This window comes from Portunus trituberculatus, chromosome 43 (assembly GCF_017591435.1).
Source record: "Portunus trituberculatus isolate SZX2019 chromosome 43, ASM1759143v1, whole genome shotgun sequence".
NCBI lineage: Eukaryota > Metazoa > Arthropoda > Malacostraca > Decapoda > Portunidae > Portunus > Portunus trituberculatus.
Genome location: NC_059297.1, coordinates 4,750,992 through 4,814,170, shown reverse-complemented (window position 1 = coordinate 4,814,170; position 63,179 = coordinate 4,750,992). Strand labels below are relative to the sequence as shown.

General features: G+C 39.0%; 2 protein-coding genes and 1 long non-coding RNA gene across 4 annotated transcripts; 1 reads left to right on the top strand and 2 right to left on the bottom strand.

Annotated features, from left to right (window-relative positions):
• Positions 1 to 2,644: 2,644 nt before the first annotated feature.
• On the bottom strand, positions 2,645 to 14,405 carry LOC123518289 (probable ATP-dependent RNA helicase DDX28). Its single transcript, XM_045279024.1, has 13 exons — positions 14,305 to 14,405; positions 12,634 to 12,725; positions 12,319 to 12,459; positions 11,907 to 12,053; positions 8,843 to 8,959; positions 8,440 to 8,637; positions 7,815 to 7,965; positions 6,616 to 6,722; positions 5,807 to 5,920; positions 4,904 to 5,061; positions 4,029 to 4,212; positions 3,484 to 3,636; positions 2,645 to 3,055 (listed from the first exon to the last, which is right to left on the bottom strand). The coding sequence occupies exons 2-13, from the start codon at positions 12,712 to 12,714 to the stop codon at positions 2,951 to 2,953; spliced, it is 1,656 nt and encodes a 551-aa protein (XP_045134959.1). The 5' UTR covers positions 12,715 to 12,725; positions 14,305 to 14,405; the 3' UTR covers positions 2,645 to 2,950.
• Positions 14,406 to 14,764: 359 nt separating this feature from the next.
• On the top strand, positions 14,765 to 37,462 carry LOC123518171 (PAN2-PAN3 deadenylation complex catalytic subunit PAN2-like). 2 transcript variants are annotated; one of them, XR_006678698.1, is made up of 25 exons: positions 14,765 to 14,932; positions 16,946 to 17,010; positions 18,149 to 18,393; positions 18,639 to 18,808; positions 19,679 to 19,808; positions 20,356 to 20,552; positions 21,253 to 21,463; positions 22,070 to 22,207; positions 22,860 to 23,005; positions 23,632 to 23,728; positions 23,903 to 24,133; positions 24,684 to 24,929; positions 25,829 to 25,958; positions 26,732 to 26,905; positions 27,206 to 27,369; positions 27,483 to 27,639; positions 27,902 to 28,039; positions 28,636 to 28,763; positions 29,037 to 29,221; positions 29,722 to 29,945; positions 30,450 to 30,579; positions 31,061 to 31,282; positions 32,373 to 32,482; positions 33,226 to 33,988; positions 37,447 to 37,462. XR_006678698.1 is itself a non-coding variant. In XM_045278860.1 (24 exons), exons 2-24 carry the CDS (start codon positions 16,971 to 16,973, stop codon positions 33,402 to 33,404), a joined length of 3,792 nt encoding a protein of 1,263 aa, XP_045134795.1. In that variant the 5' UTR covers positions 14,765 to 14,932; positions 16,946 to 16,970; the 3' UTR covers positions 33,405 to 34,520. The 2 variants fall into 2 exon arrangements, 1 of the variants encoding a protein (XP_045134795.1); XM_045278860.1 differs by lacking the exon at positions 37,447 to 37,462 and having other exon boundaries at positions 33,226 to 34,520.
• On the bottom strand, positions 34,243 to 36,932 carry LOC123518172. The gene is made up of 2 exons (XR_006678699.1): positions 36,851 to 36,932; positions 34,243 to 35,156 (listed from the first exon to the last, which is right to left on the bottom strand). It is a non-coding gene; the product is annotated as an uncharacterized LOC123518172 (long non-coding RNA).
• Positions 37,463 to 63,179: the final 25,717 nt, after the last annotated feature.

The following is a 63,179-nucleotide window of genomic DNA, read 5'->3' as shown; positions in this document are numbered from 1 at the left end:
TGCTGGGGGCGGATGAATTGTAGGAGGACTGGGCCGTGGGAAGCATAAGCGCGCACCCTGTCATTGGCGCTCCTTGCAGGCCGAACCAATGTGGCTTGAATCATCGCAGCGTGTGTGAAAACTGAATCCTGATCCCCCTTCGCAGTCAACCAGTGGCACTTCTCTTGTGCATGCATACTTCCTCCCGATAGAGATTGACAGGAAGGATGGAATGGGAGATAAAGAAATAATGAGAGGAAGAAAGGAAGGAGGGATGAAATAAATAAATAAAGAAAGAATGAAAAGAGAAAGGAAAGGGTTATTGATTTTAAGCATATATGAATCTCTCTCTCTCTCTCTCTCTCTAAGAAGAAGAAGAAGAAGAAGAAGAAGAAGAAGAGAAGAAGAAGAAGATGATGATGATGACAATGAAGAAGAAAGAAAGAAAGAAAGAAAAGGAAAAAGATAACTATTTGAAAAATACGATTCCTTATACTCGTACTCTCTCTCTCTCTCTCCAAGGTAAAGAAAGGCAGTGATTGATCCCGGCAGTTGGGCAATCAAGCTCCGGCCTGGCGCCACTTAGCGGGTGAACCAAAGCTCCCCTGTAAACCCCACAACGTAATGGGATCTTCACTATTAACCACTGGACAAGCAAACACCAAAACACATCCACACACAATCTCTCTCTCTCTCTCTGTTATACCTTTCATCCTCAGTATTAAGCATTATGCAGCATACTTGTGTTTGTTTACTGCAAAACTCCTAAAGTGAAAGTATTAATTAATTTCCATGTTTTTTTTTTTGTGGGCCTTTTTTTCAGTAGACTTTTTCTTCAGTGTGTCTTTTGTTCTCTTGTTATTGCCCTTGGCCAGCATCCCTCTCACATAAAAATAAAATAAAATAAATAAATAAAAATCCTCATGGAAGTTAAGGATATGTACAGTACTAAATTACCTGCATGTGATTTGAATGAAAAGAAATTATTAATATCTGATGTTCAATAACTGAGATATTCACAGTTTTTTTTTTTTTTATAGATATGGTTTCCTGTATATCTTTACCCCTTCAGTACCATGACACATTTCCATATTCATTCAATTTACTGTTTGGTGATTTTATGTAGCTTCAGAAACTAAAGTGTGAGGTTTAAATAGTGAAGACTGTGGCCATTAATCTTCCGACCCCCATAGACCCTTCCTAATGTCAATAAAATGGTCTAATCGTACACAAAACTAAAAGTAAAAATGTGTCCCAGTATTGAAGGGGTTAATAGTGGCACAACACAACCATTCACTTCACATAAATTACTCCCTTGGTTCATTACAGAATAGTGCATACGTGTCCCATCAACTGCTTTACAAAATCACCAAACCTCTGTGAGAAAGATAAAGTACATAAATAAAACTCTTAGAATGTTAAAAAAAAAGGCCTACTTGGATGTTGGTTCTCTAGAAGAAAGAAAAGCATTAGCCAAGATTAGGGAGCAAATGTCTTGATACCTCCCTCTTAAAAGAATACAAGTCATAGGAAGTAGGAAATACAGATGCAGGCAGTGAGTTCCAGAGTTTACCAGATAGTGTTTGGTGCTCCACTAACAACAGAGCCAGGCACTGCATGCTGTTACCAGAGGGGGGAAAAATTAGGCACCATCATGTCCCTTTCACTGTTAACACAATACTTAACATTATGGAAAGTTTCTTTTGAAAGTGTAACATTCGTCTAAAACTGCTAGATAACCCTCTCCCACTTAGTGACTGTCCCACCAACACATGACACAACACCACTTTTAAATACTGAAATCAACAAAAGTATCTTATCGATATTCAGAGCCTGAAAAAAATAATAAATATGGACTATATGAATGAAAAAACAATACATATATATATATATATATATATATATATATATATATATATATATATATATATATATATATATATATCACCAAAATGTCCTAAATATCCAAACACATGAAGAAAGAAAAGAGTAATAATGAATAAAATTTCATAGATAAGTATTGGTTTCATTCATATATAAAAATCATCCCATTCAAAGAAATTATTACATACTCAAAACATCTCATAGAGCTATGTCAATATCAAATTAATAGAACACCCCATCTCTCTCTCTCTCTCTCTCTCTCTCTCACACACACACACACACACACACACACACACACACACACACACACACACACATATTAGTGTATCTTAGAAAAAAATATTCTTACCACCTATACTCTAAGACACACTGTGTACATATATGGAGCAAAGTAATTATCTTACTTGGTGAAATACTGGAACCTGTCCAGGCATCCTGCAGTCCAAGGCTGCTCCATGACAAGGCTAAACTCCTCACCAGAGGCAGGATGACACATCAAAGCCACACAGGTTCCCTCACCTTCCACTCAGCAAAGCAACAAAGGCTTCTTAGACTAGTCCACACCTCCTGGCTTACTTTAAAGATAGGAGAATCTGCAGGCGTGGAAGAGCAGAGCAAATAAACATTTCATATCATGCTATGACTTTCTCCCATCAGCAAGTTCTGGTGAAACTAACAATAACCACCCACAACAATATGTACAATTGTAATACATTGGTGGGCATAAATAAAACATTGATTGATGATTGTCTCTTTTTAACATGTGGAATAACAAAAATTGTTACTAAAAATCACTTTAATAATACTATATACAACATATTATCATACAATATATTACATTTAAGAGAATAATTGATCTCTTCTTTTTAAAACATTATGTAACAAAAAAAACATTGTCACTAGATATCAAGTTTTAGTTAATATATACACTACTTATACTTACTCTTCGCATTCAGTGAGATTACACATCACAACTGTAAAGTAGCATGTTATAATATTCACTTTTTTGTTTACCTTTGTATGCTCCCAAGACAGCTTAAATTATATACTTCCTCTCAGAAAGTAATGCTTTTCAACCTTTATGTGCTTAAGCTTGCACCTGCTTTAGTTCCTTTTTCTGCTGCCTGACTGTGAGTATCCTTTTAATATTGGCATTCACATTGTGGAACTCCTCTCTCTTCCTGACTGCATACTGAAATCAGAAAGTAATACTGTACATGCATCTTACTTACAGTCAGGACAGAACAATCTACATTTTCCTTTTTATGTACCACATCAAGTTGTGGCACATAAAAAGTATAATGCTTAGAGACATCAACAATAAATTTCATATCTAACAATAATAGCAAATTTAAACATTTACAATTATAATGAAACTTAATGTTTTCTGCAATAAAATAACAAACCATGCAAAATATCTCACATATGCAATTGTGTTTTACTAACCCTCTTGGCATATTATTTTGTAGTTTCAAGTACTATATATATAGGGCACTAGATGGAAGTCTAGCTGGGAGGTCCCAAGATTCCATTGTTTGCTTTCCCTCAACACTCTTTCACATGAATACATCATATTCTATACATTATGCCTCCACCTCAAGACTGCTGAGTCCCTCATACCTCAATCCTTTGAACCAGATCCACCTCCCACGGCTTATGGACCAGACTGGTGACAAGGGAGGCATTGGCACCACCAACACGTCCCGTGCGTCCACACCGATGAATGTAGTCAGCAATGTAATTTGGGAAGTCATAGTTGATCACATGGGACACCTGGAGTGAACCACCCAATAGAAAGATTTATAAATCATCATTTTTGTGTCATAAATTCAATAAGTCTTGGTGATGATAAACCTAAAAAGCAATGTAATTTGGGAAGTCATAGTTGATCACATGGGACACCTGGAGTGAACCACCCAATAGAAAGATTTATAAATCATCATTTTTGTGTCATAAATTCAATAAGTCTTGGTGATGATAAACCTAAAAAGAGTATATATTCATATAGTTCAATTTAGTCAAGAACTATATACTTTTGATTCTTTATAACTTTTCAGGTCTGAAGTCATTCCTCATAACTCAGCATGGCAAATCAGATCAAGATAATGAGAGTAATAGTAATATTTATAACAGTAATCATCAAATAGTTGCTTCTAATTACCTACCATACATGTGTCCAGGCCACGAGATGTGAGATCAGTGCAGGAGAGAGCTTTCACCTCCCCTGACATGAGAGCATCATAGTGCTTTTGTCTAAGAGCAGAAGGAACAGTCCCATTCAGGTTAGCACAGGGCACACCATTATCATTGAGGAGCAAGGACAGCCAGTCAGATGTCTTAATCTTGTTGCTTGTTTAAAAAAAACATGAAAAATACATGTTGAAGGAACATCACAAACAATTCCTACCTCATTAAATTTTTTTCACTGTTATCATAAGTGATAAAGATCATTAGATAGAAAAAGTAAACCACAGAGTATTTTTCATACAAGAGGTTATTTTTCACAGAACTAAATAATTTATAACAATGAAGAAAAAGGAAAATGATAATTTCAATTTAAAAAGAAAAGTAAACACCTCAGGGAAATTAATGAAACACCATTATTTTTTATATGAAAAGGATAGAAAAAATAAAACAAAAAAGTTCACTGGATCACTACTCCATAAAAGGTAATGTAGAAAAATAACATGATTCTTAATCAATTACATAACAATAAGTCAGACTTGAGACAGACTGCACAAAGTCATCTACTATGACAGAGGTGATATCTGAGTTTGTGATGTACATAAACAAATAGTGTGGAATTACAGGAGTATTCTCTGTGCCAAACTTTAATGTTTTTGCACAGGAGAAAAAAAAAAAAAAATAAATAAATAAATAAATAAATAAATAAAAAAAAAAAAACTAGATTCATAAGCTAAGATACTGTGAAATTTGATACACAATTATATACAATAAAATTGAGAGAGTACAAAAAACATAAATATATATATATACAAACACTATACAGCACAAGGCATGGTCAGACACCTCTGCTTACCTGAATATAATCACAGGACTTCCCCTATGCGAATCATTCTTCACTAATTCCATAAGTTTCTCCACTTTGGTATTCTTGTTGATCCTAAAGAAGCGCTGGGGCACGTGGCGCATGAGCTGGTTCAGGTGAGGTGTGGAGACACGCACCACCGAGTCAGGCTTCACACAAAAATAAATATAAAATTCAAAACAAGGAAAGGAACGAAAAAATCTTCTAGCTCCTCTTAAGTTCTCACCATCCTTAACAAACCATTCATTTACTTACATATTTGAATCTAAACTATTGCATCACTGTCATCAAGCTTCTATCCTTTGCTCGTACCAGTTCCTCTTTCCTCCTATCTCAATTCATGGTACTTGAGGTACTTACTACAGTTTTGTCACAACCCGTCATATAATTAATTTTGGTGCTGGAATGACTAAGTCTCCTTGAAATGGTGCAGTTGTTGAAAATCATCAATAGTATGCCTACAAGAATATCATGGAAAGATTCACATGCATATCACTATTCTTTGGGCAGCCCTGCATGCCACCTTGAATATCATTAAATGCTGACTGATTAAGTATATTTTCACAGACAAAACTACATATAGCATTTGGGACACTTCACATCACCTGAAAGCATCAACATGGAAAATATTTGCCACTATTCTCTAAAATAGCAATAATGAATAAAAGAAAAATGAATAAATAAAAAAAAAAAAAATGCAGCATATTTCAACAAAGTTATACACCTAAGGAAGTGAAATAATCTAGAAAACTGCATAATTAAGGAGACTGAATCAGCAAAGGACAAATTAGTAACAACATATGAAATCAATCTTCCTGTTTCATTTCCTTCAGTTATCTTATTATCTACATCCCCTTAATCTAAAACTCTAATGAATAATAATTCTTAACTCACATTCACAATGGGTTCAAGGATTTTAGTCAAGTCTCTTGGTGATGTGGCAGCTACTAAGGTAAGCTGGGCCCCAGACAAGACTTCTGAATGTTGGCTCTCTCCTCCATCTTGTATCTGGAGGCAAATGTACAACAATTTAAAAGGAATCCTTTTATACTCCACAGATTAATGGTAAGAGGAAAGTTTAATACAGTGACAAATTAAAAAAAGTGAATTAGGTGCAGTATTCATGGAGTGTAGGTGATGGGAAGTTATTGCCACCCAATCTACTGTGGGCTCTCAGCATATCTAGTAGGGGGGAATAAGGTGACCGCTTCCTTTTTCCATCACCTTTAGCCTTCCCAGTCACTGTTGACCTGGATGGATGACTTTACCTCCTTCAGTACTGGGATGTATTTTTACCTCAAGTTTTGGGTACAATTAGATAATTTTATTGACATCAGCATGGGTCTATTGATATTATAAGATTAATGGCCAGAATCTTCACTATTTTAATCCCCCACATGAGATGCTGAAGCTGTATAAAATCACCAAATAGTAAGCAGAATGAATATGGAAACACGTCATGGTACTGAAGGGGTTAAGAGGGGCCGGTTGTCCAAGAAAAAATTCTGGTTATGACCAGGATTCATACTTGGCACTTCTTGCACTGTAGTCAGACACATTACCACATTTTACAGTCAGATTCTCTCATTACTAAGTTATCAATTAAATGCAGAGAATCAAATGACACAATATTTTTACATCATCATAAACAAAAAGCTAAAGAGAGATATTTGTGCAAAGATATGCTGTGGCATGGCTCTTACTGGAAACTTGGTCATAAAGTGGGTCACTTGCTCATTGAAAGAGTCGTCAAGCATTGTGTCAGCCTCATCCAAGGTAACGTGATTCAAGTAGTTCATGTTGTACACCCCTGTAAAAGAGATCAAACTTCAATCTTTTATACGCTTATCTACAAGTCTTACAGTGTTTATAAAAGGGAAAACCAGGAATGTAGAGAGAGAGAGAGAGAGAGAGAGAGAGAGAGAGAGAGAGAGAGAGAGAGAGAGAGAGAGAGAGAGAGAGAGAGAGAGAGAGAATATATAAGTAATGAAATAGCTCAAATGTGTCTTGTATGAATGTTGGACAGAGGATGTACTATACCTGAATCTCAGATGAGAGTGACTTGTATCTGGGAAAGTCTTAAAAGCCTGAGAGTTTCAGGATCTATGAAGAGCATGAATATATAGAAGAAAGAGCAGCAGTAATGGAGATAAAGAACATGTTGCAGGGGAGTAGAACAGTGGTAGTGGTAATGATGTGTGAGTGAGAGAAGGAAGCTGAGAACATTTGAAGATTAAGTCAGTGATACCATTACTTGCATAAAAACAACAGCTGCTTTCCGATGCAAATGAGGACATAAAAATAAAAAAAATATAAACAGGATTACCGCCAGCAATCTTAAATACCTGTGTCTTAGAGAAGAAGATACGGTAGTTTCGTGGAGAGGGAAATTAAATAAAAGATTGTAAGTTGTATGTAAGTTGGCAGAAAGGAAGTTAAAAGTAGTATGTAGTATCAAGAGACTGAAATGTCCTTGTTGTGTATGTACTCTGACCTTATGATATTACTGGTTCTCTCCTAGGAAGGGAACTGCAAGGCTAATGTATTGGTTGAATTCATAACTTAACAGATTTTTATTATGTACCTGCAAAAGTGTAGAACATGTTTATAGTGTAATGCAAAAAGTTACATGTCTTGTCTAAAAAAAAAAAAATGCTGAAATTTATTTTTCTTGTATTAATGGAACAAAAAGATTGACAAAAGAGATTATACAGTAATAACAAGTTTGCACCACAAATTCTAAAATGTGTCATTATGAGAGTACCTTACAACTAAATATCTAACTACATACTGAACTGAAATAACCTAACCTAACCTAACTAAATATCTAACTACCTACTCAACTGAAATACATAAATTTTCTGTTCCTTACATAATCTTCAAAAATGAGAACAAGTCTTACCAACAGTAGTGAGCTTTGACAGAGCACCAAAGCTTGCCACCAGCAGGTCCACTCGAGACATAGGTGGGGACAGCATCCTCTTCTTGGTTCTTCCTCCAACAAGGAGCTTCACTTTAATCCCAAGACTCCTTCCTATTTGTGATGCAACTCCCTAAGGACAGCAACAATGAGGCTAGAGTCAATGAAACCTCAACAACAGTCAATTGTATGTGTAGATTATTCCTAGATCTCCAACATCTTTACTAACCATACTTCTAGACTTATATGGAGAGAGAGAGAGAGAGAGAGAGAGAGAGAGAGAGAGAGAGAGAGAGAGAGAGAGAGAGAGAGAGAGAGAGAGAGAGAGAGAGAGAGAGAGAGAGAGAGAGAGAGAGAGAGAGAGAGAGAGAGAGAGAGAGAGAGAGAGAGAGAGAGAGAGAAATATACAAGGAGCACATACATAAAGAAAACTTTATGCTCGGCTTACACAAAAAAAGATACCAACAAACAGTACACACTTGAATTACTGTGTACTTTGTTCTAAAATGCTAAATTCTTCAAAGCCACAGATTTTACATATTTTTTTCACCTTTCTATCCACTCAGCAGGAATCACAAGAAGGAATCGGGTAGAGTGATGGACTTACATGAATCTGTGTGGCCAATTCTTTCCCAGGTGCTATGACTAAGCCTAATGGGGAATTCATAGGTAGTTCTGAGAGTATGGCATTTCTCTCTCTTATTTGTTGCAGCATTGGTCCAATAAATGCCAGTGTTTTTCCATTCCCTGTTTCAGCAGAGATTAGTGTGTTTTTTCCCTCCAGTACATGGGGAATTGCCAGGGACTGTAAAAGTATAGAAGCAATTATATTTCCATTCCTAAGAAATCTTATTGCCAACTGCAAGATACTTGAAATTGTATGGCCTTACTCCATGAGCTTCAAATGTAACATAAGAGAGTTTCTGATAAGTCTACACATTTATCTACATAAACACAAATAATCACATTTCATGAGAGTTAGACAGTACAGCTCTAAACTAAGAAATTACTTGTATATTTGTTGGCTTCTCAATTCCCATATTGTGTAACTGAGTGACAATATCATCATCAAGTCCAAGCGAAGCAAAGTCTTCCTCAATGTCACCTTCATCCCCAAATGCTGGATTCTGAAAAAACAATTACAATAATAATTATTATCATCATTATTGTCACAATAATAAAAAAAAATCATAATAACAATACTAATAATCATAATATCAACAATAATATTAATAATAATAATAATAATAATAATAATAATAATAATAATAATAATAATAATAATAATAATAACAATAATCTAATTCCTCAAACTACCACCTATATAGTTTTAATCTCTTGCTAGTCTAAAGTCTTAAAATCTATCCTCAACAGGAATATTCTTAAACATGTCACATTACCATTATGCATCTTATCACCCATATGGCTTCCATCAGGGCTGCACTACTAGTGATCTGGCTTTCCTTACTGAGTCTTGGTCATCCTCTTTTAGAGATTTTGGTGAAACCTTTGCTGGTGCCTTCAACATATCAAAAGCTTTTGCTAGAGTTGGGGCATTTCCACTCAGTTTTATTAGATAGGATGGAATCAAAAGCTTTTTGTCTCATCACCTCTCCTCAAACCGACTGTCTTCAACTTCTTTCTCTCCATCAAATGTTGCATCTCTTGCTATCTTCTAGCATTATTTTCATGCTAACTGCACTTCTGATCATGCTAACTCCTCCTGTGGCCTCGCTGCATAAGGCTTTCTTCTTCCTCTCACCCCTACTCTGTCCAACTCTCTAATGCAAGAATTAACTAGTACTCTCAATCATTCATATCTTTCACTGGTAAACTCTGCAAGTCCCTGCCTGCTTCTGTATTTCTAAGTTCTTGACTTTATTAAGGCAAATTATTTCAGACCTGCAAGGAGACTAACAACTAAGTGGGTCTTTTTTTTAAATGTTGCCCTTGTTTAGCTTTCCCTTTTACATAAAAAAAAATCTATCAATAGTATAGCAAGGCAACAATTTCACATTGGGTTGCTCAGACATCAACTCAACTCACTTCTCAGTTCAAACACAATGAGTAAAGGTGGTGGAGGAAGAGGAGGGAGGAATACAAAGGAATACAAACAGCAACAGACCCTTAGGTCCTTACTAGGCTGTTTGTGGAGACTATCTACTAACTACCAGTGATAGAGACAGGACAGCAAAGCAAAAAGCTCCTCCCCACCCACCCCTCCCTCCAGCTGAGGCTGGCAGGAAAAAAGGTGAAACCATGTGATATTAAAAAATCACATGGAATTTTAGTAGAGAGTGAAAAGGAAATATGTAATCTACGTCTGACAACTTGTGTTTGTAGGGGAAAGTGTTAACGCTTGGTAAATGTCATGATGTGTGTGCATTGTGTACGTGGATGCACAGTGTGTATTTCGAATGGGTGGTGCGGCAGCCTTGCCTGGCGCTTTCTAGGGAGGCAGCAGTCAATCAGGCCCCAGCTCCGTTCAATCCACTGAGATAGCATACTTTCCCTGTAGGGACGCCGTACGCTGATAACCCCTTGCAACATTGATCCCTGGTACTTAGTTCCCAATGATGATCAATGGTTGACAAGGCCCTCTCCAAACACAGCCCGTGAGTAGTAGTAGTGACCGTTCACTCTGGGCTATCTGTGCGTGTATGCAGTGTAGTGTAGTATGTATGTAAACACAGTGTGGAGTCAAAAAGGTGGTGCGGCAGCCTTGCCTGGCGCTTTCAAGAGAGGCAGCAGTCAATCAGGCCCCAGCTCCGTACAACCACTGTAAAAGTGCACTTCCCTTTAAAGGGCGCCGCACACTGTATGGTTACCCCCTGCAGCGGTGACCCTGGTACCTTAAATCCCGATGATGGTCACCTACTGTCAGGGCTCTTGACTATCCACAGCCCTTCACAGATCGAGAGTAAAAGTAGTGACCGTTCACTCCGGGCTATCTGTGTCATGTATGGAGGGTGAGAGTAATTCAAACTAACGGGCAATTTAAACCACGATCAGAGGCCCGGGAGATAAAAGAAAAAGCGCAAGTTATTCGGAAATGAATAGCGACAACCGGGGATTAGATTCAAAGTATTTATCGAGGCGAACTTTGAATGTTTCGATAGTACCTGAGTTGACAACATTTGATGGCAGACCATTCCATATATTAACTATGCGATTAAAGAAAAAGTGTTTGGCTTCATTTGTTACAAAACGCTTACCAACAATTTTAAAACCATTGCTTCTGGTGACATTTGACTGGTCGACTGATACGTATTTTTGAATATTCAAATTTGCAAACCCATTAAAAATTTTGAAAAGCATGATAAGGTCGCCTCTTACTCTCCACTTCTCAAGAGAAAATAAATTTAATTCCTTTAGGCGTTCCTCGTAGGATTTGTTCCGCAGCCTTGGGATAATTTTTGTTAATCTACATTGTATTTTTTCTAATTTCTCGGTCTTTTTTGTAATACGAAGGAGAAGGAGGAGGAGGAGGAGGAGGAGGAGGAGGAGGAGGAGGAGGAAGAGAAGGAGGAGAGGAGGAGGAGGAGGAGGAGGAGGAGGAGGAGGAGGAGGAGGAGGAGGAGGAGGAGGAGGAGGAGGAGGAGGGAGGAGGAGGAGGAGGAGGAGGAGGAGGAGGAGGAGGAGGAGGAGGAGGAGGAGGAGGAGGAGGAGGAGGAGGAGGAGGAGGAGGAGGAGGAGGAGGAGGAGGAGGTGATGGTGATGATGGTGGTGGTGATGATGGTGGTGGTGACGGTGGTGGTGGTGGTGATGAGAGTGAGAATGGTGAATGAAAAATGAGAATAAAGATAAGGAGGAGGATGAGAATGTCGTTGATGATGATGATATTGGTGATGATGCTAATTTTTCTCTAGAAAACACATAAGCAAGAAAATGGGCTAGGAACATGAAAAGAAAAAAAAAAAATATTGTGTATAAGATTTAAGACTGTTCTAGCACCTCAACTCAATCAATCAACCAATTGATTTGTATGTAAATAACCCACTAAGTTTACCTTCATTATAGAAACCTGACACTGATGAACAAAAATTATGAGCAGTGAAAAGAAAGACAACTTACAGAGCCATGGCTGTTAATGGTGAAATAGTCCCCTGCTGCCTTCTTATGTAGCCAACCCTTGGAGGCCAAGGGAACTGCAGAAAACTTGTTATAGCTCTGCCCATAGTAATAGTTAAACTCACTCCTTCTACAGGTTATTATAGGAACCTGGAATAACAGAAATTAGAGTGATACTGAATATCATCAAGTTACATTAATAGGGTTCACTGTATAACAAGATTACAGTTTTTTTCAACTGATTTATATACTGAATTAGTCTTAGAGGCTTGACTTCACCAACAAGAATGTGCATCATAAGAAACTCTGTGATATATATACATTGATTATGGGATTGCATGAAGACACCTTGCTAAAAAGTCAATGAGCTGTCCTGTTAACAAATGCTACTTGAATCAAACGAAGAATTACACACTTTCTTATTGCCCATTCTTGAGTTCTGCACTTGTTGTTCTCTTTGTTTTCTTCTCTCCTTCAGTTTTTCTCTTTTTAACCTCTGTTGCACTGCCATAGGTATTTTTATCACAGAAAACTCGGTCTGAGATATGCATCTTATCTGAAATTTTAAAACATATAAATAAAGTGATGCCAAAAATATGTAGGTATTAACTCTATGGAAGGGAAAGTGTTTTAAATATTTTGTATGATAAGAAAACTGACAGCTACCAATAAATCTACTTCACCTGTATAGCAGTACTTCACATTACTGGAAAAACAGAACTTCACTAACCTGTAGCCTATACAGTCCATAGAGTGGATGTAGAACTTGTAAGCTTTGGGATGCCACTCTTGGTACACAAGGTCGCCACATGGTACACTTTGCTAAATAGAAATCAACTTGTGTTATTGTAATCTTTTGTTTATGCAGAATAAAAATAAATCATCATTTAATCTCCTTACTTTTAAAAATGTGATAATCTTTTAATTTTTGTCTTTTAATCTGAAATTCTTTTTAGAAAATACATTCTTCTATTGTTTATTCTATTAGATTTCAATCCATTGTTGATTTCTACTATTCTTTGCATTTTACTTATTTCAAGCAATAATATGACTCTGGCCTTTACACAACTGGAAAGCAGAATATCTTGAATATGCTGAAAAATTTAAATGAACTTAGTTAATGATAAATGATAAAATCAATTCAGCTAAAAGAATAGTTGCAATTATTTACACCAGTTATCAATCTTACAGTGGACATTGATGAAATTAGGATGACAGTGGAAACAGCATTCTGCTTCTACTATAACTTTATCAGCTGCATTGGTAAAGCTTTCTGATCAGCCACATCAGATACAAGAATGAAATCCAAATATTACATCGAAAGGTTGATGACTTTGCTGCAAACATAGAGAAATTGTGTGGCATGCATGGAGTGTGGCTGTATATCATAGTACTTGAGTGTGGAAGAAAATTTGAGATTTTCTAAATCCAGCAAGCTGTGTACTAGTCAAGAAATGGTGATCTTTTGTTTGTAACTGGGATGTGTGGATAGCATAGTAGGATGTCATGGTGTCTATAGAACTGTCACATCAATCACACATTTCCACTTGTGGGGCCACCAATGAAACTTTTCCACGGTCAGTTCCATTACAGTTTTTTGTTTTTAGATATGCTTAATCTACCAAATTCCATCTATCTTATCCACCTAATTAAGATAGATGGAATTAGGTAGACTAAGCACACTGGGACTGCCTTGTATAGGCCTGGCAGCCTCTTGCAGCTTCCCTCCTTTCTTATGTTCTTATGAGACAAGTCGGGCGTTCTGAAAGTGGCTCACTATCAGTTGTTAATGTGGCAACTCAGCAGATGGAAGCAAAGTGAATGGTGCTAGTTTTAGAGAGGAAAAGTCAATAGAAGAGGTATTTAGCAGCAATAATCAAGATGTGATAAAAAGACGTAAAGATGAGGTTCCACTTGTTTTATTAACAATGCCACAAAGCTGAATACATCTCCACTACTCTGACTGCCTCTTCACCTCACCAGTGGAGCAAAACGATGTAAGCTTTTGGGTGTTTTGTTACGTTAGGTTAGTGTCTGTGGGAGAGAGGGCGGTCTGGCGACAGGTTTCGTAATATTAAGTGAAATTCAACCTTTAACACCCATCCTCGTCCCTCACCGATACCACACGATTCCTCACATGCCCCCACGCTTGTTTGTGAGGGTGGATATGGTGGGAGGGGGTAGGGGGGACGCGGACGTATTACAATTACCAAATAAAAAAGCGTACAAAAAGGAAACATTGACTCTGGTACCTGCTCCATTACGTTTCTCACTACGGCACCAATAAAACAGAAAACCTAAAATGTCTGGTATTTTGATGCACAGGAATGAGAAATGACACAAGGTAAAAACGGGACACGTCATCATTTTATGTAAACTGATTGATTTGAGGTCAAAATACCGTCTAAAGTAGCACGCTGCTCAGATCCCGTGTTTTGTTGACATCCAGTCACTTGATCTGGCTCTTGATGGCTCGGGATCGCTTAATTAGTAAAGTCTTCCACTTCCCTAAAATCCTTACTATGCCTTTCTCCTTCAAAAATCCAATTAAACTTATTTTTGTACTTCATTATAACATTCATTGTCATTCTCCTTATTAGCCTCTGCTGTTTCATACACTGCCCAAGCCAATGCTCTGGCTTCCAAAGGAGGGTCTGGCAAGATATTGGGAGGGTTTACTTTTAACATATTCCCCAGACAGGCAAAAAAAAAAAAAAAATTAAATAGCAATTTCTCAATAAAATTCTATACAGTCACTCAACACCTCGGTCCAAAATATTCCAGGAAGAAATTTTGACCAGAGGGCGCCAATGGACAGCACGGAGCCGAATCAAGGAAGACTTCTCGGCAATCATCGGGCCGAGGTGGTGTGTGCGCCGTGCTGGGCGAAGTTATTGTTTGGTGTTGTGAGGATCAGTACACATCATTTGCTCTGCGCTGTTACTGGAACTCGGACATGTGTGCTCCTTCACTTCGTTTGGCATGAAGTGCTGAAGTTACCTGCTACAAAGAAGAGTTTGACGTACAAAGTAAGTGAAGACTGACTGGTTTACGTCCTTGCTATTTCATTAAACCTTTTTTGGAGTGGTCCGCTTGTGTCGTCTGACAGCTTACCTTGTCCGTGGCGAATGTAGGGCTTGATTTGGTAGAGTAACTTCACTATAGACTAATTTCCAGCTTGTGTCTTTGTTATCTTATTGTGTAGAGTGTGTGGTGGGAGTCTGGGGTTTGGGTGTTGGACGTCATGCACCACCACCAGAAGTGCACCAGAGCCCTTCATTGCCAGTCTAGCGTGAATGTACCAATTGCAGTCACAATAAACCAGACTAATTGCGTCTCTAGCCAAGTATGAGTGGGCCAAATTTAGTCTTAATGTATAAACTAGTAGGTAGGTAGGAAAAAGTCAAGAATGGCACCTTCTTTCTAATAGTTGAAACAATCATGCAAGGTGATAGAGTACTTACTATACAACATGTCTATGATGTTTTTAATGTGGGGACAGCTTTTGTAAGGCCATGCAAATTAAATGAATTTTCTGGTGCCTGCAGAATCTAAGTCCACTTAACCTATCAAGTGAAGTTAGGTTAAGTTAGATGGACGGTTGGGTTAGGTTAGGATAGTTTAAGGGGGCTCTGGGGGGCTGCACCCCCTGGCTAGCAGGTTATTATGTTAGGTTAGGATAATTTCACCAAAAATTATCCATGAACTTTTACATTTTCCAAATTTTTTCCCTTAAAAATGACTGTGTTTTTCATTAGATTTTTTCAGATCTTGCCTCATTTGGCTCCCCCACCTAAAACCTCCAATCCCCCAAGCTTGCTGGGGCAGGTGAGGGGTGGAATGGAGGGAGAGGGGGAGGCCCTGTTCTGTACTTTTTACTGAATTATTGCAGTTTCAACCAGTACACCACACATAATTTCACACATTCTCACGGTCTAGATCACATTTCTATGAACATTTCTAGCCACATTTTACCCTATCGGAAAATGGGGTTAAGTTAGGTTAAAACCCTGCTTTCCCAGGAGGTCTCCAAGCTTGTTAGACATAGGGAAAAAGAAATAGTAAGATAGTGTATAGTAGTTGAAACTGCAAATTTACCAGTTATTATTATTCTTGATTAGAATCTATTGTAGTTGTGTATAAATGCAGCAATCTAATATTTTTTGGATGAAACAACATTTTTCTGGCAGATTTTAATGTGTTTTGAATTAATCTTGATAAAATATTGGTAGCAAATCAACATTTTTACTTCTAGATTTCCACGTCCTACACATATGAAGCAATAGTTTGTGATGAAAATAAAACAAAAGAGATTCATCCAAAAATCATAATGTACAGAGAAATTATTAGTTTTATCCTCACATATGACACTGAAAAGAACAACTTATCTAATAGAACCTTCTCTAAGGAAAACATAACCTACCTTAACAAAACCTAATCTAACCTACTTCTATAATAAATTTGATAAGAATTAAGGTAATGATCTAATACAATTCCAGCACCATTTTTTTTTTTTTTTTTTTACTATTTTCTCCCAGACCTTTACAAGACCCATTGTATAGCTACATATAGTATGATAGTATAAAGTGTTGGAAAATTGCCACCACTGCTTTACACACAACAAGCTAGTGGAATGCAGGGTTGTCAGGTGGAGTGAGAAGAAAACAACTATTTTTCAGGGAGTCAGAATCACCTTTATTCCTTCAATACCATGATGCATATCCATATTCATTCTGGTTACTATTTGGTGATTTTATACAGCTTCAGAAACTCATGTGGGAGTTAAAATAGTGATGATTCTGGCCATTAATCTTCTGACCTCCATAGACCCTTCCTAATGTCAATAAAATCGTCTAATCATATTAATGCCCCCAAGTTCTGAAGGGTTAAACAAGGCAAATACGTGACCAGAATCATTATAAACACACCTCTTTGCACCAGGGTAGCACATCCTACAATCATAATAGAAGCAATGCAGGGAAAATTTCTTGGTATTTATTATTATTACTTTCTTAATTTATTTGTACCTTTATTTTTTTCAGATACTGCAGTGTTGTTTCCTCAGCCATGGATTTTTCAGCAGTTCAGTTTGGGGATGAAATGTTAGGTGAGTCCATTTCTGTTGCTTGTATGGGTCTTTTACTCGATAAACTCAATCCTATTTTAAATTTAGGTGTGCTGTTTTGATACAATCTATGCAACTAAATTCTGATTATTATTATTGCAACATTTAAGTAAACTAGATGACTGATCTCTTAGGGATGTCTGTGGAGAGAGCGCGATGTCAACTTGAAAGATATCTCGATGTCCTCAAAGGTCATTTTTATCAATTCACACATTCCACCATTTTTTTCTTATTTTTTTTGGTTGTTATTTTTTTTTTGGGTGGGGTTACCATGGAGGTGAGGTACTTTTTGCTGCGGCAAGTAAGGAAGACACACAATGATCAGTGCTGAGCCGTGGGGGCTGAGTCAGTGGAGTCAGTGGCTTGGGCATATAATGAACAAAATCAGATATCTGGATCAGTGTGGTCAGTGCCTTTGGGTATGATATGAGCAAACCCAGGTGCACCATTCAGTTTCACCTCACTTCAAGGTAACAACACATTAAAATACAAATCCTCTCTCCATTAAGCACTAAAATTGTGTTGCTTCATCCCTTTTCTATTTCTTTATTCACATTTTTAGGGTTTTTCAATTTTTTTTATTGTAAAATAGTTTTTTTTCCATTATTTTAACCTGAACTTTGTTTTTTTTAAAGTTTTCAAGCAATGCCATATGGCTGCACTGTTGTGTCACTGTAAATTAGATTAATCAGTGAATCAATCCTGTGGATTTGTACAAAAATGCCTTTTCACATCACCACAATGTGCTGCCTGAGATGGTGGCACACCCATGCGTGAATCACTGGAAATAGATGATGACATTGTGTGAAGGAGTCTTTAAGTTATAACTGCTTCCTGTTTTATGAATGCTGGCACTCATGTCACAAAATAGAAATAGAAACTAAGTTATTCCAGTAATATAAAATTAAAGTGATTGTTATGCTACACAATTGTCTGAATCTAAGAACTTTTGGATTGTATCCCATTTCACTGAAGAAATGGTTCAAACATGAATAGAAACTTTGATCACTTAAAAAGAAAATTTTCACAATTTTTTATGTCTCCTTAACACTTTTCCATAATGTTTCCTTGTATATAATAATATATTAAGAAGTTTTATTTATAATTTCTTTCAATACAGGATACAATGAAAACAGCACATTCAGTGAAGACAACTCAGCATATGCAGAAATGTATCCTGGAGAAGCAGGGGAGCCTTTTTCAGCTGGAGGAGAGTTTGGCCATGACAGTCAAGGTGGAGAGTTCATGAGTGGTGGGGAGTTCCAAGAAAGTCAGTCAGTGTTGGTTGACGGAGGGGATCGATTTGGTGTGTCAGCTGTTATAGTTGACCGGAAAGAAGAGCTAGTCTGGATGGGGAATTCTGGGGTAAATTGACACATTTCTCTTATTTTTGTTTACATGATAATTTATTTACTGTTTCCTGGGAGAAAAGTCACATATTCTCAAAAGTGCAACATTAAGTCTTTGTAAACATTGTGAAGTACTAGGCATAAGTATGTCATGAGATAATTTTTGTATTTTTTGATATTTTAAAAGATTTTCAATTCTCAGTCTTTGCAAACATGTTATAAATACTGATGGCCTCATGGTATCTGTTTCTGTATTCCCAGGGGCATGTTACGTCATACCTCAGCACAGATCTGATGAAATATACATCTTTCCAAGTACATGCCACTGAAGAAATTCGTGACCTGAGATCAGTTGACCAAGGAATACTTGCTTTGACCCCAACTTCACTTAACCTGCGCACAAGACAGGGAATGCCATCCTTCACTCATCAGTTAGTATTGCTTTTTATTATAGCTATGGTTATAATTAACTTTAATTTGAATTAAGACATTGTGATTTAAATTAAGATTTTATATTTAGTTAGATGATATACTTTGATTTCCATTGAGCAGAATTTAAGTATTTTCACAGAAGAATGCACATTGAAAGTATCTTCTATATTAGCTTAGTCTAATGACTAGCAACTATCTTACATGAAATTACTAATTATTGGGGGCTCATGAAAAGAAAACAATGTAGTGAGAGGATTTTGCTTCTTCACATAGAAAGTATGAATGTCTCAAAATACAAGTGTGTATTTGGCTGTAGAACAAATGTTACAAAAAGAGGATTGAAATAATGTCTTATGTCAGAAAACATGAGAATAGTTCCTACATACTGAAGTGGGTGTTAATAACTAGAATTATTGGCAGGAAAGGGAATGAATGAAAGAATAAAGTGGTAAGTAAGAATATGATGGATCACTGAGTTAAATTCAAGAAGTTAGAATGTGAATTGATATATTGTGTTTTGTTAGGGATTTTATTAAGGGAATAATCCTCATTATTATTATGACAAGTTTGATTTAAATGGGTATTGTTTTTCACCTGATGGTAGTCCTCCAAACTACCATGATAAGTATGAGCAACTTCTATTTTTTCTTAACAGTATGTATCAAATTATATTTGATCTATTAATGAAAAGGCTTAAGATAATTAATGTTTAGAGCAGAAATGACATTTTAATGTGACTACTAAAGGTACTTGTGTAAAGATAATTTTTTTTTTCTTTAATATATCTATATCTATATTTTTGTCATTGATCATGCATGTATGAGTAAGCAGTAAAGTTTAGTGTGTAACACAGTGACTAATATTGACAGATCAGCTCAACTAGAAAACATGCAGTGCATGCTTCAGTTGGGTGGCAATTTTTCTCATCGCCTGCTCATGGGAGGACACCAGGGATCAATGATTGAGTTTGATCTGACACAAGGAAAACAGACAAGATGTGTAAGTTTCATATATTTATTTTGATGTTTTTTAAGGAAATGAATTATTTATCAATTATCCTTTTACTTTTCAGTTTTTTTTTTACTTCATATCCCCTCATGTGTTACGAAATATTTTTGTTTTGTTCTATATATATATATCTGTATCTACATCTGCTACCCACTCCAAATATTGTAAATAGTCTAGTACCTATGTTTAGTACTACATCTCCTCTCTTCTTATTTTCATCTTTTATCTATAGATAGGGGTTCAAAAACTAAATCAAGGATTTAGTATTCAAAATTTTATCCTTTAGTAAGAAGACCATAGTTACAGAATATTTTGTGAATGACATTAAATGAGGTTAGGATCAAGAATTGAAATCTTTGAACATATTCTTGCACAAATTACTGGAACTACTTGATAGATATTTATTCATAGTCGCTTGCTTTTGTGAATGCCACCTTTGCTTGTGTATGGAAGTAGAAGTTATTTAGAATGAATGAAAACAAGTGTCACAAAAGAAAATGTAGGAATTTCTTATAAACTACATATTGTTGTTCCACAGCTCCAAGTTGGAGAGCAAGGTTGTGTAATTCTGCGTGACCATCCGAGGTTTGTGTGCCACGGTGATCTCACTGGCAGAATCGTCCTTCATGATCCTCGGACATTGCGTCAGGAGCATTGCTTTCAAGCTCACACTGGGAGCCTCTCAGATTTTGATGTTCTAGGAAATTACATCGCTACTTGTGGTTTCTCAAACAGGTATGTCGAAAAAACACTTATTTATAGGATCTTCAGCAAGGAATTTAATATTTTTTATGTATTAGTTTTTTGTCCAGAACCAAGAAGACTATTTATCAAAGTATGGGATTTTGAATATTCTTTCAAGTAGTTTGATGGTATCTAAGTTTGTAATTCTTCACAAAGAAATTATTGCCACTTGCTTCATTTCTCTAGATTAACTTGTTAAATATCATATGATTTATTAAGAGCTGTTTGGTTAATCTAAAGTCAATTATTAATGCTTTGTAACATTAGTGGCTTGTTTTTAATGTTTTGAAAGACTGCTTCTCATTGGTGAAAAGACTAGATAAAGATTTTATCAGAAGTTTTCTAAGATAAAGATATAAACATAGATTTGGATGTATCAATTTCTTTCATTTGAAATATCGTTATCAATTTGTTGGTTGTGATATATTTTTAATGCACCCAGCTTTTGTTCTAAGTAGTCTCCCATCCATCCTATACATTCAAAGTGTCTACTACATGCATTTATATTGATTTTATCAAGTATTTTTGCTGTGCACATAAATGGCACATGCAGAACTCTTGTATTTCCTAAATATTTCTCTCATTTACTTCAGAAATGTATAGAACTGTTTGCCCCTTACATAAAATGAGTCACATAATTTGCTTATTCCTGAAAGTCAGATTCTGTATGAGATAAATTTCTAACCAACAGAATGGGTCAACTATTGGGTGATCAGTTTGTGATGGTATTTGATCTCCGAATGATGAAGCTTTCCCTGCCTCTACGTGCCCTGGTGCCTCCTTTGCTCCTGAGGTTTGTGCCAGGCCTGTCCTCTTGTCTGGCTGTAGTGTCTCCTGTTGGACAGTGGCAGCTGATGGATGCTGGCCAGCCAGATAATGCCATCATGAGTATGAACTATCAGGTGAGCTGCTTCTTTGTAATACTAAAAAATTTATTCATGGTAATTCCTGAAATAGAAAATTAGCCACTAAATTATTGAGGTTTTTGACTTGTAATCTATGCAATAAGGTTTTTCCCTGGATAAGTCCTGAATGACATAGACTATGTAAGAGCTATCATTTGTATTTTAGCCAGTATTTAAGCCTAGTGGCTCAGAATTACTCAATCACGGGGGGGAAAGAATTGAGTGTCTGACATCCAACGTATTCAGGTCTGACTTAAGTGATGTACTTGGAAAAAAACTTTTGAACTGATACATAATTCTTATATCAATATTCTTCTCCAAACACTTATTGAATTGTCTATAAATTTAGAGGAAAATCTTTTATTGCAAAAATTTTATGATGTTTGTATAGTTCTAGACTTCCATTAAAAAAATCAGAATTTTTTTTTTATCTTAAGTATTTTCTCAGATTTTTATAATGTGTTCTTTATTTAAAGAACCCTTATTAACTAATAGTTATAAAGTATTTTTGAGTTCCTAGGAATGCAGCATAGATAAGAAACATTTTTCACTTTGAGATTTATTATGAGGTTTACAATATATGCATACTATTGTACTTTTCAGGTGAGCTGTGTACCAGAAAGCGTTATCACCTCCTTTGATGTAGCATCATCCTCCCAGGCAGTAGTGTTTGGAGACAGCCTGGGATCCCTGCATCTCTTCACCTCAGGCAGTAAACCTACATTCAATAACTTCTCACAGGTTGGTTATGTTATTTTTAGCAATTATTTCCTGATATGATATGCACTCAGCTTTATCAGTGCATTTTTTCAATACAATACAGCGAATCCCTTGTTTATAACAGAGTTTTGTTCTAAAGGCACCTGTAAAGTACCAAAATCCACATTTTTATTGACTATACCCCTAGATTTAATGTCTTATTAACCAGTAAACTGAGCAATATGGTTTTGGTGATTATAGCCATGGTTCACAATTATCAACATAAAACTCAAAAGTTCTTGAAAATAATTTTTATCCTCATAAGATGAAAGATTGCATGGGAAGAGAAATGTAAGAAAAAACGATATTTATTCATTACTGTACATTAGTTGAAGTGTGTTGATGTAGTGAAGTGGTGCAATTTGTCACTTGGAGGTAGTGAGCAGTAAGTAAGTGGTGAGCGAGTGCTTCACTGAGCTGGTAGATAGTTGTTGTGGTGGTGACCAAGTTGATGGACATAGTTATTATGCTGGGGAGAAGGATGTCTAGATAAAGCACTGAACACTGTACAATAATAAGCAGTTTTAAGTTTACTTATAATTTATGATAATCTATTTTTATATGTACAATAGGGCACCATAGCCTTTTTATCAGCCTGAATGTAAGGATTACTTAAAAGTTTTCTTTTCTTCAGGAAACGATTATGATTGACATGCAAGATACAACGCACACTATGCCCTTGACTGACAACACCTCATCTCTTGCTTCAATCCCAGTGTATTTTCCATCAAATCCTCTGCTGTCTGATTGGCCAGAGCAATACATGAAAGTTCGCTACAGGTATGATATCTTAAGTGCCTGATTATTACATCTGGAAAATAGCTAGTATGTTTATGAAAGATAAAAATTCCTATTGATAAGCTTGTTTTCTGCTTCACGCAGTGGTACTTATACAACTGTGAGAAGCATTTCTTGTTGCTTTTGTTCAGAGACAAACTTTAGTGAATGGGAAACCTAAGAAGAGATTAAAATTAGTGCATGTTTGCATAATTGTCTTCTAAAATTACACCTTCATTGTCTTTCACATTTGCACAACCTAATTTGTCAAGACTTTTGTGGAAGGGCAGAAGGAGGAAGAGACCTTTATATAGTGACAAAGTATGTAACAAGTAAATGTGTAAAAGTATGAGTATGTATGTATGTATTGTGTAATAGTAGTATTGTATTTGTATACAGTGGACATATACCTAGTACCATAAAGGAAGGTTTGCAGTATGGCATGTGAAAAAGACATAATTTGCATTGGGAATCTTATTTATCCACACTTTTCCTTAACAGTTACTTAGCTATTTCATGACCACCTTACTGAATGTTTGTAAAATTTATTTATTTCTTCATTGAAATAGTATTCATTTACTCAACTTTACAACATTTACTAGTGTTGTTGTTGTTGTTCTTCCTTCCAGACCAACTCCTCCAGTTGATCCAGCAATTCTGCAGAGCATGAAGATTGTGGGATCAATTGGTTATGCTCCAAATCTTTACAACAAGAAAAGAAACCAGGTAAAGAGTTATTGGTGCCATTTGTTTTATTTTTCATGAATTATGAAAGAAAATTCTTTTTTTTTTTCATCATATATAAGTGTTTACAAAACATGCCACACAAATATGAGTTTAATGCCATTTTTAGCATCATTAATGAAATGTTTGTGTAAATAATGTTGATTATTTCTCCAGGTTCCATACAAATTCAGTCGAACAAAAGGGCAAAAGTCTGCTGCAGGTGAACTCCCTCAAGGAAAGAATGATCAAGGCATGGCTGTTCATGTCCCGTGGAGGTACAGGAGGATAGAAATAAAATATGGCAAACATGGTATGGATGATTTTGACTATGACCAGTATAACAGAACAAGTTTCTCTGGTCTAGACATGTCTCTGCCCAATTCCTACTGCAACCCAATGCTTCAAGTAAGTTTTCTGGTTGTTCTTTATATCTGTTGAGAATGAAAAAAACTGAAGTAAGCCATTGTTGAAAATAAGGTATAAATCATTTATGAATTTATAAAGTTTTGTATAAGGTCATATGAAAACTAGTATATTTTATAAAGGTACTACATGCTTTACTTGGACTGTTGAGTTCTAGTCAGATTGCTATGAAGATGTAAATCATGTTTCTTGGTTTCTTGTCAGTTTGTAAGCTTATATAATACAGTAAATACTTGTTATACCAAACTAATTTTTGGGAGACCACTGACAATATAGGTAAATATTAAAAAAAAATGCGGCAGTCAGATTCCTCGTCTCACACTGAACTTGATTTAGTATATTAGGGGGAAATTTGATATACTAAATTTAGCTTCAAATATAAATCTTACTAATTCATGCATTGGATCTAAATTATACAACATATACTTTACTTTTGTATAAATTAATTAAATGAAAAAATGTTTTTACTGTGGTCTAGTAAACAAGAATGAATTACAAACAAACTAGTAAACTTTTTTTTTTTTTCTTACAGATGTTTTATTATATAGCTCCTTTGCGTGCTCTCATGATGTCCCACCTGTGTGAACGAGAATTCTGCCTGGTCTGTGAGTTAGGTTTCCTGTTCCATATGTTAGATGTCAGCATGGGCCAAGGCACACCCTGTCATGCATCCAACTTCCTGCGAGCATTCAGAACTATCCCTGAGGCATCTGCAATGAGTCTTACACTTTCTGATCAGGACAATCGAGCAAAGATCAATTTTCTTTCAAAAATTCAGGTAAGAATTGTATGTATATGTATGCAGATTTTTCATTATGAAAATCACTAGAAGGTGCTTTGAAACAGACAAAAATAGACTTAGAAGGACAATTTGTAGAATTTGTAGGAGTGAGAGAGAATATAGAAGTTATGTTTTCAAAATGGTTAAACAGACTCTCCACATCTGGCTTCCTCTTAAACAATTGAGATGGCACAAAAAAATCCAGTGCATTATTGTGCTTTAACTGAAAATTCTGCAGAATATTTTTAGGCAACGTAATGATTTGGCAACATCATTCTTTTGTCTGCATTTATTCCTTCTCTTATTTTATCGTGTTTTTCATAATTGTCATATTTATATTTTCATGATTTAACAATTCTATAATGTATCATTAGTGAATGTTATTAAGTTCAAGACATTTGATGGGCATACAAAACTACTTAGAAAATTATTTTTGCTGTCTAGTTCTATTGTGAAGAGGATTTTGGAGAATTAAGGGCTGAAGTGAATTCTTGTCACATGAATAAGTAAGATTCAGCTTTTTGGTAATAGTTATGAAGCAATGTATAACCACCTATAACATTTTCTTAAAAAAGTCTTGCATGCTATACATTAGTTTATGAGATTGAGTTTCTTTTCTTGTGTTAATTGACACAATGCATTGATTTCTTGCTAAATGTGTCATTATCTTTCATGTGATAAAGCACTTTGTTTTTTATTTTTTATTTATTTATTTATTTATTATTATTTATTTTTTGCATTGAGACATTTAATTTTTTTAATGATGTCAATTGATCTATAAGTGTTCCCTGTCAAACAGTTTTGTACATATCCTCAAAGAAGTAATTAATAGCAATTTTTTAAAAAGTATTATCAGTTAGATAGATAGTTGAGATTGATTTTTCTGTTTCCTTCAGAGCTGGAACAGGTTTGTTTTGCAACAGCTGCATTCAGAAACACTTGAAGAAAAGGTTGATCACTCCTGCCCTGAGAAGTATGAAGAAAAGGTTTTACAAGTGACTGATAGTAATGAAGAAAAGGACACAAGTAAGAAAAGCTTTACAATTTTAGGATTTTAAAGATAATAGTTATTTAAATTATAGTTGCTTCTATGATGAATACGTAAAATTTTATTGTTCATCATATCTACCAGAAGAAGAAGTTGAAACCAGTAGTCACTCAACCTTTCCCTTTATTAATCCTTTCCTTACTGCAAGACTGTTTTGAGGTATGTGCGTACCACGTGCAACAGCAACCTCCTGGTTCCACACAACATGGCCTTGGTATAAGCATACTGTCTTAATACAATGATGCTGCTGTAGCATATTTGCATGCAAAGCTCACATTATAGTTATTGTTATGTTTTCTATCAGGAAGCCTATTTTTTGGGTGAGAATCTCTAGTGTCAAGGCAGCTAGCTTTGACTGTATCTCCCCTAATACAGTACAACAACTGATTTATTGGTCACTATTTTACTAAGAGATTTGGTTGACCAGAATGGATGGATGATGTTCTCTCAAAATCCTGCTAGATATTAGTTTAACAGGAAGTTAACATCTATTATTGAAGCTCTCAATATAACATATGAGAGTAATGGAATACTTATGATACATTGTTTTTTTTAGAGTATTATATTTCCCATATAACATAGTCATCATTATCATTATTTATTTTTGAAGGACTCAACTTGTGCTTATGTATATCAGTCTTGTTCATCTGATGATAATATGTCAAGGCAATCAGTCTTGAGCAGTCTTAAATCTATATTCTCTCTTCTCAGTTATTCTGAAACATGGACTTAATAACATCTCTTCTTGCAGAAAGTGAAAAGACTTACAGCACTGAGAGGCAAGATAAGCGAGAACACTCACCAGTGTCTTCCATTTTTGGTGCACATGTTGTCAGCATCAACAAATGCACCAAATGTAGCTTTGAAATCCACAAAGAAACCACATCACTTCTTGTGAATTTAGCATTTCCTGAAGTTATTGATGGTATGATATCATGCTTTTTAAAATATTTTTCTTTTAGTAGTTTGAATGTTAAATGAGTTCTATAAGTTAGACTTTTTGAATGAAACTTTTTTGACATTCCATGTTTCCATACTTTAGAAAATGCAGTTATCTTCAAAAGAAAATTAAATAGCAACACCCTTTGCTACTAAAAACTCTTGTTGTATATCTCCATTGGAGTAGTTGATTATGAATATCTTTTAGGAATGGATGCATATCACTCATTACTATAAATAGAATTGACTTTTTTACATTCTATTTTGGTAATTATTTTAATTTTAGGGAGGTGCTCATTTGCATCAGTGGTTGAAAGGAGCCTAAGTCTGGAGCAGACAAGGCAGGCTTGGTGTGACTCATGCACAAGATATCAGCCCATTGAACAGAGCCGACGCTACAAAACTCTGCCCAAAACTTTGGCCATGAATTGTGGTCTGGATAGTTCTCAGGTATGTTGGCAGAAACGGGTGCCATTATATCATTGTAGATGTAATTGAAAAGTCATGAAAATTGTAATATTTAGTTTATTCAGAAATTGAAAATTTATTTGTATTATTTCCAGGATATTAAATTTTGGAAACACCAGTTTGAGCTGATGCTGACAGAGATTCGTGACAAAAAGAAGGAGGAAGAAAGAAAAGCTGCTGAAGCTAAGCAAGGAAGTGCTGACAAAGAAAATAATAAAAGTAGTGAGAAAACAGCTCCATCTTTAGCAACAGGTGAATGAAAATTTCTTCCACCACATTACTACAAACATTACATCATTTTATACATTAGCTAATTTGTTTCTGCAAATACTACTTCTGAAACTCCACTGATTGCTTTCCCATATCTATACTTTCTCTTATTACTCTTCTCAACTCTCTCTCCTGCCTGTGTGTTTGTGTGTATTGTGACATACCTAAGAAAAGGCTTATTAAGAAATAAAAATATTCCTTAAATTTATTGGAAGCATATCAAATAATGTTCATGTAATTACAGGAAGCCCTTCAACACCCTCCAAGAGATACCCCGATAGTTCCACTCCTCAGCCGTCCCCTGCCAGGCCCTGTAGGTACGGCCTTGCTTGCACACGCCATGACTGCAGGTTCTGGCATCCAGGCCGAGACAGCAGCGAAGGTATGTACATAACTTTGCAGTTTCATTGATGCTTGAAGCATCATACATGTAATCTTTTCTATCCTCCCACCTTTAAAGTGGCTTTCCTTTCCTTCAGCTTTGCTTTTATACTTTTTTCAAACTTTGTTCCTCGGGAATTCATAGAAAAGTTAATGTATTTACCTAATGAAAGGTAACATATCAACTGGTGATTAGCTATGTAAGGAATTCCTTCAAGTATGCCATATTCTCATTGTCATGATTTTATTTTGTGTGTGTGTTTTGTAAATTCATAGTAGAATCTAATTAAATCCATTTTAGATTTAGATTAAGCTGTCATTTTTGGGGGGAATATTTGAGTTTTATTGTAATATTTACAGTTGAAATATTATTTAGAACCAGAATATTAGCTTTCTTGTTTCATAAATCCCTTAGAACTCATTAGAAGGAGCATTGCTGGGATATTTTTGATTAAGAGTAGAACAGCCATAACCACTGTTATAGGTTCAATATGCAGTGCATATATATATATATATATATATATATATATATATATATATATATATATATATATATATATATATATATATATATAAGTATTCTCTCATTCCCTCTAGAAATGGGGCCTCTCCCTGCTCTCAGCCTGCTGGACCAAACCATGGAGTACTCGTGGGTTCCCTTAGGGATGAAGGCCAAGCTTAATGAAGATGGCACAGTTTCTTTCTCAGAACTCACCAAAACTGAGGTAAAACTGATCATTTAGAGATTGAGGATTTTTTTAATTGAGAGGTCATTTCATGTCCAGTCTGTCTTTAGAATCCTTCAGATCAGTTTATTATTAAATTCCAAGTTTTGTGTAAAGTAAATTTACATGTTATATGTTTTTTTCCATTATACTTCCATGTATTACCATGTCAATTTGTTTTAGATGTTAATTGAAGCTGCAAATTTTGTCAAAATCAAAAAGATTTAACCATGATTAGATTCATTTCTTATATTCTTTTAATCTCTTGTTTAGCTTGAGACTGCTGTAGATGATGAGCATGGTGTGGTGTATGAATTGGTGGGAGTGGTGTCCCATGTGGCAGATCCTCGCTTCCCTGACAAGAACAACTTGGTGGCATGCATCAGAGTTGGCCCCAGTTACCATGTGCGGGCAAAGGTTTCCTCTGTCTCTCACTGGTACCTCTTTAATGATATAAGGTAGGTTTCCAATATCTGTCATTCTCTTAACAAATGGTTTCTTTCCAATCTTTTAAGTGGTATGTTTTAGTTTGTTGATGTAATCTTCATAAGACAACTGTGCTAGATTTAGTATACTTTTTCTTGTAAGGTGACCACTTCACAATAACTTGTTGAAGTCCTGATACTACCTGTTGCCTCAAGATTTCCTCATCATGGAATACAGTGACAACTGATTGCCACTCATGCTCATCAGTAATTTTGTCACTCAAGTGATTATAATATCTTATAGATTTTATTAGGGAAGAGGGATTTATTTAAAGGTTTTATACAAACTACATACATAAAATCCATCATATTACACATTATTACTATTACTGTTACTTTTTGGAGCTAAATTTAGTAGTCAAAGCTTATTATGATTAGCAAGATAGTTATATGTGGAAGTGAGAGGTTTAGATTCCTTGTCACAACCAATCATAAGGCTTAATAACATTTTGAGTGCATTTGTTTCCTTTCAGCATTCAGCCAATAACAGCAGAAGAAGCAGTTTGGTTTCCCTGTGGCTGGAAAACACCGTGTGTACTCTATTGGCAGCGAAAGAAGTTTCATACAGAATTCCAGAAAGCAGAACCCACTAATCCCATTACTGCTGATGTGTTTGGAGAAGACAAGTCCTTGGCACAGAGGGGTCGAAAGAGGATAACTTTCACACCACTCACAGCTGATGAAATGCCAGGGGAAGGTATTTAAATCAGGTTTCCTTTTTAAGATACATTACTTTTATTTCTATTCTATGCCCTTCCCGCAGGCCATCTTTTTTTTTTTTTTTTTTTTTTTATTAACCCCTTCAGTACTAGGATGCATTTTTACCTTGAGTTTTAGGTATGATCAGAGGATTTTATTTACATTAGGAAGGATCTATAGAGGTCAGAAGATCTATGGCCACAGTCTTCAAAATTTTAATCCCCACATAAGTTTCTGAATCTGTATAAAATCACCAAATAGTAAGCAGAATGAATTTTCTAATAATGGGGATAAATATCTTGAAACCTCCCTCTTGAAATCGTTTAAGTCATAGGAAGGAGAAACTACAGAAGCAAGTGTGCTGTACTGATTCTCACTCATGTAATAGTATTATGGAATTAAGTCATTGATTAGTTAATTAATAATTTGTTATATATATATTAATTTAATTTATTTCTAACTTAGGATATGTATTTTCTCTTTTTTTTTTTTTTTTTTTTAGGTGATCTGGTTGCCATGGATGCAGAATTTGTAAACCTACACCAAGAGGAAGCTGAAATCCGCAGTGATGGCACACGCACCACCATTAAGCCTTCACACAAGTCTGTTGCCAGAATCACCTGCATCCGAGGGTAACTCTTATACTCATTCTTCATTGCTTGTTGTTGGATTACACTGGAGCCACAGGATGCTATTAAAGGCAACAAAAACTTATGTGGTGACATTTTTTTATCTATCTTTATATATTGGATACAATGCATGTTGTAAAAAGTTAACAGGAATATTGTATTATATCATCATATTAAAATAAAAGTTTAAGGATTCTGGAAATTCAACTGGAATGTTTTCTTACCAAAATTTAAAAGAAAGTATTAAACGCTTCCCCAAGAGGTACTTCTATACTAAACACTGTGCAGCTTAAGAGTGGAGGGACTTTTCAGAACACTGTATATTCAGTCCACCATAGGATGTGGATCCTTACCATGTGACCAGAAGTATGCAGGAAGTGTTCACTTGGAAGCTGAATTCAAAGAGCTGTACTTCATAAAGTAATAAAGTGTCTTAATGAATGTACAGCTTTCCTAATGGCCTCTTTTTCTTCTTCCATTACAGACAAGGTCCATTGGAGGGCACACCCTTCATGGATGATTACATCTCCACACAGGAACAGGTGGTAGATTACCTCACACAGTTCTCGGGTATCAAACCAGGAGACCTTGATGCAAACTTCTCACAGAAGCATTTAACTACTCTGAAATCCACCTATGTCAAACTTCGTTACTTGGTTGACAAGGGCGTGAAATTTGTAGGACATGGCTTGAAGAATGATTTCAGGTAATATTATGTCCACGTGCACACACACACACACACACACACACACACACACACACACACACACACACACACACACACACACACACACATGGGTAGAAGTAAATATAGACCACATAAGGACTACCAGCTGGGGGGGAAGACTGTAATTGAAGTCAGTGAAGAAAAAGACTTGGGAGTGACTGTACAGAGTAATCTGTCTCCAGGAAAGCACATTAATAGAATATTTTGAAAAACGTATAGCATGCTCCAAAGTATAGGATGGGCATTTAATTACCTGGATGGGAACATGATAAAGAAAATATTGACCACCCTGATTAGGCCATAGTTGGAATATGCATCAGTAATTTGGTCACCATACATGAAGAAACATGTCAAGAAGCTGGAAAGAGTGCAGAGGTTAGCAACAAGAATGATACCAGACTTTAAGGAGGTACCGTATGAGGAGAGGTTAAATAGGCTGGAATTAAGCATGTTGGAAGAAAGAAGAGTCAGAGGGGATATGATAACAATGTTCAAAATAGTACATGGAGTGGACATATTGGATAGGGAGAACCTGATCATGATGGCATCCAGTAATTACCTAAGAGGACACACAAAGAAAATACTGAAGGACTCCTGCACGAGACATCAAGAAGTATAGCTTCCGTATCGGAGCATTGATGCATGGAACAAACTGAGCGTGGATGTGGTGTGTGCGGCGAGTGTCAGTCAAATGAAGGAAAAATTGGACAAATGTGGGCAAAGAGACAGGGCATAGAGAGCTACGGCTCGGGCCATGTAATCACAAATAGGTAAATACAAACACACACACACACACACACACACACACACACACACACACACACACACACAATATGGGATAACTTTATATTGTTTTACTTTTTTGTCAGTTTTCTCCCATTAAATTTTTGCATCTTCTTTATATTCAATTTGATTGATATTTTACAGCATTTGTTATTGTGTGTCATTTCATATGAACTTCATGGACTGAAAATAATGAAGCTCCAAATTATAGTAGTGAAATGTAAACTGAAAATTTTATAGCATCCTTAAGGTGTATATTCTTAAATAAAAATTTTCTTCTGTACAGAGTAATCAACATGACTGTTCCCATGGCTCAACTGATAGACACAGTGCACCTCTTCCACATGTCCCACAACCGCATGGTGTCTCTCAAGTTCCTTGCTTGGCATTTCATGAGTAAGTGAAGAACTGCCTTCATAGCATTTAACTTTTAAAGTGTTCTGGCAGGATTTTTTGTTTTGTTTTTTAATTTAGATTTTATTATTATTTTATTTTTTTATTTATTTTTTTAAGGAAACTTGTACTTGTATTGGTGTTCATAAACTCTTCATGACATGGGTACTTTAGTGCACATGTATTGTGATGCACCAAACATTGTAAGGTGCCCATCATGTTTGTTGATAGACAGTAGTCTTTTGATATAATCTGATGAAATAAAAAAATTTGATGGTTTATTTTATGATAGTGAATTTTTTTATACAATGTCAATCAAGGATAAAAACTGAAAATTAAGTTCCTTGTAAGCATATTGAAAAATTTGTTAAGGTGATGACCATCAAAGAAGAACCTAGTTCCTCCTGCCTTTGTATTTCTTTTATCCTTACATTTTTTGATCATCTCATGTTGGTTTTGTTTCCTGTTACATAGTTTGTTATACTTTGTTTCCTATTTTATTTGGTCTTCACCCCTCCTCTCCCCACCACTTGCATCCACCAGCTTCATTATGCTATGATGTTTAATTTTCTGAACTTTTAAGTGGTCAAACTAACAGGAGGTACCACTCCCATTTACATTTTTCTCACATTTACAATCCTCATCAATTCTGTTACAGATATTTACCATTATGCTCTATAGCCCTTTTTTTTTTATCCTAATTCTATATTTAGTTTAACACTTGAAAATGTGGCCTGAATTTTCAGAACTCAAGATCCAGAGTGTCACCCATGATAGTATTGAGGATGCCAGAACAGCTCTGGCACTCTACCAGAAGTACTGTGAACTGAAAGCTGAGGGAGACCTGGTGATGGAGCTGCAGAAACTGTATGAAGCTGGTAAGAAGGCTCAGTGGAGGGTTCCTGGTGAAGAAGAAGATGAGTAGATTGTAGTGAGTTGGAATGAGTAAGGGACATTCCACAGGTATTTTGCATATAGTTGACAGCAGCGGATGCCGTTGTGTTCATACCTAACGTATTGACATAAATGTACAAATAGAAGTCATTTTAGATTTATTTTAGCAAGGGATAATGTATGTACATGTTTACATTTTCTATTTTGTTCTCCCTCTTGTGTGGGAAAATGACTTGTAAAGGCTTTTTATTTTATTTATATTTTTTGTTACCATTTTTATTGTTATTATTATAGTATTAATGATAATTATTGTTAGTAGTATTAATATTATTGTTAGCATTTTTATTTATTCATTCTTTTATTTTATTTGTACTTATTTTTTATGTAGTATTTATTGATTTTTTCTACTAAGGTAAGGATATCTCAAGTCATCAATTTACATTGGTATGTTATCATCAAAGGAGTATCATTTTGAATGCTTTTTTTAAGATACAATACTGGCTCACTACCACACATACAGATATATGGAAAAATGATGGATGGATATATTTGGTAAGAAAATACTCATTTATGAATGTGTGTGTGTGTGTGTGTGTGTGTGTGTGTGTGTGTGTGGTCTCGGTAGTATGAAAGAAGTAGTGCAATAATTTCATCCAACCCTTCAATAGAATGTTGGTTGTAAACACAGGTAGTGGGACTGTTAATGGTTACTTTTGCTAAGTCTCCCATGACATACACATCAGAATAAATGACGCAGGTTAAGTGTTCTTACGAGATGTTCTCTGGTAGACAGTACATACTGTATTTATTTTAAGGGTAATGGACAGTGAATGGTTTTCATCACAGATTATTTATATACTAATTGACACACACACACACACACACACACACACACACACACACACACACACACACACACACACACACACACACACACAAGTTATGCATGTTACAAATATACTTTTCATACTGTAGACTATATTTTTTTAAAATTTTTGAAATACATATTAATATGTACATAACTTATTTTATATAAAGAATTAACACTAAAATGTGATCTGTAAACAGGTGAGAGGTATGTACTTAATGTTTAAAGATTTATTTTACTATTGATCCTTTGTGAGTGAAAAATAAAGATTAAGTCCAGGCTGAGCATTATCCATTAGTAACCATCACAAAGCACTGCACTGCCTCCACCTCGGTGTCTGTAGCAGCAACATGTTCAGTAGTCCAGGAGGCATGTCGGTTACATTGTCTTCTCTGGAGTGATCAGTTCATATCCCCACCAAAACGCTGCTTATCACCAGTCAAGGCCCACTACCGGGTGATCCTTGAAGCCCCGTGATGCGCCACAGACGTCAACACATTAACAAGGTGTCTGGGGCGGGATGCCTTTGATGCCATTATTTCGATTCCATGTTCGGAGCTCCAAGGAACGATAACATCATCAATACCGAGGGTTATTTTTTTTCATATACACAACTGTCATTCTGGAGAGTCAATTTATGGCGAGTCCTGCAACAAGGATTAAGGTAGAAAATTCCGACAGGCAGGACAAGTTTAGTAGTAGAAGTCGCACTCAAGTCGGGAGTCTGGCCAAGAGCGTTGATCCATAAAACATGATAACGGGTGCCCACATTTACATTGAATGGTGGCCGGGAGCTTTCGTCTGAGATTCCGCTTGTCTAACGTCGCGCGTCTGTCATATTTCCGCCTTGTTTGGAGCTTTATTGGATCTGTGCAGCGAGGAGACGAAACCCGCGCACGTAGGTATGTATGCAAGCTGCCAATGGAAGAGAATGATAAATTGGTAGTGTGAGGTTTGTCATGATGACTTGTAACCGTGAATTGTCGGTACCATTAACCCCTTCAATACTGGGACACATGTTTACCTTGAAATTTGTGTACGATTAGACCATTTATTTATATTTGGAAGGGTCTATGGAGGTCAGAGGATTAATGGTTACAGTCTTCACTATTTCAAACTCCCACCTAAGTTTCTGAAGCTGTATAAGATCACCAAATAGTAAGCAGAATGAATTTGGAAACATCATGGTACTTAAAGGATTAAAGTAAAAGTTTTGACTACAGGAGTGTCAGGGGCCGTTAAGAAAAGATAAATATAGCTAGACTTTCAATAACAATACCAACCCTTTGAAATGTGGTATTAGATTGACCATTATATGACTCATTCAAAACATCAACGATAGTTTCACATGTAATTATTTATATTGATGTGTTTATACTTTTTGGGATGCGTTCTTGGCAGCATGAAACGCACTGCATCTGTCGTAAGTGTAAGCTTTATTTCTCTGGAAACGAATTTAACCTTCAGTACTGTGACGCAATTTTACCCGAGTTTTGGGTGTGATTAGACGATTTTATTTACATTAGAAACAGTCTGAGGAGGTTAATGGTTACAGTCACTATTTCATTCCCTCATATAAGTTTCTGAAGCTGTATAAAATCACTAAATACGAAGCAGAATGAATATGGAAAAGCGTCATGCTACTGAATGGATTAAGGATAGGTTGTATCTGTAGTAGCGAAGTGTAACATTGTTTTTAGACAACCAGCAGAAATTGTAGTGATAGGTAAAGGCTGGGAAGGAATGAAAGCGCTCACCACGGAGTTGTAGCTTCCCAAACGGTGGTAATGGAACAGCTTTCACTCTTTTACTCAGACCTGACATACCTATTCAGTGCATCGCTATAAGTCTTTCAACTCTCGCTTTAACCTCTACAGTACCATGACACGTTTCTATATTCTGGTTACTATTTGGTGATTTTATACAGCTTCAGATATTTACGTGGGGGATTAAAATGGTGAAGACTCTGGCCATTAATCTTCTGATCTCCATTGACCCTTCCTAATGTAAATGAAATCGTCAAAATTAATCATACCCAAAACTCGTGGTAAAAAATGCGTTCCAGTACTCAAGGGATCAATGACACTTCCTTCTCTATGACACTTACCATTATAAGAAATGCAATCCCCACTCCATTCACGGACAATATGAATTTAGTCACAAATACTTTTAATGTATTTGTATAAGTATTAAGTAGTATATGTGACTGATAGGTTCCAGGTTATTCTCTTATATTTTAGCGAATCAACGCACTTATAGAACGCACTAATAGAACAAATTGCCAACATATTAAATACAACTTTCTAACATGAAAAAAATAGAACAACACTTCACATTTTCTTTGCCACGGTATCATAGTCAGCGAAAGAAAACAAATAGCCATGAATTGCTAACAAGCAGAGACATGTTGCTAGTCAGTGACCGCCGCTGTAGATTAATTACGTATATATGCGTATTACCATCTTCACTGTTTTTTACGTGCTGGGATGGGGATGAATAGAGAGAGAGAGAGAGAGAGAGAGAAACTTGGACCACCTGTATAGCAAAATTAATGAAGTATTCTTGACACCCAGCGGAGTAGAGAAGAGCCGGTTTGTGTACAAGTATACCTGGTGGCCTGAAACTTCAAGGTGTACAACCCCTGGTGATGACAAGGAGGCAACTGACACTTAATCCTCCCCACTGCCACCACCACCACCATCGCCACCACCACCATCGCCACCTCCACCACCCTCACTGCAGCGGGACGTGTCGAGGGAGGTCAGTGAGGGTGGTCTGTTAAGAGGCTGGAAGGTCACAGTTAGCGAGTTAAGAGCCATTGATATGTTAATGTGACCTCCTCCCCCTTCTTCTCCTCTCTTCCTCCTCCTCCTCCTCTTCTCCTCCTTTCCCATCTAGTCTCGTCCTCCCTGTTCCAACACCCCTCCCGCCGCTGCTAACTGCCGCCATAATGGGTGTTGGGTCTTTCTTCTCTTACTCCTCCTTTTACCCCTCCTCCTCCTCCTCCTCCAAATCACTCGTTCACATTATATTTCGTACTTTTCATTACTCTCTCTCTCTCTCTCTCTCTCTCTCTCTCTCTCAGGTTTGTGGTGACCTGACTTCATTAATTAGCAGACATACAACATATTGACTATATGTGACAAGAGAGAGAGAGAGAGAGAGAGAGAGAGAGAGAGAGAGAGAGAGAGAGAGAGAGAGAGAGTGTGTGTGTGTGTGTGCCCTAGAACATTCCTCAAGTCGGCTAACATCAAACACCTTCCTCCTCCTCCTCCTACACCTCCTCTTCCTCCTCCTCCTTCACCTTCCCTTCTTTCCAAATCACCAATCGCCACGTGGGTTGGGTCAAGCAAGCCAGAACACTGCCATCAATGAAGTTATAATCATTCATTTAATTAGAAGATTACAGGGCGGGACCTTCAGAACAGCTGGTTTGGTGCGGCCTGCGCGTCCTTTACTCTCCCAGAATGTTGCGTCGCTTTTCACTCCCGCTGGTGTGTGTGTGTGTGTGTGTGTGTGTGTGTGTGTGTGTGTGTGTGTGTGTTATGCTGCCTTTGGGAACTATTTTGCCAGTTAGTTTTATAATCTTACTTATATAATGGACGTTTTGTATTTTTCCTTTGCTAGTATTTACTATTTTCATGTCTTTTTCATGATGCGAGGAAATTATTCACCGGTGATTTACTGCTAACAATTCACTCAGTTTATTTAAAAAAAAGGACACTCGCCGGGAACAATCTGTATATGCAGGGAGAGGAGGAGAAGGAAAAAACACTGCAATTATAAAAAAGGGTACAAATCTGCAGCGTGTTCTGATGTGACGGAGGAATTTCACGTTGCTGTGATAGACGATTTGCCGAGCAGCCAGCGGCGCGCCCCGGCCACTTGCTCCTTGCGCAGTACATTGTGAAATAGGAAGCCTTGAAGGTCTTTCATATGTAAATTAGAGGATCGTCATCTTATTACGTTAACAAAGGAAAGCTACCGACAAGGGAACTGAGAGACAGAGAGGAAGGAGGGAGAAGATAATGAGAGATAATGATAGATAGAAGAGAGAGAGAGAGAGAGAGAGAGAGAGAGAGAGAGAGAGAGAGAGAGAGAGAGAGAGATTGGTGTGTGGTTCTTTGTTTTATCATGTCTAGCCAACACTTCATTATCTCAAGAGTAACAAACATCACAGTGGTGTCAAGAAAGCAAATATGATTTTCCAGCTTTTAATTAAAACGTTAAGCCGGCCAGCTGTGGCGGCCTGCGAGTTGAATGGCACTATGGCAGCTTTTCCTGCTGTCAGTGAAATGCAGTGAGCTTGAACGCATAACAATTTTCGAGATTTGTTTGTGAAATCATTCCCACAGACTACATTTACCATTTCCAGTGAAATGATAATGATAAAAGTCTCAGTGATCTTTCTATACACTATGGATATGCATGCACTGTGCTTTAAGTGAACCTTCACGGGCTCACTCCAGCCACAGGAGGACTCTCATAAGACTTGCATCGCACTGTTCCCTCCGCTTCATATGCCTGCTTGGATATTCATATGTGTTATCCATATCGATAAAAGTGCAATTTAAAGCCTTCATTTACATTCATTTATTGATTTGATTCAGCATATTTCATGAGTTTTTCTAACGGCGCCTCGCAGCTCACCCGTGCCTGGGAGGCGTGAGGGTCACCGCAGCTACACCTGATGAAAAAATACAAAAAAAACCCAGCGGGAATAGATAAAAGAATTAATATATGAGTAGATAAATGGATAGATAGAAATAAATAAATTAAGAGGTGCAGTGTTAATGAATTTACTGTTCCACCATATTTTGGACAAGTAATTGACCAGAATTCACGTCGTTAGCGGGAATCAATCTTAGGACAGAGGTTAGGCTAAATGTCAAGGAAGGAATTGTGCAAATATTCTGTTAGAACGTCGTGCCAAGACCATAATAACACCATTTGATGTTTAGTCCGTGCTAAATTAAGCAGTATGGTCAAATATTAGGAGTTATTCCAGGTGGACACACGTTAGCAACAATTAGGAATGATGCCAAGCGAGCACACTGCATGCAGAACAAGTAAATCTTTGCACAACATAGATGCAACTCCACTATGTTTCTTTTAACTCTACATAGTGTGTGGCAATTAACAGCATTTGTTGGACTTTAGGAAGAGTGTGATCCCAATGTCCTTCCTTATCTCACATTTAGACTTGAATGCCTCACCAACGGCTACGCGTGCAAGTGTATGTATAACCGTGATGAGTCAGGTGTGAAGCATGGAGGACTACAGCTTACTAGTTCGTAATGTTTTGCGGGCGTGTATGTTTACAAATACAAACAAACACACACACACACACACACACACACACACACACACACACACACACCTCCTCCTCCTCCTTCTATACTACTACTACTACTACTACTTCTACTATTACTATTTACTGCTACTGTATACTACTTCTACTAATTACTACTACTTACTACCACTATACTTACTACTACTACTACTACTACTACTACTAAAACAACTACCACCATTACTTTGAACCTTCTCGTTAAGTGGAGTATTTATTATCAAGTCCGTGGTAACCGCAATGCTTCGTTCGAACTATTCAACCACAAAGAAAATAAATAAACCCTGCTTGATATGTGTCCGTATTTGTAGCCAACGTTAATACACTGCCAAGATCTGTGAGTGGAGGGTAAACTTAGCATCATAAACGTTACGTATCTCTTTAACCTAAACAGTAATAGCTAAGCGGTAAAAAAGTGACCAATCAAATATAGAAGAGCGAATCAACCCGTCTGCTTCGGTGTAGGTAATCAATCGAACATTTCTCATGTCAACAAACCCTATGATGGAGCAAAAAATGTGACTAATTTTCTCTCGAGTATGACAAAACACACAATAATTCACACACATATACACTCAAAACCATACCGGATCTTATCATTTAGATAGTAGGAAATCTTCAAAAGTGTCCTTAGGTGGCAATAGTGACAGCTACGAGATGGATCCTGCCGTGATCAGTTGACTCGTAGTGTTGATTTAGAGTGTTCATGTGTCTTGTTTCTCTCTCTCTCTCTCGATACAGTGGTGGCTGCTTCTACCAAGGTTAGTGTCATTGTGAACGGTTAAACTAGGACTCCCAGAAACTATACTAGAAAGAATTAACACCTTCAGTACCATGGCAGGTCTTGATATTTACTTTGGTTACTATTTGGTGATTTTATACAGCTTCAGAAACCCATGTGGGGATTAAAATTGTGAAGACTGTGGAGCATTAACCTTCTGACCTCCATAAACCCTTCCTAATGTATATAAAATAGTTTAATCATACCCAAAACTCATGGTAAAAATGCGTTATAGTACTGAAGGGTTTAAAGGGAGGGAAGAGAAGGTGAAGGAGGAATAGAAGGAGGGAGCAGGAACAAGCTAGTTGACTGTTGGAAGAAAAATGAGATGCGGAAACGATACTAATTATATTTTTACCTTATGCTTATGTTCGTGAAATAAGTAGAACCATCCAGGCGATCGGGAGACAAGAACAAAACAAAAACAACGCGAGGGGAAAAAAGGGACAATATCCTGTTTGGCTGATAATGTATAATTGAGGCGTAACGAGACCTGATGAGGGTGTCGCCAGGTGTAAGTGATACGGAAGCCTCACCCAATAACCCGGCATTAGGAGCAATTAGTCCGAAGGGGAAGGAGACAATACATTTCTGCTGCGTCGCCTTAGATGACATTGATAAGTTAGACGGACTGCTGAGTGTTAGTTAGCTACAAATAAGTGAATAGAAGTAAGTGAATGGCAGTGAACACCGGATCTCAATGTTGCCAAGGCGTTTGTTTTCACTCCACCGGTCTACATTAATCTGTATTACTAAGCCATTAGAAGGCATCTTTATCTTAAGTTTTGCATATTATTAGACGAGTTTATTTATATTAGGAAGGGTTTATGGAGGTCAGAAGATAAATGGCCACGGATCTCAATGTTGCCAGGGCGTTTGTTTTCACTCCACGATTCTACGTTAATCTGTACTACTAAACCATTCAGTATTAGAAAGCATTTTTACTATAAGGTTTGGATATGATTAGACGAGTTTATTTATATTAAGAAGGGTTTATGGAGGTCAGAAGATTAATGGCCTGAGTCCTCACCATTGTAATTCTCACATGAGTTTCTGAAGCTACATAAAATCAAATGGTAAGCAGGTTAATATGAAAACGTGCCATAGTACTGAAAGAGTCAAAGAAAAGCTGATTATAGTATCAAGTAAGGGATCGGGGTGTAATTTAGGGTTATTTTTGCCTTTGGAGGATAGATATTTGTTGGTATTGTGATTTGGTGTGCTTCTGAAGGTGTAGTACAAACATTGGTGAGTCAGCAGTTGACTACCTCGGTGCTTTCAAGAAGGGTGCTCTATAACCGAGGCCACGTACTGTAGTGGAGTGTATTTGTTATGTGGAGGACAGATATTTATTTATTGGTATTGTGATCAGCTGTGCTAGTGAAGATGGAGGACAAGCAGTGGTGAGTCAATATTTTCAAGAAGGGTGCGTTATAGCCGAGGCCACATCCTATAATTGAGTGTTAGTTATGTGGAGAACAGATATTTGTTGGTACTGTGATCTGCTGTGCTTGTGAAGGTGGAGGACAAGCAGTGGTGAGTCAGTACTTTCAAGAAGGGTGAGCTATTGCCGAGGCCACGTGCTGTAGTTGAGAGTGTTAGCTACGTGGCCTTGGGGATGAGATGAAGCGAATTGTCAGTTTACTATAAATAGAAAGGGAACGATAACCAGTGTCAAAACAGCTCGGATTACTTACAACCACGTCTATTACACATTATTTTCTGTGTACTAGCCTTATTATCATTTTTTCTCGTCTTTGTAATGCACGTAACCCAAAAATATTAAGACAACTCACATTAAACAGCGAAGATGAGAGTCTGTCAGCCCGAATCTTAGATGAACAAAAACTGCATGGCTGAGTCGGCGTGGTGGCAACTGTCAACACCGGCACGGTTAGGCTTAGCGCAGGCAGTGGGGAAGGACATTTGCGAGCTAAAATTAATGTAACGCACTTAACCTCTTCAGCACCATGACGTGATTTCATATTTATTCTGGTTGCTATTTGGTGATTTTATACAACCTCAGCAACTTGGGGATTAAAATGGTGAAGACTTTAGCTAATAATCTTGTGACGTCTATAAACCTTTCCTAATGTAAATAAAATCGTCTAATCATGCCTAAAACTCAAGATAAAAATGCGTCCCAGTAATGAAGGAGTTATATTCTATACTCATACTCCTATCATACCACAGGAGAGGAGGTTAGGAGGTTACTAAGCTTCGTGAAATTTAGCATGGGGGAAATTTAATGATCTCCATCACTATGTTATAACCCTATGTCACTTCGTCGCCTCCATTGTGATGCCAACTTAATCTTAAAAAAACAAAACAGGAAGAGTATCATAGAATCTTTTTCTCTCCCCTTCTTGTATAAAAGTTTTCTAGTAATCTTAACTCCTTCAGTACTGGGACGCATTTTTTACCTTGAGTATTGGGTGTGATTAGGTGGTTTTATTGACATTAGAAAGGGTTTATGGGAGTCACAAGATTAATAGCTGGAGTCTTCATTATTTAAATCCCCGTGTAAGTTTCTGAAGCTGTATAAAATCACCAAATAGTAAGCTGAATAAATATGAAAACATGTCCTGTTACTGAAGAGATTAATAAGACTTTCGTGAAAACATGTAAAAAAAAAAAAAAAAAAAAAAACTTGGTAGTAAGCAGAATAAATATGAAAACATGTCCTGGTATTGATGAGATTAAAACTTTCGTGAAAACATGTAAAAAAAAAAAAAGTACAAAAAAAGGAATATAGATGATTACGCTACTTAACGTTGTCTTGCCGTTACATATTTGAAGGAAATGGTAATCACAATATTGAACTATGTATGAAGAAATAAGACGCTGTAATGATTAGTGAAATTAATCAATGCACTGACGACATGTTTTGTTTGATTTATGTCTGTGTATCCCTTTGCATTTGTTCTCATTTGCATAATTTGAAGCGCTATTGATTATGCAAAGCTGATCCATTCAAGCATCTCGTGCAGCAACGAAGTTTGACATTAAATGTTAGGTAATTTGCATATTGATGTGTTAGTGTTATATTTCTTATGGTGAGTCTGAACTTTGATTTATTATTGCCTGTAAATATTTCTTACTTTTTAAATTTGATGACAGTATGTGACAGCGATAACAACAACTACGCTGATAACCACAAAAATTGAAAAATCACGAACATATGAGATTAATAAGTAAGCTTTATTTCTCCACTCGCTTAGGGGCATGCAATCCCGTCGTTCAGAAACAAAAGCGAAAAATAAAACGAGTGAAATTAGGTTAAATGTGCATTGGTTTATGTGAACAAAACGGAGAGTCAAACCAGGCAAGGAGGTACACGAAAGATGCCACACATGCGGAAGATAGAGGTTGAAAGACAGACAGAACGAGACGAATGAAAAAAAAAGGAGAAAGAAAGATAAATAAAGAGGAGAGAAGGTGAAGGGGAAATGTCAGAATGCAAAATAACAGTGTTAATGAGATGAACAATCAATATTCACTAGTACGCACCACACAGCATAGAGTCCAGATGAAAAAGGTGTAAAAGATAATTAGAGCAGAATGCAAATTAGGTACTCGACTTGCAGCGCAAAGGTCGTGTGTTCGATTCTGGCTCACGGAGGTTCCTCGGCGGAAGAGAACGTTCTAACAAGTAACCCAAAACACGTGACTTTATTCAAGCGGTGCCTATTTGACGGTGGATTTTGTTTTATACCATGTAGGCTTTTCACGGGAATTTATGGGCTAAAGGGGGTACTTTTTTGGGGTACCTCCTATCTCAAAGCCCACCCGCTAGGAAACCATTGCCCTGAGTGAGGAAGCCCAGCCTAGACTCAGACCGTGGATAGGATTCAAACTCGTGCGCTTGGAGACCCCTCGGACCCCAAAGCACGCATGGTTCCACTGATGGTGGTTCCTCGGCGGGAGGGAACGTTCTTACAGGTAACCCAAAACACGTGACTTTATTTTAGTTGTCCCCATTTGCCGTTGTATTTCTTCCATAGTGACATGCCAAATATCACTGGGTGGGGACTATGACAAACGGATCAAGAGTAAAGCATAATGATGGGATTTCGGTTTTTATTGCTTTTTTTTTCTTCACCTTGAAACAATAGTGCATGATTTCCCATTCATAAACCTTTTTTTATTGCAGATTGTTACTCTGTCCTATTTAAACTTTAGAAACGCTTTGCTCTCTCACGACGACACTTTCCAAAGGCTGTAATTGAAAATACTCGTGTTTTTAAGGGTATTTTTATGGTTTTAGTGATGAATTAGCAAGATTTCTAGTTTATCATAGGGAGAAAACTGTTTAGTCGTCTCTGGGGACTTGAAAATTTGTCATGGTGGGAGAGGAAGTCGTTTCTGAATATGGCCGTTATTCTCACCACTGGCTTATTTTTCTCTGAACGTTCCCCTTTTGTATTTATTGAACTACAGTATTCATTTAACCTAACTTGACTTAATTAGTGCAGGTTGGCTTGATTTCCAGTGTGATCGGTCCTTGTTTCGTTATTTTTTGTTGCAGATGGCTCTCCCTGTCCTACTTATTCTCACCACTGGCTTATTTTTTTCTCTGAACGTTCCTCTTTTGTATTTATTGAACTATTTATTAGGCTTAATGGGTGCAGTATGACTTGATTAGCAGTGTGATCGGTCAATGTGTCGTAACTGCTTCACTGTGAATATAACCTGGGAAAATGTATACGTCGAAGAAGATATTTGGAGGTGAATGTGTCAGGGGCGGTATCTGAAAGGAGGGAAAATGATAACGGAGTAAAGTATGCAGGAGGAGAATCAATAAGGGGAAATAACATCTTGGGGTAATATGTCCAGGTGGGAATATGACCAGAGAATCTATTAGGAGGGAAAAGACAACGGAGTAAAGTGTCCAGGAGGGGAATCTATTACGGGGAATAAGACCATGGAGTAAAATGTCCAGGCGGGAAAATGTCTGGAGAATCTATTGGGAAGGAAAATGGCACCTGGGTAGGCAAGGATAAGGCGTCCAGGTGGGTATATGGCCTCACACTAGGGCGAATGATAATCATAGCGTCACTTCCTGTACATGTATACCACCGTGGAGAAGCAAGTGTTTAGATATGCGCTGTCCACTTAACCCATTCAGTACCATGACGCGTTTCCATATTCATTCTGCTCACTATTTGGTGGTTTTATACAGCTTCAGAAATTCATGTAAGGGATTAAAATAGTGAAGCCTCTATCATTCATCTTCTGACCTCCATAGACCTTTCCTAATGTCAATAAAGTGATCGTACACAAAATCTCAAGGTGAAAATGTGTTCCAATACTGAAGGGGTTAACTATCACAGAGACTAACACTCACAGCCAGGGAAGCCGCCGTTTGTCCACATGCTACCACTAACAAAAGGACTCGGCTCTTCACACGACGCTAACCACAGAACCGCGCTGCTTATGGTGGTAGTGGCTGTGGTTGTGGTGGTGCTTGCAACATGAGCACCACCACCATAGCAATCCCCTCTTGAAGCTACGAATTACCTCAGTGACCGATACTCCGGACACATTAGACACTTGAACCGCCATTCAGAACCTTGCAAGAGGGACGCGGCAGGCGAGGCAAGGCAAGGGTCGAGCCGGGACAGTCAAAACTAGTGATCAGCGCGAGTGATTACAGGTGTGGACAACGGAGCGGGTAATTAACGTGCGAGCCGAACACCTGTCGCGCTCAGGAGGAAGAGGAAGGGAGGGAAGGGAGGTAAGGGGAGGAGAGGGAAGGGTGAGATATGTAAGGTTGTGGGGCGAGGGGGAGGGGGTTGTTGGCGAGTTGTGTTCTATTGTAATGTGTCTCTTCCGTCGTCATGTACTTTAGTTTAGTCCTCGCATCCTATTTGTCTTTTGTCTCCAGGAAGGCCCCTTGTCACATTGTCCTCTCTTTCTCATCGTTGCTGTTCACTGTGATCACTGTAACTGTACCACTACCACCATCACCAAGCGTTATAGCATTATCACCACCAGTATAGTTACCACCATGCTAACACTTACCTATATCATCACCACCACCACCACCACCAACAACAACAACAACAACGCTACCACTTTCATCATCACCATCGCAATGCTGTTACTACATGATCACCAATGCAACGTTAGCAACCACCACTATCACTGCCACCACCACCACCACCACCACCACCAACAACAACAACAACAACAACATTACCACCTCTACCACCACCATCGCTAGCACAAACGTCATTGTCTCATAATTATTCCTTTATTTAAACTTTCTAATTCCACACTGGTACCAAAGCTCATCACTTGCATGAAACAGGAATTTTCATTTAATTACGTGCATATGTAATGATCTTTCTTTTATGTATTTCCGTGATCGACAGTTTCTATTTATATATTCATCGCATTTCAAACATCAAGGGGGAAAAAAAATCCTTACTGAGCTAATCGTAACATTTATATTTTTCAGTGAGTGCTTTTGTCTACACAAGAAAAGAGAATGTTAAGGCTTTATGTTGATTGAGAATAAAAGAGCGAAGAGCTTGTTTGTCCCTTAAAAATAGTGCAGGAGATGAAGTCAGAGCAATTGTTGATTATTAAATAGGGTTTGAAACAGAGCAGGCACCACACTCAGGAACGAAGTGAAAAAATAGGAGTCCTTACTGTTTATTCCTAGTGTTATGGTTTGCTTAAAGTTAGGTTTTTGTGAGCTCGTGTATGAACACAAACAATACCATACGAAGCAGTGTCGAAGTCTTGTGAAGCAAAACGACTCATTTTCTCCATAATTTCTCACCGTGTCTTTTACTACCACCACCACTACCACCTCACTTCTCTACCACTATCACTACATTTCTCTACCACCACCCCTCCACTTCATCACCATTACTATCGCACTTCACTCCCCATCACTTCACCACCAGCCTTTTCCTACGCGTCCTTAACCACCACCACCACCACCAATACTTCTACACATCACCACAACCACCACTGCACTTCACCACGCCTCGTCACTTCATCACTCTTATATCTCACCACCAGCTTTTTCCTCCGTGCCTGTTACCATCACCACCACCACCACCACCACTATTTCTATACTTCACCACAACCACCACTCCACTTCACCACAACCACCACTGCACTTCACCACTCATCATCACTATCATAATTCACCACCAATCTTTATCTCCTTCATCCTTTCCATATTTTTCTCTCCTTCGCTTCTCTGTCTTCTTTCACGCTTTCCTCCTCTCCCTTCTCTCCCTCTCTCTCTCTCTCCAACCGGCCACCACTCCGGCTTGGGCTCGGTTATCCGGTGTCTGTTCGGCTTAGCGATCACGTCACCCTTCGTTCGGTTAAGTATTAGAGGGGGGGGAAAGGAAGGGGAAAGGAGGAGGGTGTAGGGTGGGTGAAGGAAGGGAGGCGAGAGGGTATGGGAGGGAAGAGGCGTGGAGGAGGACAGGGTTGAAGGGGAAAGAGAGGAAGGAAGGAAGGAAGGAAGGGGTGGGGAGGAGGGGCAGGGAAGGGAAGAGAGGAAAATAAGGGATTGGGGTTAGGTGGAGGGGTGTGGGGGTAGGGGTGGGGGGAGGTAGGTTTAGGGGTGCTTTCTGTCTCTCTGTCCGTCTACTTTTTTTTTTTTTCTATTTTTTCTATGTGTGATCAACGTGTTCCGTTACGTGTGTGTGTGTGTGTGTGTGTGTGTGTGTGTGTGTGTGTGTTTCACCTGCATGTGTAGTACTTGTTGTAGTTGTTGTTCTTGTTAACATTGGTCTGGTTTCATTATATACGAATTCCGGACACACACACACACACACACACACACACACACACACACACACACACACACACACACACACACACACACGCACACCCTCATACTCCACTTTCTTTTTGACATTTTCAGCATCAGTATATAACAGAACGACCACCCAATCTCTCTCTCTCTCTCTCTCTCTCTCTCTCTCATGGTACTAACAAAACACACATTCCCTTTTGAGGAGGAATCATACCCTGCTCTGTGCTTCCCTTCATTCCTTCCTTCCCTCTCCCTCTTCCCTCTTCCTTCTTCCGAGCCTCACTTCCTCCTCTTCCTCTTCGTTCCTTTTCCTTGTCCCTCGGAAATATGTTCACCTTATTCCTTCATCTTCCTTTATCCTTTTCTCTCCTTCGTCTCCTTCTTCTGATCCTCTTTTCGTCATGTTATCCTCTCTCCTCCTCCCCCTCTCTCTCTCTCTCTCTCTCTGTGTTTTTTTTTCTATCTTCCTTATTTTCTCTAATAGTTTTTCTTTCTTTCTTTCTTTTTGTTGTTTATTTGTTTTGTTTGCGTGTTTGTTTTTCTTTTCCTCTCTTTTCTGTTTCTTTCTACTTATTTTCATTGTTTTCTTACGTTTCTTCTTTCTTTTTTTATATCTTCCTTCTTTTTCTTTTATGTTTCTCTCTGTCTCTGTCTGTCCGTTTGTCTATCTGTCTCTCTGTCTCTCTCTCTCTCTCTCTCTCTCTCTCTCTCTCTCTCTCTCTCTCTCTCTCTCTCTCTCTCTCTCTCTAATATTCCTTTGTTACTTTTTTCCATTGTTCCTCCTTTTTCAGTCAATCGTTTCTCCATTTCTTTCTTTCTTTCTTTTATCTTTTCATCTTCTTCTCATCCCCATTTACTGTTTTTTTGGGGATTTTTTCTTGTTTTTCTCCTTCTTCCTTTCTTTCCTTATTTCTATCCTCTGGTTTTTTCGTCTCCTTTCCTTTTCCCAACTTTTTATATTTTTCTTTTCTCTTTCCTTTATTCACGTATTCATATTTGTATTCTTATTTGTGTTCATGTTTCTATTTTCTTCTTTCTCTTATTTATTTTTCTTCATTCGTCATCACATTTTTCTTTGCCTTGCTTTAAATTAGGTTTAGTAGACACGTAAATAATGTTGAACCCCTTCAGCACCATAACGCGTTTCCATATTCACCTTGGTTACTAATTGGCGATTTTATAAAGCTTCAAAAACTTATGTGGAGGATTAAACTAATGAAGACTGTGACCATTAATCTTCAGACCTTCATAGACCCTTCCTAATGTCAGTAAAATCGTCTAATCACACCCAAAACTCATGGTGAAAATGAGTTCGAGTACTTTCTACTAATTTTTTTTTCTTTTTTCTTTCTCTTTTTATCCTTTGTTTTTGTCTTACTCTTTCCTCTTTTTTTTTCCTACCTGACTTATCATCAACATTTTCTTTTTTCTTCATTTTTACCTCTTGTCTTTCTAATGTACTATCCTTTTCTTTTTAGTTTTCTTCTTATCCTGGTTTTTATTATTTTCTCTTCCTCTCACTTCTTCTGTTTTAAAATTTTCTTTCTCTCTTCCTTTTCCTAACATTTCTTTACTTATTTATCTATTTTTTTTTTTTGCATTTTCTTGGTATTGTCTTTTCTTTCATTCTCTCTTCTACTTTCTTTTCTCAATTTTTATTTTTTATTTTACTCTCACCATCTCTCCGTTTCTACTTTTTCTTCTCCTTTTATTTCTCTCTTTTATTTTCCTCTCCTTCCTTTCCTTTGATGATTGGTTAATATTTTTTTCCTCTACATTTTCATTTCTGTCTTCCTTTCCCTTCTCTTTTCATTTCACATTCAGAGTCAACATTTATTTAGATTTTCTCCCTTCTCCCATCTTTCTATGTCTCTCTTCCTTCCTGTTCCTGCCACCCTCGTCTCTCTCTCTCTCTCTCTCTCTCTCTCTCTCTCTCTCTCTCTCTCTCTCTCTCTCTGTCAGGTTGCCCAGCTACAACATAGGATTTCATGGATTTATCACCGAACCAATAGACATCAATCAATACATACTGCTGGGGCCTTGGTTGTGTCCCCTTCCCCCCACCCTCCCCTCCCTCTCTCTCTCTCTCTCTCTCTCTCTCTCTCTCTCTCTCTCTCTCTCTCTCTCTCTGATAAGAATAATTAGTTGAATGGATAAAAATACTTCAATAAATATATAAATAAAAAGAAATTTGTTAACAATCCACCAGGTAACAAAACCGCCAGAGAGAGAGAGAGAGAGAGAGAGAGAGAGAGAGAGAGAGAGAGAGAGAGAGAGAGACGTACCAGAAAAAAAAAAGAATCAAATGAAAGGTGTACGAAATGACAGATCTTGTGCTTCGCCTGCAAGTTGTAAGCACGGCGTAAAAATTTCCAGGAATCACAAACAATAGCTCGGATCTCTCTCATACACTCATCACCAGGAATACAGCCAGCCCACAGCCAACCACCGACAGACATCACCCACACACACACACTCTCACACACACACACACACACACACACTCTCTCTCTCTTTCCCATTTTTTTTATTGAGATATTTTCCTTCACTGCGCGTGGCTATGTATATACGAATGTGGTGGTGATGGTGGTGGTGGTGGTGGTGGTGTTTTGTGCTGCCTACCTTGTATGTTTCTTTACCCGGCTGGCAGTCCCTTTAGCTGAGGCTCTCGCGCATATCATTGTTGTTTTGTTTTGGTTCCGCCTCTCCTTCCACGTCTGTTAGTGACTCTGCCTGTCTAATTGTCCCTGTTTTCTCGGTATTTTTTTTTTTTGTTCTCTCTCTCTCTCTCTGGTATTGATGTATGTGTGTTTGTGGCTGGTGAGTGGATGGGTTAGTATGTGTGTGGGCGGGTGGATGGTTAGGTGGTTAGATGTGTGTGTGTGTGTGTGTGTGTAGTATGTAAATCTATATGTGAATAAAACCCACCACAATTCTAATTAAGGGAGGAAGGTAGGATAGGGTGGGGTAGGGTAGGGTATAGTAGCTTAAGCAGATCCGACTTTACCATACCAGACCAGACCAGACCAGACCAGGCTGTCGTCACGCTGCCTTCATTGCGTCACTGGCAAGTCAAGACTCACCACTCCAATCCCACGAAGACAAACAAGCACTTGGACTCAATGTTATGTGTTTTGACTGTCTCGAGTGTGTGTGTGTGTGTGTGGTGTGAGATTGCTAAAGAGTGCAGGGTGTTGGGTGAGCTGGTGACCTTGGGGAGTGTCGTAACTGTTTGCTTCCCCGTCCGTCTTATCTGCGTGTTCGTGTTCTGGCCATTAACGTCCTAAAGTAGTGTTGTATATGTATAGAACAGTGTTGACCTTAGATCATATATATTTTTTCATAGAGAGAGAGAGAGAGAGAGCGAGAGAGAAACGTATCGGTAGAGGGAAATAAATAAACGACACAGAAGGGAAACAACAAAAGCAACACTACATAGACAGGGGAGGGTGTGATCAGGGCTACAGTGGAGCGGCATCTGAGTGGCGGCCCGATAGGGAGGCCACAGGAGTATGACGAGGGAAATCCTGAGGGCGGTCGCTGATTGGTGCGCCTCACCAAGACAGTGGTCCGCGGGGCGTGAGATCTCGCGCCACTGGTGTGAAAAACGGTGACGTGGCGGCCGCTCATTGGGTGTGGTGCCATAAAGTCTGCTCTTGATTGGCGGGAAGGTGTGAATGCTGACGCCCCGAGTGTGAATTATCACGCCTAGCGACGAATCGTGTTGCCGCCGCTAACGAGGCGCGGCGCGATGGTGAAGGCAGCGATGGAGGGAAATGCGCTGCGGCCCTACCATTGGCTGAGTTCTGCACGGTGTTAGGGATGAGGTGGTTACACACACACACACACACACACACACAGTTAGGGAAGAGGTAGATAGACACACACACACACACACACCGGTAGCGGTAGCTCAGTGGTTACGCGTAGAGCGCTGGCTTCACAAGCCAGAGGACCGGTGTTCGATTCTCCGGCCGGGTGGAGATATTTGGGTGTGTCTCCTTTCACGTGTAGCCCCTGTTCACCTAGCAGTGAGTAGGTACGGGATGTAAATCGAGGAGTTGTGACCTTGTTGTCCGGGTGTGTGATGTGTGCCTGGTCTCAGGCCTATCCGAAGATCGGAAATAATGAGCTCTTAGCTCGTTCCGTAGGGTAACGTCTGGCTGTCTCCTCAGAGACTGCATCAGATCAAACAGTGAAACACACACACACACACATACTTCTTCCCAATAAATATAATCATCACCACTGTCAGTGTCATGGCGCCACTCCTTCCTTTACACGCAGTCGTAGTCATCACCACCCCTATCATCCCCACCATTGTCCGCCCCTTCATCACCATTACGCTGTTCTTGCTGCCATTCTTACTGTAGACCTCAAACTCACCCACACACACACACACACACACATCTCTGTAGAAATGAGACACGGCGGCGTGGCTTCGTAGGCGACGGGGTCTTGTGGTGGTAGTGGGGAAGACAGGCGAGCAACGGAGCGGCGCCGTGTGTGCAATCGGGCCGTGGGTCAGCGGGACGCGGGGCTCAGTGTCGCTCAGTGCTGCCTTGGGGGATCTGCCTCTTAGCCACTGCCGGAGAAAAGCAACTTGAGCATTTTGGATGTGGCCTTAAATCTTTCTTGCTGTGTGTGTGTGTGTGTGTGTGTGTGTGTGTGTGTGTGTGTGTGTGATCGATATATTAGTCTTGCCAGTATCGAAACCTGAATGTCAGTCTTCAAGATAAAATAATGTCTTGGGAATCGATGTGAGATTTTTTTTTTTCTTTTTAGTTTCATTACCAAGACGCTGAGAGCAGTTATTGATGAGTGGCTGACTGGCAGGTGCCTGGCGGGGTGACAGACAGACAGACAGATAGACAGATAGGAAGACAGACTCTAAGGCAAACAAGCAAGCAAAAAACAAAAGAGAAGGTTAGCAATAATAAAAACACAAGAAAGAGAGAGAGAGAGAGAGAGAGAGAGAGAGAGAGAGAGAGAGAAGGAGAGAGAGAGAGAGAGAGAGAGAGAGAGAGAGAGAGAGAGAGAGAGAGAGAGAGAGAGAGAGAGAGAGAGAGAGAGAGAGAGAGAGAATCAAGAAACAGACACCAAAATTATCACAAATTAATAAATAACAAATAAACTACACACGCGAAACGAAATCTGCCATCACGTAAACAATAACAACACTAACAAGAGGAACACAGGTAGTTACATCCCACACAACACCTGTCACTATCAACTAAGGTCAAGGGAGGCGTGAAGAGATCTCAGGGGGAAAAGAAAGGGATATAACTCACGACAGGTCACGCGACACGACACATCAAACCAAGCCACACCCTTGCGCACTCACCATACACAACTATACAAACAAACCATTAGAGGATTGAAGAAGTGACGGAGATAAGTGGTAGCGAACATCACTTTGAATTACGGGCTAATCTACAGACTTTTCCGTGTCTTATTTCGAGAGACTATTGCAATTTTTTTTCTTATTTGTCACGTCCCTGCATGCCTTCCCAGGGAGTGGACAATACACTATAGTCCCAGAAGGCTTTAAAGGTCTACATTTTAAAGGTACGACGTTACCCACTCGACATATCCGAGGCGGCAGTACATAGAAAATAAGATAAATAAATAAAACGGCTAGCAATGTTACATATTAAAGTTTGTTCTCATTATTCGTGTGATAGATTAACAAGAATTTAGCACCGTTAGTAGGAAAAACTACACGGTTGATGATCTCTGTGGCCTTTGAAAAGAAAACAATAACAGCAACAAGTCTTATGACAACCCACAACTTACAACGAAAATGATAACTGTAGTGACGAAAAACCAGCAGAGTGTCAAAGAAACTCTCGCAGATCACGATTCGAATTCATCAACGTTATTAATATTTTTTTTGAGTTATTCACTGTTTAGAGGTATTAGTAAAGGGACGCGAAGGAAGGAAGATGGAAGAAGGTTATTATAATGGATAATGATAGGAAAAGGAAAGGAGAAAGGAGTGAAAGAGAAGAAAGGAAGATGTGTCTGTATTTGAAAGGATGATTAAGAAAAACACACACACACACACACACACACACACACACACACACACACACACACACACACACACACACACATCATACATAGACGTGAACTTAAGACAGAAAGATAGACTGAAAAACGAGACAAATAAAAGAAAAAAAAATATATGAAACGATATGAACACACACACAAAAAAAAAAAAAAAGAAATCAAAACAAATAAGTATAGAGATAGATAGAAAACAAATATAAAACTGTCTCACAAATCCATAACATACATGGACCAACTTTCTTTACCACCAATCTCCACAAACACTCGAACAATACCTAGAGTCACCGCTACATGATACACACATTTCAAATAAGCTCCGTATGGATCTTATTTCTTTATTCATTTTTACCTCAACCTCAACCTTTCACTCGGTAACAGAGATGCGCCTCGGTGTGCTGTACTTACATACCTCCATGGCCTTTTTGCCGCTAAGCTTCGTCAAATGTGAAGATTAAAAAAGAGAGAGAGAGAGAGAGAAAGGCATAGTATAAAAAGGGGGATAGAAAAAAAGAAAAAACAGTCAAAGAGAAGTTTTAATAGAGGCTAGTTGAGAGAGAGAGAGAGAGAGAGAGAGAGAGAGAGAGAGAGAGAGAGAGAGAGAGAGTTGGGAGGTGGGAATAAAGGAAAGAAAATGTGAGTAAAAGGAACAGAAAACGATGAAAAAAAACTTTATTGCGAATGAGTGCTTTGGAGAGAGAGAGAGAGAGAGAGAGAGAGAGAGAGAGAGAGAGAGAGAGAGAGAGAGAGAGAAAACAGACATAAATAAACACACAGACGAACAAGCACACACACACACACACACACACACACACACACACACACACACAGGCAGACACAAACGCCCACCCAAAAATAGAAACAGAAAAACAGAAAAAAGATCGTGGGAGGAGGAAAGAAATCATTACGAGGTTAGCCCACTGACCTCGGAAAAGCAAGTGCGGGGACATGCTGATTGGGTGACGTGCCCGCGCCATTGTGTGAGGGCGCCCAAATGATCGTCACCAAGCCGCGCCACACAGAACCCAGATTACCCTCAATGACTTGATGACAGTGCTCCAATTGGTGTGTGTGTGTGTGTGTGTGTGTGTGTGTGTGTGTGCGTGTGTGTGTGTGCCAAGAGAGATCGTGGGGCTGATTTGGGAAGAATGAGAGGAGGAGGTGGAGGAGAAGGAGAAGAAGAAGAAAGGGAAGAGAAACGCAAGCAGATTATGAAGTGAAAGGAGATGATAAATAGAAATATGAACAGAATAAAGGAAGAGAGACATTTATAAATAACTGAAAGATAGATAGATAGATAGATAGATAGATAGATAGATAGAGATAGAGAGAGAGAGAGAGAGAGAGAGAGAGAGAGAGAGAGAGAGAGAGAGAGAGAGAGAGAGAGAGAGAGAGAGAAATATTTAGGCATAGCACACACAAAAAAGGACCAAAAAGAACATGAAATACTCATTCGTGAATGATAAAGACGCAAACGTATTTAAAGATAGTGAAGGAGAAAAGATGTTAAAGAGAGAAAAATGGAAAGAAGATGGAGTATTAAATTTGTTGATTGGGGCCTGCATAGGAGAGAGGTGGAAGAAGAAGACAGGAAGGAAGGAAGGAAGGAAGAAAGGAAGGAAGGAAACAAGGAAGGATGAGGAGGAAAGGAAGGGTGCAAGGAAGATGTGAAGAGGGTGAGATTGCTAAATTGAGCCATTCACAGATATTTCGTGTGTGATGATAGTGGTAATGATGGTGATAGTGGTGATGATGGTGGTGATGGTGGTGGTTGGTGGTGGTAATGGTTTGCATGTCTTAGAGCTGGTTTGAAATAGTAGTAGTAGCAGTAATAGTAGTGGTATGGTATTGGTAGTGGTGGTTGTGTTATAGTAATAGCAGCAGCAGTGATCGGCAGTGTAAGATGTACTGCCTTAGCATCAAAACAACAACAACTACTACTACTTCTAATACTACTGCTACTACTACTACTACTACTACTACTACTACTACTACTACTACTACTACTACTACTACTACTACTACTACTACTACTACTACTACTGCTACTACCACAACCACTACTACTACTTCCATTCTACTGCTAAAACGAATGATACTATTAATGATAAAACTATTACCACCACCACCACCACCACCACCACCATCACTATCCTCCCCGTCAGGCGCAGTGTCAGTGAATTTACTCATACCTCCTTCCCTATCCTCGCCTCCCGTGGTGCAGCGTCGTGATGGAGGTGGCTAGGCGGACCATATCTTAGCTCCCCTCCCTCGCCCAGTCACCAGCTGGATAAAGGGAGCTCTTAAGAGGAGTAAAGGGAGATAATGGCACTCGCGGTGACAGTAGTAGGCGGAGGCACGGAGGGATGGAAGGAGGAATGGAGAGAAGGGGAATGAGAAAGGGAAGTGCAGGAAAGAACGATAAGAACGAGAGAAAAAAAAAGGAAAAATTAAATGGATGAGGTTGTGGAATAGGCGAATAAAAAGGGTGAAATGCATGGAAAAGATAGATAAAAAGAGGATAAATGGAAGAAGAGAGAAAGAGTGGGGAGGAAGGAGGAGGGAGGAGCGTACATAAGAGAATAGGAAGGAGAAAGAGAAAGAGAGAGAGAGAAAAAAGAAAAATCAAATCAAATGGAGTAAAAAAGCAAAATATGTGACATTTAAGCAAGTATGTAAATTCTGAGTTCTTCCGCACATGAAACTTAAGAAAGAAAGAAAGAAAGAAAAAGAAATGATACTGAATAAAAAGAAAATTACAAATAAGGGAACTAAAGAAGAAGGAAAGGGAAAAAAGAAGGAAAGAGAAAAAGAAAACTGGGAATATATGGGAGACTAAAGGAGAAGGAGAGATGACGAGGAGAAGAAAAAGAAACACGCACAGAAAAACAATTAGTAATGAGAGAGAGAGAGAGAGAGAGAGAGAGAGAGAGAGAAGAAGAGGGAGAGGTAGGGAGAGAGTACAGTGGAAGGAAAGAGAGTGAGGCACCAGGGAGGGTTAGGGAGAGAGAAAGAGAGAGGAGGGGAGGAGTTAAACTGAGGAGGGAAAATAGAGGGAAGGTGCAGGCAGGGAGAGGAAGGGAGGAGGCGACAGGGTAGGTCTCTTGGCTACTAAACTCTGGTGTGTAGGTTGCTGCCTGCTGTCCTCTCCTACTTACAACACCGCCTCTGCTGTCTCTCTAATCACCTTTTTCATCCTCCTTGCCTGCTATTTTTGCTCACTCTGCCTCCCTGCATATCTCTTTCTTTTCCCGATTCTCTTCCTTTATTCCTTTTGTTCTTTCTCACTCTTCTTTCTTTCGCTGTCCAACTTCTTTTCCTGTTCTCTCACTCCCTGCCTTCTTGCCATCGTGCATTACTCCTTCTCTCTCCTTGCTTATCTTCCTCCTTGCCTCCGATTTTACGCCGCTTGGTTTCTTTAACGGTAACTACTCTCCCTTCTATACGTACCTTCAAATCTTGCATATCTTCCTTCCTCCCTTCTTTCTTCCTCTCTCCCTCTCTTCATGCTTTCTAGTTTCCCTTCTTTCAATCCTTCCCTGCGACTACATCCTTGCCATTCTCCTTCCCTGCCTCGCTCCTTCCCTTCATCCTCCCCTGCCTGCTGCCTTCCCGCTCCCCCTCCGCCGGAAACTACTCTATTCTCCTCGGCCAGTCAAGCTGTCGACACTTCCGACCTCTGTGGCAACCCAGCGATAGTGCCGCCGCTGCCTTCACCACCATCACCACCACACCCACCATCACCACTATCACCCTGCCAACACCAACACTGGCAACATCACCACTACTATCCCTATGCTACCACTACATATACCACTAGCACCACCACTTTACTGACCACCCCCACCCCTAGTGAGACCCACCGCCACAATCTTCCTTCGTCAGTCTTCATCTGGATAGAGAGAGAAAGAAGTAGGGTGATGACTTTTAAAGGTTTAGGGGAGACGGTGTGTGAGAGAGGGAGAGGAGCAAGAGTGAAAGTGAGAGTGAGGACAAGAAACATGTGGGGAAGAGAAAGAAGCATTGAATAGGAAAGAAGTGCATGAGGTGTGAGAAGAAAGGAAGCAAGGAAGAGTAAAAAAGAATGAGGACAAGAAGAAGGCGGAGAAGAAAGAAGATGATGGGAAAGAGGTGAAGAGGCGGTGAGGGAGAATGAGAGTAAAGATTAGAAGAAGGAAGGAGAGGAGAGATAATAAGAAGGATATGAGAAGACGGTGAGGGAAAATGACGATAAGAAACAGGGGAAAAAGAAGAGAAAAGAGAGTAAGAAGGAGATAAGGAGTGAAAGGGAAAATGGAGATAAGATCCAGGAGAAGAAGAAAGAAAAGAATAGGAAGGCGGTGAGGGAAAGGAGGAGACGGAAAGTAGAAGATATTGAGGAAGAATAATAAGAAATCGGAAAAAAAGGAGAAAAGAAAGGGTAAGAAGAAGGTATAAAGAGTGAGAGAGAATAGGGATGAGAACCAGAAGAAGGAAGAAAAGGATAGGAAGGCAGTGTGGGAGAGGAGGAGACGGGAGGCAGGAGGAGGCAGGAGGAGGCAGCTAGGAGGCGGTGGTGTGGGTGTTGGGAGAGGGTTGACGGCTCGGCGGGTCGCGACACACAGCCGCCACACACGCCACCACCACATTAGCTCGCTCGTTTTTGCGGCTGACGCGCCGTTTCTGTTGGCTGTGAGGATGGGACGCGCTTTTCAGGGGGTGGCTAGGTGCGGGGGAGGCGTGGGGGAGGCGTCGGGAGGGACAGAGTAGGGGGCTGGTGAGGGAGAAGGGAGTTTTGTACCTCAGCGCTCACGATTTCGTTCCTGCGGGTTTTTGTGGCGAGGGAAACAACGATCCGACAAGTTTATTTGCCCTGGGCTTCCGCGGCTTGTTATTTCCTCGCACCCTTTAGTCCCTCCCTTTTTTTAATGTTTTTTTTTCTTCGTTCCTGTTTTGTTTTTCTCATTGTTATTATTGTTATTATTATTGTTGCTTCTTTGTGTTTTGTCTTTCGTGAGTGAGTTTTGCCTGTGTCACTTTCATCGTGTTGTCTATGTAGTAGCTCCTTTATGGCGGTGTGATTGTCTGTTGTTGTTGTTGTTGTTGTTGTTGTTGTTGTTGTTGTTGTTGTTGTTGTTGTTGTTGTTGTTGTTGTTGTTGTTGTGTGTGTGTGTGTGTGTGTGTGTGTGTGTGTGTGTGTGTGTGTGTGTGTGTGTGCGTGCTTAGTTATTTGGTTGTCTGTCTGTCTATCTGTCTTTGTCTGTCTGTCTGTCTGTCTGTCTGTCTGTCTGTCTGTCTGTATCTCTCTCTCTCTCTCTCTGCATGGCGTGGTGGTAGCGGCGGCAGCATCGGTAGCGTTGTTTTGCCCTTCGCTCTGGTAGCTTTCCTGGGCAGATGAGCGAACACTGATGCTGGTGCTGGCCTTGTTTACATTCCTCCTGCAGCTTGTGGCTACGTCCTCACCTCGGGAATTATGCTCCGCGGGTAACTTGTCCATCGCTCGTGCTTGCCAGACCTTCCTTTTATGTATCGCGCCACTTCTCTTAGGATGCGCGAGACGAGTTTTGCTTCCCTTCGCTTTCACCATCGCATGATCAAGCAGAACTTCCTTTACCATCGCCAGTCAGTCAGCCAGCCAGCCAGTCAGCCAGCCAGCCAGCATTCTCTCCTCTCCTCTCCTCTCCTCTCCTGTCCCTCTCCCTTTTCTACCTCCTTCTCCTCCTCCTTCTCATTCTCCTCCTGGTTCCCTGTGTTTCTCTCGCTCTGTCTTGCCTTGCCTCGCCTTGCCTTGCCCGCCCGCCCGCCTGCCTGCCCTAGCTGCCTGTTGCCATAAATCAAGGAGGCGAGTGATCACAAAAAGATGAAAGATTTTAGCCTTGATCGTTATGGAGGAAGAGGAAGAGGAGGACGAGGAGGAGGAGGAGGAGGAGGAGGAGGAGGAGGAGGAGGAGGAGGAGGAGGAGGAGGAGGTGGAGGACGACCTGTTTGATCATTCCAGGTTGTGTGTTGAGTTTAGTGGTAGGATGGGATGTGCATTTTACTGATGTATGTATATATCTTTTTATTTTTTTATTTGTATTTGCATCTCTCTCTCTCTCTCTCTCTCTCTCTCTCTTTACGGGTCACAGGAGTACGGCATAATAGAAAACGAAAGTAGGAACAGAATATACATACTAACTTATACCCATCTGCTTCCCTTCCTTCCTTCACCTTCACCTCCTTCCCTATCCACTGTCCACCTACGTGCTTACCTATCTTCCCTAACTTCACCCATATCACCCCAATAACCACCTGATACTCGCACTCTACCACTATAACCACCACTAGTTTCTATACACCACACCATTACTAATCAACACCACCACCACTATACATCACACGCACTGTACTAGGCACGCCTCACTTGACCCATGCACCATTAATCATTAACACTCAGTATTGCCAGTCCCCGCCACCACCATTATTAGTCATCACCACCACCACCACCACATGTCACTACCGTCAGGCTGTGAGTGAGTGGAGGCGTGGAAGCGCACACTCCACTGAAGCCACAAAAGGACATGAGTTGAACGTTCGTAGCACACAAGGGACCGTGTAATGCCGCCCGGGGACTTTGAGAGGATTGGATTGGATTGGATTTTGTATATCTGGCGCCGCAAGGACTTTGAGAGGAGTGCCGCAGGGTGGTGGTCCGGTCCGCAATTCTTCAGATTTTGCAGATGTATTGGGTGCTAACTAACTGATAAACTAATAAACTCTCTCTCTCTCTCTCTCTCTCTCTCTCTCTCTCTCTCTCTCTCTCAAACTGAAATGATTAAAAAAAAGAGTTATGTCGTTGTCTTTTCTCTTGTTGTTGTTGTTGTTGTTGTTGTTGTTGTTGTTCTTTTCTGTTGTTCTTCTTCTTCTTCTTCTTCTTCTTCTTCTTCTTCTTCTTTACGGACCATTTGTCGTGATCCCGAAAGCTTATTCAGACACTCTCTCTCTCTCTCTCTCTCTCTCTCTCTCTCTCTCTCTCTCTCTCTCTCTCTCTCTCTCTCTCTCTCTCTCTCTCTCTCTCTCTCTCTCTCTCTCTCTCTCTCTCTCTCTCTCTCTCTCTCTCTCTCTCTCTCTCTCTCTCTCTCTCTCTCTCTCTCTCTCTCTCTCTCTCTCTCTCTCTCTCTCTCTCTCTCTCTCTCTCTCTCTCTCTCTCTCTCTCTCTCTCTCTCTCTCTCTCTCTCTCTCTCTCTCTCTCTCTCTCTCTCTCTCTCTCTCTCTCTCTCTCTCTCTCTCTCTCTCTCTCTCTCTCTCTCTCTCTCTCTCTCTCTCTCTCCGTCACTTCATCCCTCACTGCTTACCGTCCATTCCTTTACCACCTCCTTCTCTTCTGGCCTGCCTTTCTTTTGCGCTTTCCTCTTTCCCTCCACTGTCACCTTTCTCTCATCCTTTCTATTCCAGACCCTTTCTTATCCCCTCACTCCCTACACCCGCCTGATAGCAACCTTGCCATCCTTTTCACAGCACCCTTTACACCGTCTCCTCGTTTCCTACCACCCCTGTTCCTTTCTCCATCCTCCTCCTCCTCCTCCTCCTCTTCCTCTTCCTCGTACCGACCCCCCTCACACCCCAGCAGCGCCCCCTTCAGTCGTAAATGTTTATGTGCCTCACTAACTCTCCCCGAGACGCCGCCAATGGGGAGGGGCTGCCGAGGGGCGTGTGTCCTCAGGGAAAGGGAAGGGAAGGCTGCCGTGGCCAAAAGTCAAAAAAAGGGAAGTACTATCTAGGTTGCTATAGTGTATTGGGGTGTATAGAGGACGAGGGCTGCGTGGGTTGCTGCTTCAGGAGTTTATATATATTTTTTTTTCTTTTGCCTTTTTTTTTTCTTAGTTTTTTTTTGTTGGTCCTTTTTCCTAATTACGGACATGTCGCCTCCTGGGAATGAAGTCTTGGTGGTGCTTCAGGCGGTATTCCTGCTTGTTTTCTTCCTGTTTTTTTTTTTTTTTGTTCCCTCGGTCTGCTGTGTTTATTTTCATTAGTTTATACTTTGTTTTTCGTGTCTTTTGTTTTTGTTGCAGTGGTGGCTGGTAAGTTTGTGGCGTGAAGTACTACATCGTTGGTCGAGTGTTGATGCTATGAAGTCCAGCTGAGTTGAATGGAGCAACGTTAATATATTGACTAATCAGCTGGTTTATGTTCAGGATTGTGTTGACCAAGAGGAATTTGCTATGGTTTTTGTTGCAGTGGTGATTGGTGAGCTTGCGGCGTGAAGTACTACACTGTTGATTCGTGTTGATACTATAAAGTCCAGCTGAGTTGAATCGAGGTTGATACATTGACTAATCAGCTGGTTTATGTTCAGGGTTGTGTAGACGAAGAGGAATTGTGGATATGACAAGTGGAGGTAGATGATGTTAGGTTATGTTTTTTCTTGGTGTAAAATAGTTCTGTAGTGTAAACGCATCATTTTTTACCTTCAGAGGAGTGTAGTTAGTTAGGATATACAATTGTAACTAAACACACATTCAGTTAACAAATATTTAGATTGAGTATCTAAAAATGAATGAAGTTAATGGCATTGATTATTCTTTATTGGTTGATAGTGGTAGCCTTAGTGGAGTCCAATGAGATAGGTTATACAGTTGTAATTAAACACAAATACATTTAACAAATATTTAGCTTGAGTACCTAAAACATAATGAAGTTAATGGTATTGATTGTTTTCTATTGGCTGATAGTGGTAAATTTGTGGAGTGTGGCGGTGGGAAAACAAGATAAAGCAGGAGACTTATATTCCTCTAACGTTTTGATGAGCAGTCTACTTCAGAGAGAATGCCGACAACGGGGTGGTGTGACCGCACGTCCACACCCTAACTCACCACACTCTTGTCTGCATTCTCCAAGGAAGATTGCTCATTGAACCATTAGAGAAGTATCTATATAACCTCTTGAGTATACCATGGTACGTTTTCCTATTCATTCTGGTTACTATATGGG

Bases quoted from the DNA above. Each gene is read 5' to 3' on its own strand.
- LOC123518289 (XM_045279024.1), bottom strand. From the start codon at position 12,714: ATGTGGCGACCTTGTGTACCAAGAGTGGCATCCCAAAGCTTACAAGTT. The intron at 12,054-12,318 runs GTGTGTAATTCT...CTGTTATTCCAG, and splicing joins CAAGAATGGGCAATAAGAAA to GTTCCTATAATAACCTGTAG. The intron at 3,637-4,028 runs GTAGGTAATTAG...GGTTCACTCCAG, and splicing joins GTGGCCTGGACACATGTATG to GTGTCCCATGTGATCAACTA.
- LOC123518171 (XM_045278860.1), top strand. From the start codon at position 16,971: ATGGATTTTTCAGCAGTTCAGTTTGGGGATGAAATGTTAG. The intron at 19,809-20,355 runs GTAAGTTTCATA...GTTGTTCCACAG, and splicing joins AAGGAAAACAGACAAGATGT to CTCCAAGTTGGAGAGCAAGG. The intron at 23,006-23,631 runs GTATGATATCTT...TCTTCCTTCCAG, and splicing joins TACATGAAAGTTCGCTACAG to ACCAACTCCTCCAGTTGATC.